General features: G+C 39.3%; 3 protein-coding genes across 7 annotated transcripts; 2 read left to right on the top strand and 1 right to left on the bottom strand.

The window, feature by feature from the left end:
• The first annotated feature begins 3,060 nt into the window (after window positions 1-3,060).
• On the top strand, window positions 3,061-14,844 carry rtf2 (replication termination factor 2). Of its 2 annotated transcripts, XM_088422948.1 has the most exons (9): window positions 3,061-3,231; window positions 3,525-3,619; window positions 3,758-3,851; window positions 3,932-4,071; window positions 4,253-4,331; window positions 10,859-10,969; window positions 11,650-11,704; window positions 13,889-13,942; window positions 14,143-14,844. In XM_088422948.1, exons 1-9 carry the CDS (start codon window positions 3,163-3,165, stop codon window positions 14,331-14,333), a joined length of 888 nt encoding a protein of 295 aa, XP_088279074.1. In that variant the 5' UTR covers window positions 3,061-3,162; the 3' UTR covers window positions 14,334-14,844. The 2 variants fall into 2 exon arrangements, with proteins under 2 accessions (XP_088279074.1, XP_088279075.1); XM_088422949.1 differs by lacking the exon at window positions 13,889-13,942.
• gcnt7 (glucosaminyl (N-acetyl) transferase family member 7) lies at window positions 4,002-10,456 on the bottom strand. 3 transcript variants are annotated; one of them, XM_088422946.1, is made up of 5 exons: window positions 10,020-10,456; window positions 7,956-8,188; window positions 7,136-7,877; window positions 6,451-6,546; window positions 4,002-5,883 (listed from the first exon to the last, which is right to left on the bottom strand). In XM_088422946.1, the coding sequence occupies exons 2-5, from the start codon at window positions 8,172-8,174 to the stop codon at window positions 5,651-5,653; spliced, it is 1,290 nt and encodes a 429-aa protein (XP_088279072.1). In that variant the 5' UTR covers window positions 8,175-8,188; window positions 10,020-10,456; the 3' UTR covers window positions 4,002-5,650. The 3 variants fall into 3 exon arrangements, with proteins under 3 accessions (XP_088279072.1, XP_088279071.1, XP_088279073.1); XM_088422945.1 differs by lacking the exon at window positions 10,020-10,456 and adding an exon at window positions 9,047-9,168; XM_088422947.1 differs by lacking the exon at window positions 10,020-10,456 and adding an exon at window positions 9,047-9,168 and having other exon boundaries at window positions 6,443-6,546.
• A 4,257-nt stretch (window positions 14,845-19,101) lies between the features above and the next one.
• Window positions 19,102-36,341, top strand: tfap2c (transcription factor AP-2 gamma (activating enhancer binding protein 2 gamma)). Of its 2 annotated transcripts, XM_088422943.1 has the most exons (8): window positions 19,102-19,533; window positions 21,004-21,495; window positions 24,205-24,256; window positions 26,139-26,210; window positions 27,467-27,689; window positions 30,763-30,881; window positions 32,239-32,380; window positions 33,254-36,341. In XM_088422943.1, exons 1-8 carry the CDS (start codon window positions 19,486-19,488, stop codon window positions 33,537-33,539), a joined length of 1,434 nt encoding a protein of 477 aa, XP_088279069.1. In that variant the 5' UTR covers window positions 19,102-19,485; the 3' UTR covers window positions 33,540-36,341. The 2 variants fall into 2 exon arrangements, with proteins under 2 accessions (XP_088279069.1, XP_088279070.1); XM_088422944.1 differs by lacking the exon at window positions 26,139-26,210.
• The last annotated feature ends 35,748 nt before the right edge of the window (window positions 36,342-72,089 follow it).

A 72,089-nucleotide genomic window follows, 5' to 3' on the forward strand; every position in this document is an offset into this window, starting at 1 on the left:
CACGCACGCACGCACACACGCACACACCGACAGACACGCACACACGTGCACGCACACACACACACACCGACAGACACGCACACACGTGCACGCACATACACACACACTTGCAATCCACAGTGGGACTAGATGACCCGGAAGGGTATAAGAACTGAATGTTGAATGTGAAACGTTGCCATTTTTCTGCTCGGACCCGCGGCAGGACTGGCCCGAGGCCTCGTGTACTTTCCCACTCTGTCTGGATTAAATCGATTGTTTCACTATGTTGTGGTATGGGCGATCTTTCAACAAAAACGAACACGCTAGGAACTAGTTTAAGGCAGGAAGCTTTTTCTAGATTCCTTCAAATATCATTCCTAAACTATATTATAGTGACTCTATTGCAATACAAATATTTATACAGATGCATATTGTCATAAATGGTGCGGAGTTTCTGAAGAAACTTCTACATACTATACTGTATGTATTTTCAGGAACATTTTTAATTCAAAAATGCTTCTGCCGTGGTTAGGGTTGTGCTTGATGCACAGCTGTTTTATGAGCCAGGCTAATATTTTCAAAGACAACATGCAAGGTACAACATTATTCTAAGCTTCATCACTGATACAAATTGATTGGATTTCCTGACTGCTAACAAGCCGTTAACACCAAATTTGGTACTTTGAAGCGTTTTAATAAACTCATGGATTAAATGTTCACTCATATTTTGACTTTTCTCCAACAACTTAATCTTAAATAAATTATTTTTTCCTCCTTATTGGATTATCTGGGGAAGGTATGAAAGGCTTTAATGGGGATGTGTTGCGAGCTTGAAAAAACTTTGCAGTCTGATACGGTGGTTCTCAAATGGGGTAACTTCAAGGAATTCCAGGGGGGACTCGAGATGTTGAATAAAACAAACAACCATGAAAAAAATCCTTTAAAAAAATATTATATGAATTAAATGTTTCAGGAAAATATAAGTTTGGTTATTCAATTTCATTATTTTAAAAAGACAGATTCTCCCCCATCCTAGAATGGTTCGACCAACTTGTCACGTGCCAACTCTCGTTACCTGTCTAGTTAGTGTAGTCTAGTATTTTTGTGAACACATCTATCTCGATTATGATCCAAAAAAAGGACACTCTAAATTTAACATTTTTTACGGTCCAATATTTATTTATAATTATTTATTTTTGAGTACAGGGATAGCACTTTTTGTTGACTATTTTTTATGATCAAATATTGATTAATAATTTCATGATTTATTTTTATGAAGAGATCTCTACTGTAATCCATGAAAGGATGCTTTGGGTTTAATATTTTTATGTGGACAAATATTTTGTTATAATTATTTCTTTTTGCAAACAGGTCTGGCACTTTATGTTGATTATTTTTGTGGACAAATATTTATTTATAATTATTTCTTTATGAGAACGGGGCTAACAATTTATGTTATGATCGCAAACCATGATCCAAAAAAGGACACTTTGTGCTGATTATTCATTTTGTGGACCAATATAAATGATGTTTGAAAGGTTCTTAAGTACAATAAATCAGTCACTGATGGCAAGTTTTAGGTCTTTTTTTTTAACCCAAAAATCCTATGCACTGGTTAAGCAGTACTTGGCTTAAAACATATATCACAGAAGTATTTAAGTGAAAAAAGGTTGAGAACCACTGCTCATACAGGTTGGAGATGCTTTCAAAAATCGCTCCAAATTCTATGCTTTGTGAGCAGACTTAATGGTGATTGGATTCTCCCAGAGGACAAAACATTTACACTCATTTGTCAAACACCATGAAGGCCAATGGAGGCCAGGTGTTATCCTTCCACCAGTGTGTGTACGGGATTGTCTTAACACGCGAGACACAGCAGACGCCTGTGATGCCCTTCGTTCAGCCTGCGTGATAATTAATGGCTGTCAGTGTCTCTTTAGTGCAAGAAGGTGCTGACAGACAGCACTTGAAAAACGCAAGGAATGTGCAAAGCCCTCATAGATTCATGCGGGTGAAGGAGGTTTGCGCCAGGGGAGAAGAAGGCTTCCACATCGCTGACCAAACGTCAACTTGGACCCAATCGATGCGGGTCACGTCACATGATGATATGCTGTCGTTTCAAGAGTGTATCTAATGTACATCTGTGCAAGAATTTGTGAAAGTGTGAACTGATCTCTCACTGCAACAGTGCTTCTCAATTATTTTTTTGCAAAGCCCCACCTAGGACAGAGGAATTTTCAACTCCCCCAACACACACAACCCGCTGCGGTGACAATAAATAAGACCATTATAGATCAAAATTAAATGGGTACGTCTACAGTGTATTTTAACCTTTTTTTAGCGATGTGAAATTCGGTTTCATTCAAGTACCATTTGGGGTTAGAAAAAAAGATTTATTAAACTTTAGAACCTTTCAAACGTCACTTGTATTGCTCCACAAAAAACAATCTACAAAGAGTGTTCTCTTTTGGATCATAGAAGAGATCTGTTTCAAAAAGAAAAAACAATCATTGATAAATATCTGTCCAATAAAATAAAATGTAGTTTCAGACCTGTTCTCAAAAAGAAATAATTATAAAAAAATATTTGTCCACAGAAAAATATTCCATTTAAAGTGTCCTTTTGGGATCATAGTAGAGATCTGTTGACATAAATAAACCATTAACTTGACTGGTAACGAGAGGAGGCACACACAATGGATCAAACCATTCAATTATGGAGGAGAATCTGGAGAATCATTCTTATAGACAACAACTAATAATTCTTCAAGAACAATATTAAAAGAGAACAGAAAGAATTTGAAACTGAATATCAAGTTATAGCAGGCAAATTGTTGTTGTTGTTGTTGTTGTTCTTCTTCTTCTTCTTCTTATTATTATTATTATTATTATTATTATTATGACTATTATTGTCGTTGTTGTTATTGTTGTTGTTGTTATTGTTGTTGTTATTATTATTATTTCTAATGTTATGTTTTTTTTATACTGTGGTCCACACTCCTAACCAATAGATGACGAAAAGGCAATAGTTCCTTGTTTGCGCATGCCAATAATTTTTGAGCGAAGAAGACAGATATCCGGTTCAAACAGGAAGTGATTTACTCGTTTGTTTCCAACTCTACACTAGCTAGGTAACTAGGCGAACTCACGTTTAAACTTGTCCGCTTATCTTTTATTCCGCAAAATGGGATGTGATGGCGGAACTATTCCCAAAAGACACGAGTTGGTGAAAGGTCCCAAAAAAGTCGAGAAGGTTCGTGACGCTTCTTCTTTTAGCCAATCGGTTACATAGACAATACATTTCCAGGTTGCTAACTGCTAGTTAGCTACTGGCTAACACAAACACCTCCCGGTTACAACTGTTATTTAACTAATTGATAACAATGTAATATATTACTTTTGCTTTTTTCTCGAAAGCGGTTCATCTCAGTATCTGAGAACTACGTCATTTTAAATAACCGTGGTCATACATACATGGCACATACTTGAACGTGCATTTTCAATATGGTGCGTGATATTTAAAGATGTCTTCCAAATGCTTCGTAGGTTGACAAAAATGCAGAGTTAGCCGCCAAATGGAAGTACTGCGCCCTCAGTCAGGAAAAACTTAGGCGTCCAATCGTCGCCTGCGAACTGGGAAGGTGAGCGATTAAGTTCGATTGTTCATCAATATCAGTCATCAGTAATTTTGTCATGAAACCAAAAATAAACTTCTGCTTGCATACAACTAAATAAAATGCTCAAATATGCCCACTCAAATCAAACTGATTATTTTGTAGGCTTTATAACAAAGATGCCATCATAGAGTACCTTCTGGATAAGTCTGCTGAGAGACCCAACACTGATGCTGTAACACATATCCGTGGAACCAAGGTATGTTTATGTTTGTTCTGGTTTCTTATTTGTTAAGAATCGCTACCTTTTTCAAGCATTTTGTGTGTTTCTTTCTGCAGGACATAAAAGAGCTCAACTTGACGGATAACCCTGAGTGGGAAGGCGAGAGAAGGAACACTAAAGGAGACATTTATGAGGACATCCATTGTGGAATGTTTATTTGCCCGGTTGTTGGGCTGGAGATGAACGGAAAGCACAGGTGACAAAAACAAGTTGAAGATGGATTTTCATATGGCGGTGCATAGGGAAAAAAATGCATGGCTTGGCTGTGATATGCATGGCCATATTAGACACATACAATATTTCTGACAAATTGCAAACTACTTAAAGGTAAATAATAAGTGTATGTATCTTAATGTTGCTGATGTTTCTGTTCTCAGGTTCTGTTACCTGCAGACATGTGGTTGTGTCTTCTCTGACCGTGCCCTCAAGGCAGTCAAGTCAGAAATCTGCCACAAGGTGAATAGCGTTTCTTCCTTTTTGTGAGTGACATGCATTTTGTAATATCGGTTCAATTAAAAGGAATACTACATCTATATAGCCACTCTCTATAGTAAAGTGGTAATATTTTGTCAAGAATTAATTTGATATCAAACTATTTTTTCATGTGCTCAGCTTACTTACGTCACATGAACAACAGGTGAGCCATGATTGGAAAACTTTAACACAAGCGATGTCATTTTCAGTAGACGGCAAGTGGAAAATGCGTTTTTAAACATACACATTTTTTATGCATACTAATTGTACTCGAGAAAAATTGTCAAATGAATCATAAGGGCTTTTTTTTCACTTTTTACTTGTGTAGTGCTTAAATTTCAATTAAAACACCTTTTGCCCTTCCTAACATATGATACATTGCAAGTTTTCATAAAAACTGAACACATTCAGCTTGTCAGCTTAGAGTATGTTTTTCTGCAGTAACTGATTTTCAACTTTTAGTATATTTTCTATCACATTGTTTTTCAACCTTAAATATATTCTCTATCACACCAAATGAATTCTATGAAAACAAGTAGAACCTCTACAAGACTAATACATATAAGCATGGTTACCTTATTTTTTTTTGCTCCCAGCCAGGCTCATCCACCTCCCCCCAAATAATCATATTAGTCAACAGTAATAATTACCGTAAATACCCAAATATAAGACACACTTTTTTTTCCAAATCAAATGGAAATCAAATCACGTTTATTTGTATAGCCCTGAATCACCGACTGTCTCAAAGGGGTTCACAAGTAAAAAGAAGTCAGAGACTTTCTTTCATCATAAATACACATCAACATCCCCTGAACAAAGCTCCCAGAAGGGAAAGGAAAAACTAAAAAAAAAAAAAAAAAAAAATCCCCCAAAACGAAGGCCAAAAGTATGGGTGCGTCCTATAAATGGTGATGTAATAAATTCAAAGTTTTTTTTTTTTTGCGCAATTTGAAGAAGCTTGATACGTCCCGCAACAAATATATAGTTTACAGATATGAACACAATAAAATATAAAGGGTTGAAGAAGATGATTTTATACGGGTATGCTATAGTTTTTTATTGTTGCTTGAGTGTTGGTGTGTCTTGTACATGATAACATGGAAAATACCAGAATTAAGGGTTCTTATACAGAAGCGTGTCCTATATTTGGGGAATTATGCTATTAAATTATAATAATTACAAGAACAGCTGTCTTCCAGTTTAGAACAAACTGAATGACAAACAGTGGCGAACGTAGTCAACACATCATCCCTTTCATTCCGGTGTTTGTCACCCCTGGGGCCGCCTTGCAAGGTGTGAGTTCACGCAGCTGCGTGCTTGTCAAGGTGACTGTTGTTGTGCGTGGCCAACAGCCATGACGACTCTATGGGAACGCTGGCGTTGCTCAGCACTCTGCTCCTGTGCCACTGCTCCAGGCAGTCCAGGGCATCAGGCAAGAAGTCGTTCTCAAACTTGTTGGCAAACATGGCCTTCTTTTGGATGATCCACGGCAGGTCCTCCATTCCGTAGATGCAGATCGTGTGCACATAACGGCCTAGTAATGGAGAAGAGGCATTTTGGTTAAGCTGCAGAGGGACCTTCACTATGACTAAGGTTTTTCAAAACACTGCGTGATACAAGCACTTCCATCTTTTTTAGTTTGAGTTCAAACAAAATTCAAATAGGACAGGGGGTTCCCAGCATTGTCATTGGTGATGCGTCAGAATAACCTCCTTGTCGACTGCTGCCAATATTCTTCAGAATGTCAAATAGTGACGCTGACTAATCCTTCTGTTAGATACTTGGGTGTATTACTAAATACTGCAGCATACCAAATTGTTGAGACGATCTGTATTTGTGCATGTCTGTGTTATACTGCCCCCAGTTGGTCCTGTGCGCGTACATCAGAAGGAGCCGCTTTGTCACAATCAATCATGCACAACAAATTTAACTTGTATATTAAGGCACCATCCGTAAACATTGTTAATGTGTTTTGTGGAATAACTGTTGCTTTTCTAAATCATATGTAGCGCCACCCATGATGATGCCCTTTATGTAGCTTCAACAAATCAACCAAGTAGATAGAACGACCCAGTCGATAGGACATTTTTTACCGTCGTACCGTTGCAGCCATCGTGCACAGTTCCTTTTTGCTCGGCCCATTTGACAGCCCTTATGTTTCCTTCCCAGCCACCATCTATCTTGCTGCCTGGTGCCTCTTCAAATAGAACACAGAAACCAGGCAGAATGGGTCAATGTGTTGCATGGCCTTGTAGAAGATGAACATATCTCCGGTGCGTAGAAGTTTGTGTGGTTTTTAATTCAAACTCACATTCAAGGTCAGGGAGCAAAAATTTCATAGGGTCAGTTAAAATATATCACTTCTAGGAAGTTTGTCAACCATAGTTTGATTAAAAACTAGATTTTAATGACATATTCCGAGTGTTTCTGAACCTACCAAAGCTGAAGGCATCGCAGGGGTGTTTACGCTTGGCTGTGATGTTATAATTTCTAGAAAACAAGCTACACCATACTGACATTGCACAACTCCCTGTGTGCGAAATGTCATTTAGTGGCAAGCAAACAACTTTTTAAATTTGAGGATGAATAGCATGTCACCGCAATTTGTCATTCGTGCATGTAATGCCAAGACATCTGCAATAGCTACGAGAGAAACTGTGGCCATTACGAAGATTGATTTGAGACAAAACAGTGTAATTACTGTAACATGAAAAACATCTACGATTGGTCACTTTTGGTATTGTTTTCTTACTCCCTTCCCTTATCAGTACTAGATTCCGGTTTACCTTTAACGTGATTGAGCGTCACCCAGTAGTGCTCATCCGGACTGTACGTGTCTCTGGACCACTCCAGGAGGTCACGGGCTATGGGGCTCTCAAGAACAAAGTTGACAAAGCCTCTTGTCAGTGCGTAGTAGGCTGTGCCAAAGTATATTTCTAGGTTGTGAGGAGGCGGGTCTTTCTTCCCTCCCAGTCTGAGGCGAATGACGCGTGAACCAATGATCTCCATGTATCGGAACTTAGTCCGTCGAACCATATGTGGCGGCTGCTTCACCCCTGGTGTCATGTTCCGGTCCCGCCACTCTTTGCTCTGCAAGTAGCGCACCAGCTCCAGATTGCTCATAACAGGGAAGTCCTGGCCGCACATGTTGACCACCTTCCTCCAGCCCACTTCGGACCCGGCCAAATCCAGCATGCAGTTCAAGTCCGCCTTCAGGCGCGAGAAGCCAGCGTAGGTGACTGTCTCGCTGCGGTTGGACAAGAAGACGTTTTGAAAACAGCCCACCACATTTTGCACGGCTGCACGGTATGCCTGCGGAGCCTTGGCATCAACGTGAATGCAGTAGACGTTTTGTGGCGCGTAAATGGCTCGCAAGAGACGTACAAAAAGCTCTAGCTCTTTGTGGATGGTCAGGATGAACGCCAATGGGTACGCCGCCTCCTCCTCGCTCAGAGGTCTCGTGATAAAGTGAAGCTCTCGCATCAAATCGGCGCACTGCAGCTTGTCGTCTGTAATGTAGCTTTTGATCTGTTGAGGGGGAAAATGCACGACACACTCAACGGGATGAAGCCATTAGCGACCCCCCGAATAACTTTTCAGCTGTACCTGACAGTCGCGCCGATGCAATTTTATTCGTCCATCATTGGTCGAAAGAAAATCTTTACACTGGGCGGAGAAGGGGCGGCACGGTGGTGGCGGCGGCGGCTCCTGTTTTTTATTTTCCTTCAAGTGAATCACCAAAAAGACTGTGGCGCTCATCACAAGGCACAACAGGAACCTGCGTTTGATCTTCCGAAGAGGGCACAAATGACTTATGCCTGCCATCTAGATGAAAATTTCTAAAAGAAAAAAAGGGTCACTTCAACTGTCCCTGAACTCCTCCATAACAAAAAAAAGAACACACACAAACCAAAGTTGACTGTCAAAGTACAGGACCTAGTCTACTGATGGATTTAAGGACCTTTGAAAGGATCAGATTTTGTAAAGGATGTTCTTTAAAAAATGTACATATAAGACGAACAAAAAAAAAAAACGACTGAGAATTTTTGAGAACAGATAAATACTATTTTATGTTGAGAATAGTCATGCGTATCATTATATACAGTATTGATAATAAATTAGATATTTGTTTGATTGGAATAAATAATGAGCCTTCATGATTTACCTTCCTCTTGTGTTGAGGTCATCAGCGACCCATTTTTAGGTTTGAAATGCAAAAAAGCACTGCACACTTATCTTTAAGGCCTCAAGACTTTTTGACTTTGTCTGAGATTTCTTACTAAACAAAATAAAATTTCAAAAGCAAATTTTTACCAAAATAGAAAATGCTCTTATGAAACATGTCTGTGTTGTTAGGGTCAGATCTGACCCAGTTGATGGTAATAGAATGAAATATGAATGTAATATCCAACAGCCTTGGGCACTTTGAGGCTGCGGTGATTCTGGGCTGTACAAATAAACTTGACATTGATATCTAATTAAGCAACAAAATACCTCTGCACATACATATATAGCCTAACGTAAACTAAACATAGGGGTCCTCGCGGCAGAAGCAGATCAATTAGCAACCGCCCATGCTTTACTCGCATTAAAGAACAAAGTTCGGTTCTAATGAGTGATGGTCTGTGTACTTTAATGCCTTTAACAGTCAGGCCTTTAAATCATGAAATTCAGTTTTGATTTTGATTGCAACCTACCAATCTCCTCTATTGCGACTCAGTGACAGTGAATGACAAATGCCGAACAGCTGCCACTTGTAAACTCCACCATACGTATGTGCATTCATCACAAACACCGGCGGGTCAAATGGAAAAAAAAGGAACTCAAGTGCATGTCTTTGTAACAAAGCTGTTTTTTTTAAAGGGATACAGTACTTAAAGGTATAGTGTGTAAGATTTTGACCGTTTGTCATTACGGCCAGCAGAAGGTGCTGCATTTACCATTGTCCGTAGCTATAACAAACATGGCCACCTCCGGAGAAGTTCCACCCCCCATGTAATATAATTTAATAATAACTAGACCTGTGATTATATTCAAAACATACTGTTGGTCCTTAAGAACACATTCATTTGCAAGTCTGAAATTTACAATCATTTAATTTATTCCTTTTTAATGAACAACGGTCTAAATCTTACACACTGTCCCTTTAAGGTACTACCTGTATTATCCCATCACTTCAAATTTAAATGTCTTGACAGAATATTTATGCATAAGTGTCTGCGGGTGTGGTTTCGATATGACTAGATATGACAAGATTGCAAAGTCACAACATTACTTTTTTTTTTTTTTTTAATAATATATACCAGCTATGACCTTGGACAAGAACCAAGGGGGAAACTAACCATGGTGGGCGCAGTAAAAAAAAGAAAAAAAAATACAGCTGCATACAGTTGTGAAGAGCCTAATATATGTTGGTTTGATTTGCATGATTTGTATTTACACTTAAATTGTTATGCCATTGTCTGGGCTTCCATTCATATAAGAGCGGGCAGTTGTTTGGCGTACTCAAAGGGTATTTCTATTTGCTTCTGGATCTGCATTCTATTTGCATATCCTATTTGCAAGTCAAACTCCAAGCACCTTGCCTAGTAGTCAAGCTTTTAGTGTCACTAAAAAAGTCTGACGTTTCCTCTCTGAGATGTATTGCGAGAAGATGTAAGAAAACAATACCTCTGAGGCAGTACAGCTGTCCTTCCTCATCCAGATTATTCAGAAGTAGTCCATTTGGTTCGCACCCCTCCAAAAAATCAGAAGCATTGGCAGATGTGTCTTATGTCTCAGGTATGGCGCACGACTGTTCCTGGTTGCGATGAGGGACGTCGCATTCACTCTTTAGATGAGCTGGCACTTGTTTGCCACCCACCCCTGAGATCAAGATAACAGTCCCTGTCTAGTTACCAGCCATCGGCGCACACACACGCTAGCCCTGTGTTTGTCATCCCCCACGGCATTTTCCATTATCCTCCTCTGATGAATTCCCGGCGAGCCGCACCATTCGGAGTGTCTCTGTCCAGCTCCATCTTTGCTTGCTCGGCGCTTGTGGCGACCTCGCTGTAGACCGCCGACTTTGTGTGATGCTTGCTCAGCTCCTGCGATGATCCCTCCTGTGTTGCACAGAGCACATGGCAACGGGTCACGCCCACCCGACCCGTATTGCTGCCGGGAAACAATAGAAAGCACAACAACCCTTCCTCACTCCCTCCCTTCCTCGCGCCGGTTACTCTGACCTTTCATATTTGTATTGGACAACGGATTTGTCTCGTCGTCTCATGAGCCGCATCCGAACCCTTATCAGTTAGGCGCATGTGGTGCTGTACTTCCCGCGTTGGCGTTTGTTCTATTGTATCTCTCGCAGCTTGACGGAGAGTGAACCGAATGATGCCGAATGATCTGGCGAGGGCTCCTGAGCTTGACTGGAGGTTTTGAGAGCGTTACACTCAAAGTAGTTGTTGTGATAAGATCGTGTTTGCACCATCGGATGTTGTATAATGTTGTCTTGTGTTTGTCAGTGCGGAGACCCGTTTCAAAACACGGACATCGTCGTGCTGAATGGAACAAAGGAGGAGGTGGAAAAGCTGAGGGAGAAAATGGAGGAGAGGCGGGCCAAAGCCAAAACTAAGGTGACTTCGGCCTTCTAATCATATTTTATTGCTTTGGGGTTTAACCGATTGTGCTTGCACGACAGCACGTCTGTGATGGCGAACACGTGGCAATGTAAATAAAGTTAGCTTATTAACTAGAAGGATGCTAAACTTACTTAGCCGTTTTCAGCAATAAAAAAAATCATATTTCTTTTGACAAAAATTATACGATGAACTCGAGGGTTGGGTGACTTGCAGCTGTAATTACAGCAAAAGATGGCGCTACAAAGTATTAACGCAAAGGGGTCGAATAATATTGCACACCCCACTTTTCAGTTTTTTTCTTTTGTTTAAAAAAAAGTTTGAAATATCCCGAAAATTTTGTTACATTTCACTATTGTGTCTGACTTGTTGATTATTGCCCCTAAAATATACATTTTATCTTTATGTTTGAAGCCTAAAATGTGGCAAAAGGTTGAAAAGTTTGAGGTCGAAATACTTTTCTAAAATGTTTCAAGGGCATTTATATAAAACTTTCCTGAACTAGCGATGCAAACCGTGAAAAATCACAGACCTCCTGATGGATAAAAAACGGGGGTATAAATTCATGCTAAAGCATTTTTTATTCAATTACACAGTTACCCGATGTGAATATTTATTGCGTGAACTGTGAAGCCCTAAAATCTGTTTTCTCTCTCACTTTTTTTTTTTTTTTTAAGAAATCAAAGAAGAAGAAACCTGCTGAAAGTGTGTCCACACCATCTGAGTCTCAAGGTTTGTGTGAGGCATCTAAATGGCCTCTTCTGCGTTTTTATACTGCCTGTCTTTTTTGTGTTTTAAAGGGAAGTTATCAATTGTGGCCCGGAGAATAAGAAGTGGTTCATGGTCTGTGTACCTTGTGGCCATTGTTCTTTGTTTTGTTTTTTTCTTTCAAAGCGAACAGAAAATGGGAAACAATCCAATTTCCCTTTTTTTTTTCCTTTTATTTGTGTAACTGGAGAAAAAAATGAAACCTGAGCTGCCTCCTTTTATTTTGAATTATTTGCACATATATATATATATATATATATATATATATATATATATATATATATATATATATATATATATATATATATATATATATATATATATATATATATATATATATATATATATACACACACACACACACACACACCTGCACATACGTACATAGAGTATATAGTTTGTGTTTATGAATTGGATCAGATGGGTTCTATTATAACCGATCCCAAACAATCCAGTCATTTTTATCAGGATCAGCTCATCCTAAGAACAACCCCTTTTCTCTCTCTCTCTTTTTTTTTAGATAGTTTTTAAAGTGTTGTAAGTTTTTAGGATGTGTGTGCTCGATGTTCATATTGGTAGTGGCTCACTCAAGTTGTGCAACTCTGCAGTATCTCCGCCGACAATCGCTAATCTCTTCCTTCATACCACGTCTGTCATTTTATCATTTGCATCATTTGCAAAACAAAAATAATTCTCCGTGCTCACTTAGGCTCGACTTTTGAATGGACTTTACATTGATACTTTATATTCAAATGCCGTTAAATAAACATTTCTGCAGCAAGCGCTTACAATCAGTCATCTTTATAGGCGAAGTGTCTAAAAACACACAAAGTTTGTCTGCAGTCATTTGAGCCACACTAGGATTCAAAAAACAACGAGGAAAAAAAAAGAACATGAAAGCTAGTGCGTGAGCGTGATTTCCTGCTAGGATGTGGGCAGCCAAACACCTGCGCTTTATTTGTTTAGCTCCTATCACAACGTCGGCTTCAGTGAAATGTGGCAACCTTTTCCTACACATCCAAACGCTTCGTATTAGCTTGTAATACTCTTGACCTTCTTCATTTTGGCTTTATATCTTAATGACTAGATGTCAAATACTGTATGTTAGAATAAAAAGTATAATCCGATCACATTATTTTGTGCGTCTGAAATCATTCCAACATCAGCCTTTTATGAACTGTTTTAAAGCGGTTAGCCCAACTTTAAACACATTTTTGAGGGGACCCTGTGGAAGATTTATTTATTTATTTCTCTCAGGTTGATTATTTTAGTGAACATATAAATGCTTAGCACATAATTCCTTCAATAGATACACACATCAAGAGTTTTATTGCCATATGCATAGTAATACTACACACTGAAATTCCTATTCTGTTCACTTCCCTGAGCAGACTACAGTCCATGAAAAATAAACAAACCCGCAGGTAAGCCGCACTGGACTATAATCCGCAGGGCTCAAATCATGAGAAAAAAATTGCGGTTTATAGTCCAAAAAAATGAGATTGTTTTGTTAAACGCAGCTGTGTGTTTCCACCACACAAAATGCTCCATTTGCACTCATCGGACATCTTTGCTTTGTACATTAAAATATGTCCTCGATGCTAACTTCACGCCGATGGCAACTAGAAAAATAAAGTGATAGGAAAATGTGACTACAAACCAACAAAGTAATCTACTGTAGAAGTACACAGACACTGCCAAAGAAACAAACAAACAAAAAAATACACACATTACACTACGCAGCAACACAACCGAAATGGTGAATCTGCACGTAGCCAGTGAGGGGATCTTCTGGTAGTTATGGTGGGTAGCAGGAAGCTAACGTCAAGCTAGCGTAATTTAACAATGATAATGTTGTTCGCACGGAAATTACGTGTTATGCCCCCACAAAAATGTAAAAAAAAATAAAAAAAAGATATGTTTTACTTGGTTCAAACCTCCGTTCCACTAGACATATGAAAGGTTTTACAATATGTTGGATAGTTTGCTTGATATATTTTTCTTCTCAATGTATTGCCGAGGTATTGGATTGGGACTCGATCTGGGCACAGGCTCAAAATCAGCTGACTTGTCACTTATACCAAAAGACGCCACTGCATGACTGAGAAGCAATAATCGGCATCTGTTGTGATTCTTACCATTCTGCAGGTGACACACAAGTGCAAAATGGCTCGCTTGAAAATGGTGAAAGCAGCCAATCAGGTAGCCATGAGGAAAATATCTGCTAATCTGTGTCCTCGGGCTAAAGATGGGAAAATGAAGCCTCATGAAACACTTGATCAAAGGTGCTTCACGAGGCTTCATTTTCCCATTACTAGCTCAAGCCTGCTCAAAATCTGATTTGACTTGTTGCGCAGCCTCTAATTTTTCTTTTCTTTTTTAATGTTTCACCTGCTGCTCAGATAAGGCAGGAAGCTCAGGCACGTCCTGCCTCTCAAGCGGCAAGCCTTCGTCTCCCGCCCCCAAGCGCTCCATCCAAGACATGGACGAGAAGTCGGAGGCCTTCAAGTCCATCTTCACCACCCACAGCTCGGCCAAGCGCACCAAAGAGCAAACCTCCAACTGGATCACCTACACGCCATACCACTTCTAACGCTCACGCACGCGCAATTTCCGCGATTCCCCTGACGTGTTGCCGACAACCTTAATGGCTCCCCAGGCTGCTTGTTTATCTCTTTCCGCTCGGGTGCTTTGAGAATTACGTTTTTATTTTTGCCCTCTGTAACATTGTGCCCAAGGTTTAGTCTAGATTTAGTTTGTGTTTTCCCCTTAAAATGTAATCTATAAATGCAGATAAATGTTTAAAAAAAAAAAAAGTTTTTGGACAAGACAAAACTAGCGGAATTCTATTTAATAAATATACAATACAATGCAATACATACTACAGTGGAGACCTGCTCACGGTTCAGAGTCACCTAATTGCAAATGTGGGGACAAACCTAATTTTTCATAGGAAATTGAAATGGGGAAATCCAATTCAGCTTGATTGTTGGTATGTGTGTAATCTGCTTTTTAAGACATTAAATATGTAATGTATCTTTTGTGGTAGTGCATTATTTCTCTATTGGATTTGCAACTGTCAAAAAATAAAGTCCTATACAAGCCTTGTTTCAAAAGTGATTTGAACGTATAATAGGGTGTTCAGACAACCCAGTTTACCTGAGACAATCCCGATTTTGCGCACTTTAACCCGACTGATTTCACCAGCTCCATACTACTATCCCGATTTTACGTAGGTTGCATCATCACTTTCTTTCTGTTTCTAATGTGAGACAGCAGGTTTTAGTATTTCATAAATAAAATCTGACTGAGGAGGACATTATATTGTCTTTAGGTTTGATTGGGTGCGTGAATGGTCAGCTGGGATAGACACTAGCAAACCTGTGACCTATGTGAGGATAAGCGGGCCTAGGATGGACTTGTAAACTTTATACTAAAACGCATTCTGTTTTGAACGCCAACGTGCAATGTGAAAAACTAGCCACAAGAGGTCAGCAGAAGTTAACTTTCCATTTGGAGGGGACTCACTTGGTTTCTGATAATAAAAACTAAAGCCTAAACGACTATTTTATCCGGCTTTATCTGCCAATCACAAATTTAAATGTATACCCGCACAACACATAACTACGTGCTTGCTTTTTCATTTCTTTTCTTACTTTCACATTTATCCTGCAAGCCAAATTCAACGGCCAGGCCAAAATCTAGACACCACGCCACAGGATCTTATTTTATTTATTTATTTTTCACCAGGTGAAAAAAACAAATCCAAACATTGATCCAAAGAAACAGAAAAAAATAAACATCGCTCTGATAATAATTAGGCTTCATCTTAATAAACAGCACGTTTTATATATTTTATTTTGTTCTATTGACTGGGCATTTTTTCGTCGTTTATTTACTACTTTTTTTGAAAAGGAAATATATATAGGTAAAATATAGGTTTAATGAGAGACAGCGATTGCATTAGCAAACGCATTTATTTTTTATAGAAAATTACAAAGAAAATACACAAGGCCCATATTCAAAATAACCTATAGAATATTTAAATTTAACGAGATAATTTGAACATATGAACTAAAATAGTTTTTTTTAATTGTTTTTAAACTCTTCCTTTGTCCCCGAAGTCATGTACAGTGCAATTAGTCAACTCTGTAAAAATAATATGACAGGTTGTCGAGTTCCCTAAGGTATAAGCTTTCTTTTCTCTCCACGCAGGACATCCAATAGTCGAGCTTCGTGACGCATCTTTGATGTGTTCATTAATTACAGCCAAAGTCTTTGCAAGATCAGATAACAGAAGCAGTTTTGGTGCTTAAAGGAAAAAAAAAAAAAAACGCCTGCGTGGCGTTTGAAAGCGGATTCTTCGGGTCACCCCCAGGCGATGCGGCCTTTTGAGGGGGTTGCAATGACCTCATCTTGAAATTTCCCTGCTCGTGGTTTAACCGAACATTTTTGTCTCCTCATAAATAAATGAAAATAATTACGAGAATAATAATGTTGTTAATTATAAAAAAAAATATGATTTATGACCGCCCTTATTTACAAGCTTTCTATTTTGTAAATGAATCGAAGGCGCGCTTCATTTTAACACGGAGGGGAGAAAAACAGCATTGCAACAAAAGGTTTGAATGTTTTTGGATTTTGCTCGCCCAGGTGTGTTGTGCTCGGGCGCGGCGCATGCGCAGTGTGCGCGAGCAGGTGAAGAGCGAGCTGCACGCGTGTGACGCTAGCGTGTGTTTCACTCACTGGCGGAGACCCGAGACCTGCACATGTCTCTGCTGGACAGGATAGACTGGAGGGTGAGTACAATTCAAATCAGCATTATTTCCATTTGTAAAGAGTCATTTCGAATTCCAATTCAACTTCCGTACAAATTGAGCTGTTAATGAATGTGGCTTTTGAAAGGTTTTTGAGATTCGGTCGTTAATTTCATTATGTGGATTAAATGTACGAAACAATGAGTGGATTAATTAATTAATCCAATTTAATTGCTTCGCTAAGTAACGCTGCTGTTGTGAAATTGTAGCACAAACCATAGGAAATGATTCCGCTGGTTGCAACATCATTGTAAAGTAGAATGCAAATTTAATACATATTTGTACATATGCATGTGTATTATAATTTGTGTGTACAGAATATAAAGTGTATATAAAAGTCTATGTGTGTCTATATAGTGTCAATATATATATATATATATATATATATATATATATATATATATATATATATATATATATATATATATATATATATATATATATATATATATATATATATATAATATATATATATATATATATATAATGTATTATATGTATTATATATATTTGCATAAATGCTTAAAAAAACATGCATTAATCTAGTCATCCTCTGTTATTATTTTCATGGGCATTTCCTAACATCCGCAGAACCGTCTGCCTTTTTAAATGTCGTTAAAGGACATGCGCGCACGCGTGCTCGCACGCACACACACACACACACACACACACACACGCGCACACACACGAACACACTTACACGTACACGCACACACACATAGTGGTGTTGAAAACGTGAGGCCAAGCGTGATTAACCGCCTTAAAGTCGCTCGGGTTGTCCACTCTGACGTAAAATAACATTTTAATCATCTTGCACTAGAATTAATCTCAAACATCTTTGCTGTTCCCACACCCTGCTCGACTTCACAATCACACCGGCTCTTCTCTCTCAAATAACATTTAAAGGGTGCTTTTAATGATTATTGGTGCACATTCATACAATTTTTTTGTTTATTACCACAAAACATTTGCTAGTGTGTTTTCTGAAAAGGGTTTGCATGCAGTGTGCTCGCGTCGGAGCTCCACCAAAAATGCAAATGAGCTAAAAAAGAGTTTGGTGGTGGGCGAGTGATGCATGCTTGCTAAGTCCCCCTCGGGCGTATTGCAGCTTTAAACAGGCTCTTAACCACTACTGAGAAAGTCTTTAAAAACACCACTAATGCTTATTATTTAATTGAAACGTTCAATCGAAGCATTAGTGGGAATTTTGATCAAATTCATTCAATTGTACAAGCACATATGGCTTTTTCCAGATAACAGCAAATCAAATTTAATGCTTTTCAATGCATGAGGGGAACAATGCAATTTTCTTTTCAAATTAAGAGAAAATGTATCGCAACATAAAGAAATTAATTGATATCCTTTTTTTTATAGTGACTCCTATATAAAATGTTGTATGCCTTTAATTTATGTCGTATTTAAATGCAAGCTTTTTAAATGCCTCAACGAATGTACTGTATAGTAACTATAAAGACAGTACTCTTTTCAAATTCAGAGCAAATTCGTTGTAGCATGAAGCAACTTATTGATCAAATTTGGTATATTGACTCCTTTGCAAATTAATTTGAACACGAGGCTTTTTATTCCTAGTTTTTTAAATAGAAACTCCTTTGTAAATCAATGTATGACTTTATTGGATGATTTGATTGAACTGAATGCTTTTAAATACGTAACAGAACAATACAAATGTCTTTCCAAATTAAAAGCAAATTCAAAAGAACACGATAAATGTTGGCATAATGACTTATTTGCCAAATGTTGTATTCTAGGTTTTAATCAAATGTAATGCATTTCCCTGGGGCTACATCTTTGAAAAATGTTTGAGAAAAAGTGTTTTATGAAACCATAAAACCAGCACCATGTCAACGAACAACATTTTAATTTTGACCTATAACCCAGTCTTTATAGGGTATGCACGAACAAATCTTAAAAAAGAAGCTTTTATTAGAAATATTTCACAGCCTACGTTCAGTCACTTAAAGGCAATTAAATACAGTGACCACAGTGGCCAGCGAAACATTTAAATAAACCTCAATGGTGATTAAAATGCACACTATGGAGACAATATCAATAACATTTTTAATAGATGTTTTTAATTTAGTACTGTCAACAAACATTGCTGAAAGAAAGTATTTTTACACCTGGTACTTCAAGACAGCTAACTAAGGCGTATGACACCAATATAATGAAATAAGAATATAAAATGAACGAATGAAATTCAAACATTTTTTTCCACTCAATATAACACGAAACAATGACACCAAAAATATTTCCAACCTTGCATATATCTGAAAAGATGTCAGTCATCAAAATCGTCTTTATGATTGTTTTGTAATACATTTTAATATAAAGAAAAAAAATGTCAAAAACTATTAGTTGGCTGTAATTAAATCTTGCACTTTATCATATCGGAGAGACGCACAGTATTCCGATTGGTCATTTTCTCAGCCAATCAGCGATCCACTCTCGTGTTTTCTTTCCTGCTGACTTCCCTCTCGTGGTAACGCCCACCGGGAGCGACCGGACAGACTTGGTTGAGCTGCAAAGGCAGCCGGCGTGTTGCCAGTGAGCGTCTGCGCTCTTGTTGTCCATCAGAGGGAGTCAAGTTTCTTCTGTTAAATGCTCAGCGTCACTCCGCTTACTCAACAGAAGACACAAGCCGCCGCGCCGCCGACATCTCAGGAGAAAGCTGCCTTTTATTTCCTTTTTTCTTCTGGCATACCTGGGAACAGTCGCCGGTTGGCTGGCGGATCCTCAGCCACTTTTTCCGTCTTTCTCGTCAAACTGGATTAACTTAAAAAAATAAAAACGCAGACTTTTTCTTTTTTCTGCGTGTGTGTTAAAATTATTGTCGTTGCTGTCGTTTTTTTTTTTTTTTTTTAGAATATTCCCGGGGGTGACGAACTTTTTTTCCCCCCCCGGGTCACAATGTTGTGGAAATTAGCAGACAACGTCAAGTATGAGGATGACTGCGAGGTGAGTTCGGGGACTGTTCGTTTGACGCACTGAATTTTATTCGTGAAAGTTCAAAATACGGTGGTACAAACTTTTATTTTTTGTTTTTTTTTTAAACTCAAACAACTCAACTCAACACAAAATACTTTCCTGTCACTGAGACAAAATGGACACAACAGTGGACACAAATGAATAGACTGGGATTGAAGGATATTTGGTTTAACAGTTTGATGGAGTTTTTAGCTGTGATTTGACATTTATACACTCTTAAAACAGTTGGATTAAAATAATCTAATTATGGGTGTTAAAAAAAGGAGTGACCCAAAATTTGAGTCGATTTGACACAACTGTCTGACTGCCCGAATGGGTCATTTTGCGTAAGATGACTTCAAAAATTGGGCTGTTTTGTTTTAAACAATCAATACAGTTGGGTTGATTTGACCCAAACGTTGGGTCGATCCTTTTATGACATATACTTACAATTTTTTTTTTTTTTTTAGGACACGTGCCATGTTGTTGCTTTGGTTGAACACCCCAAACACATTTAATTTGAAACGGACTCAATTACAGGTCAAAAAATGGGTCAACCCAATATTTGGATCAATTTGACCCTAATTTCTGTATTGGTTTGCTGTAATCAGCCTAAAAAGAATGTTTGTTGCAAGACAACTTCAAAAAATGGGTTGTTTTGTTTCAAACAACCCAGAGAATTGGATCAAAAAGAATCAAAACAATATTGGGGTCAATTTGACCAAGGTTTTTGGCTTGTTTTACACAAAACAACACACATTTTTAGGTCATCTTGTTAAAACAAACCATGTTTTTTGTTTTTGCTTTCAGCACAATGATACTGAACGTAAGGTCACATTGATCCAAATATTGGGTTAGTCCTTTGTTGACCCATGATTAGGTTATTTTTTAGAGTGTGACAAGTTGTTGATTTGTCTGGATACTCATTTAGGTTGAAACTAACTAAATTATGGGTTTAAAAAAAGAGTATTTGGAACAATTTGACCCTACCTTCTGTATTGTTTTGGTGATAACAACTTAAAAAGAACATCGGTCATTTTTCTTCATAAATTGGGATGTCCCCAATATTTTTGTATTCTTACACATCACAAACGATAAATGAAAAAGACTAATGCAAAAAAAAAAAAAAGTAAGGCTTACAAAATAGCATGATGGTCCTTCTCAATTTAATTTTGTCAGGTGGTTTTACACAATATGTTCTGTATCCTTGTGGATATTTTTAGTTGATGGATTTTAAAATGTATCTGGATGCTTTTGTCTTGTGCAAACACCTGATCAATAAAAACTGAGTAAATTCAATTATTTGCAGTGTTATAGTGTCTCCAAAATGTGTCTAAAAAAACAAAACAAACATAAAGTGTACATTGTTTTCTATATTATGCTATTTAGTGTAGTTTGCTTGTTTTTGAACATATTGGAAGTAAGCTAGTTGAGTGAACAGATCTCCTCATCTTTCTCCAGGAGCGACACGACGGCAGCAGCAATGGCAACCCGCGGCTGCCCCACCTGCCGGCGGTCAGCCAGCACCTGTACAGCCCTCCTCCCTCCCTCTCGCACTCGGCCGGCTCCGACTTCCAGCCTCCCTACTTCCCGCCCCCCTACCAGCCCATCTCTTACCCGCAGTCGGGCGACCCGTACTCCCACCTGGGCGACCCCTTCAACATCAACTCCCTGCACCAGTCGCCCTCGTCCAACCAGCAGCAGCCGTGGCCGGGACGCCAGGGCCAGGAGGGGCTGGGGGCCCACGGCAGGGGCGGCCTGGCCGGCCAGATCCTCGGCCTGGACGGGGGAGGAGGGGGAGGAGTGGGGGGAGGGGGCTCGTCCGGGGTGAGGAGGGAAGGTTTCCGCCGGCCGGAGCTGCTGCCCCCGCACGCCCACGCCATCGAGGCGTCCGTCATCGGGGATAGCATGGCCATGCATGACATGCAGGCTCACGGCATGGACGACGTGCAGGTGGGTGGCCACGCTTCACCAAAAAAAAAAAAAGATGTGCAATGTCACTCATTTTAGGGGCCACAATTTATATATATATATATATATATATATATATATATATATATATATATATATATATATATATATATATATATATATATATATATAAATGTGCCTCTTGCCCTGTCATAGGTTTGAGTCCCATGTTGTAGAGCTTTATCTTTTTTTTTTTTATCAGTGTGGGCATCAGTTTAAATGCTAATCATCTGCATCATAATTAGCAACACCATCAATTCTATATCAAAATCACCATTGTTCTGGTACAGTGTTCCCTTTTTATCACATAAGTTATTTCCCAAAAATACCCGTAACCAAAATCCGTGGTTCAGATTAAAAAATTTTTTTTTGCTTTTGTTCCTTGTTTTTTAGTTTGTTTCTTTTGTTAAAAAAATATCGAACATATTTTTTTTGTCTGTTCCGACTTGAATGAAAATCCATGTTGTAGAGGTTGATTTTTTTAAAATGCAAAGAAAAATAGCAACCTACAATGGATAAAGTTAAGGTCATAAATAAAAATCTGCAAAGTGAAGAATAACCAAACCACGAAGTAGGAGGGAACACCATATTCCAAATATATAAATATATATTTGACTTCATTTTCATTATCAATGAAAATGTGTTAAACACCAATTACCTTGTGCTAAATTCTAGTTTTCTACCATCTTCAAAATAAATCAATGGATATGATTTTTGAGAATTACAATGCAGCTGCATGCTTTGTGTATTGTTTTTACGATATCCCTTGCAAACAAGAATTTTTTTTAAAGTTGGAATGTGATCCAACAAGTGTATCAAAAGTTCTGCCTTTGGGGTGATATTACGGCTTTGTTTTGATTGACACGCTCATCAATGAATGTTATGTAGAATAGTCATTTGAATATTTTCTTCACTTAACTTACATAAAACAAACATGAACCAATCGCAAACAGCTGTAAACGCAGTTGACTTGTACAATCACATATTGACTACGCTACTAAAGTGAAGCATTACTGTTTGTTAAAGCTATAGTACACTTATTTAATCACTTTTAGAAGGGAAAAAAAATCACATTTTGCCAACAACTTATTTGATAGCTAAATTAGTTTTCATGCACAATTAAAACCTTAAAAAACACCTGTGTTCAAGGTAAGATAATAACCAATTACGGTTCACCTTTTTTCTGAGTTTGGTCATGTGATGTTGGCAAGCTTTGGCTTGAATACATGTGATAACTGTGCATGTAAAAGAACATATTCATCAAATTAATTATAGACAAAAATGTAACCTTTTACTGCTGAAAATGGCTAAACGTGAACTATACCTTTAAGGTCTGTTTTTGGTGCAGTTGTTTTTCTTGATATGGATAAGTTGTTCTTGAATGGGAGCTATGTGAAAGTAAATCTAATTGTAGTGACAGAAACATGGCGTTTTTCTTTTCAATTTAAGAACAAATTGATTGGAACATGAAGCAACTCATATTTCAATCCTTTGCAAAACATTATATATTGCATTGTTAATTCTAGTCTAAATCTCGTCTCAGATTTACACCATTTCTAATCATGCTTGTTAGTATTTATCACAATTAGTCAACCTCATCCTCTTTTGATTCAGTGCTGGTTTTGTTGCATATTTGTCAATCATTTTAGTCTTTATTTTAGTCCAGAACAACATATTTTTATTGGTGTACGTTCAGTCAGAAAATAGGACTATTTTTTGTAGTGTTTGACTGTTTTCAATGGCTTGGGAACTCATTTTCATAACTGGCACAACCAGACATTCAAAACACAATTTTACTTACGTTACCTAACGTACATACAAAATTTAGGCTATTTCATGGTGTGCAAGACTATGTATTGATTAAAGGGCTTGGGGACTAGTGTGCACATTCAAACACAGTTCTACACTAATGGCAATGTATTGTAAAAGTTTTCAAATGGGGGTACGTGTACCCCTGGGGCTATCAGGAGGCCCCTCAGGGGGTACATCAAATTTAAACAGTTCCTGCAGGTTTCAGCAAATCTAATTTATAGCCATGGCAAGAACAGAACACTTTGCTTTTCAAATTAAGAGCGAATTAATTGGAACATGAAGCAACTTATTTTTAAATTGTCTTGTAATGATTCCTTCGCAAAATGTCTGAACGATGCTCTTTGGGACAAGGGTGCTCATTCTGACACATTGCACTATTGGTAATGCATTGCAACAATTCTCAAATGGGGGTATGTGAGGACACCTTTTGGGGAACATGGGGTTTTAACAGTTTCTGCAAGTTTCAGAAAATCTAAATCTAATCCCTTGTAAAGCCGTGACAGGAATAGGACTGTTTTCTTTTCAAATTAAAAGCAAATGAATTAGAACATGAAAGAACTTCTTATAAAATGGTGTTATTGCGAAGACATTACATACCCTTATTTTTGCATAGTTTTACACTTTAGAGACATTACATTATCTTCTGTTGGTGAATGCAAATGCTTAAACTACCACCAAAATTGAATAAAACAAGTGCTGTTTTCATCCCAAAATTCTTTGTGCTGGTTTAGGAGTACTTGTCTGGAGAAAAAAATCTATCACAGGTGGTACATCTTTGAAAAAAGGTTGCAAAACCTAGCATAGCTGGTGCAATGCCAAAACATATTCGAAAAAAGTGTGCCTTTTTGATCTTATTTTTCATTGTGTTCTTTTCATCAGCACGTGGACGACCACAGTATTATCATGGCAGATCAGACGGTCATCAAAAAAGGTGAGTTTCAAGGCTTGGCACCCCACGCAGCGAATTGCATAACCAAAATACATACAATATAACCTTTCATGACCCCCCCCCCCCCCCCCCCCCCCCCGCCCCACCTGCAATATGCACTTAGCTAAGCCGCATTTTGGGGAAAACGCCTTCAAAGACAGCCAGTGGCTCAAAGGAAAGCGTAGCAGTAAAACGATTCGTCTGCTCTTTAGAGTCGCGCGGCTCCCCGGCAGGAAATGACAACGCGAGCCGATTCCACTTTGGGCCGGGGCGTGTGGGGCGCGGCACCAAGCTCGCATGTGAAGGACGGTTTAGCAATTTGTTGGGACACGAAGTGTTTTGATGAAGGATCTTAATTCCCCAATGTTTTGTCATCAGGACTCCATTAAAGGGGCTTTGAGTCAGAGAGAGTGCGCGTTGACTAATAGCGCTTGGAATCACAGACTTACGTGCCGAGAGAAAGATGGAACCGGTGCCGAATGTTTTCTCTTCTTTTATGCTTCGAATTTTCTGTCTTGCATAAGCCGCACGCCCCATGTCAAGTACACACTAATTCGCATTATTAACGTGCTTTTTTTTTTGTGGTTGGTTCAAACGTGCAAAACACAGATTATGCTGTTCTAGTTTTGTTTACCTTATTAAAAAAAGGTTAGGGACCACAGTACTTTTCTAAAAAATAATAATTATAATAATAAAAAATGCAACAAAAACATAAGTGGCCGAGGAACTAATTCAGGGTAGGTAGTAGTTGAAAAAAAATACATTAAAGTCATTTAATTACGTCTTTTGGGATTGAATGAGTTAATAGACTTTGATGCTAAAAGATTTTCAGCTGTTCACTTATCTTATAGAGGTATCTAGAATAGTGAAGGTTAACCTTCCTTCCAAGCCAAATTGTCTCACTGATGACGATGCACATGCGTATCAAACTTAGAGTCACTATGACACAATTTGCTTCATGTTTGAATTGATTTGCGCTTAATTTGAAAATCAAACTGTTTTGTGTCTGTCACTGCATTGGCATACACCTAGATTTGCTGATACCTGTAGCAATCCCGTTAAAATTTCACCTACCCCCCCCGAGGTGCCTTTGGAGTACCTCCAGGTGTAGTCATACCCCCAATTGAAAACTCATGAGCTGACATGCCCTCTTTCTTGAACTTAAAATGACAATAGTTTTACCCTGTTCCGGGAATTTTGTTACAGAAATTGTATTTTTAAATTTGCCGTTTGTTGAGGGGCTAGCATGACGAACAAAGGTTTTTAGACCTAAAAAATGGTCTTGGTATCTCTATTCCTCTTCTTGTGTTTTTATTTCTCTTATTTTATCATTTCCATATCCTTTACAGATAAATAAATCATGCATCTTGTTTTAATGGTTTTATTATTGGTAATGGTTTTCTTTTCAAATTAAGAGCAAATTAATTGGAGCATGAATGAACTTATTAGTAAAATATTACAGTGACTCCTTGCAAAACTTTCATCTGGACATTGTAGTTATTGACACGTTTTCTGGCAAATGAGGAAATGATGACAAAGAGATATTACCCAAGAGATACGGCGACAAATGTAGTTTTAACCTTCAATTAGGGTTAAGTCTTCTTTTTTTTCCTCATACCAAATTGCTTTGCGCTGATTTTGGGATACTTGGATGAAAAAAAATGTGACACGTGGTATATCACTGAAAGAAAGTTGAGAGCCATTGGGCATAGTTGAAATTTTGCTCTAAAACATCATTACAGAAAAAGAAAAAAAAAAGACTTTGCTGTTCCGGATTGCAAGCTTGGGTGACTCATGGTGTCCCGTTCCCACGCTGGAGGGCAAAGTAGGCAGGCAGGCAGGCAGGCGGGCAGCACATGTGTGACTCTTGTGATTTGTGTCTCAGTATTAGGACTGCGAGGGGCCAGGAGCCTTGATCGCGTACACAGGACTTGTTATCAGGGGGGCGTCCTTGCGGGTGAGGATTGCGGCCCGGCTTTTCCTGTCTGTTAGCGTGCTGTGCCGTGCTTGTACGTCCAGTGACTGTCAGTGCTCATACTTTACCTTCAGATCCGCAACGATAGCTAATTAGGAAAACTCCAGCTTATGTCCGTCATTCTTTTCCTCTTGTGTAAATATTTCTCGTTTGCTGGTTTTTAAATTGTCAATCTTGAGTTTAAAACGCTTGTTTCGGTCTATTGAGGTGATCCTGAGTTTCTTATTCTAGAACGCTGGAACCTTTACATTTAGTTGGCTAAAGAATATTAGCATAACACAAAAGGCTAACTACAAAATATAATATATACACAACAAGATATACATACAGCAGCGTCTTTTGCCCCGCGGCATGTCGGCCATTTTTGTGGAGTTGTTGCAGAAATAATCTTTGTATTTAGTCTACCTGGTCACAAACATAAATTTGAGATTATATGACTAAATATTTTGATCTAAATATGACATTAATATGAATATAAAAATCTGTCTGAGATTATTTTCTCGGCCATGTTTTCGGAAGAATCACAATGTTTTGAGTTCATCAATATTCTTGCAAACCAAAGTGTATGTGTAGAAATAGTGTTTTTAGGCCCATTCCTGAATTTGATGAAAAATAATCAGTTAATGAAAAAAAAAAAATCAAGAACAATGTTGAAAGTAAAACAAAACTCTTTCATGGTAAAATGCCCCTTTTTTGCCACAAATCGTCAGCCATTTTTTTGGATTGGAATTAGATTCAACGTATTAGAATTCTGTTCATGAATTTGAGGAAAATTAAAATCATATAACTTTTTCGATGAAATCATTCAAAATTGTAAAATGTATAAATAACCAAAAGTTTTCAATAAAGTTTTTGCTCTCTTTATTTATGAACTTCAACAAAAACAATAGGTTAACACTAACCAAACCTGAACCCCTCATCTAACTTTACAGAAGATATTTTTACGGTGCTGCGATTCGATAATAAAACATCATTTTGCAGCCACGAAATGTGTTGCCTTTTTTGTGGGGGGAACTTTTTAAATTTTGGACATCTTTTTGAGCTATAAAGCCATCCAAACCAAACAATAGAATGATTCATAACCTTTTGTGCCACTTCTTTCTACATTTCAGTGAAAACATATTGTGCCGCTCCATGAAGATGTTTTTGATGAAGAACAAAATGCTCCAACTGACTCATTTTCAGCGTCTCACTCACGTTCTCCCCCCCCCCACCCCCCTTACCCTCACTCCATCCAGGGCCCGTGACTCTCCCCAAAGGCAACGCGCTGGGCCTGCCCTTCCAGAAGGAGTCCCTGCTGGGTATGGTGTCCAACCCCACGGAGGTGTTCTGCTCCGTGCCGGGTCGCCTCTCACTGCTAAGCTCCACCTCCAAGTACAAGGTGACGGTGGCTGAGGTCCAGAGGCGACTCTCACCTCCCGAGTGCCTCAACGCATCGCTGCTGGGAGGAGTTTTACGCAGGTCAGAGCGCAAATCTACATATATTTGTCCATCAGACAATTGGTGTCACCATTTGTCCCACTGTCCCAGATATTGGCTTGGTCCATATTTTACCCATGTCTGAGGGTGGCTTTTGTCAAACGTTGGGTCAAATCGAATCAAATAATGGATGAGTTGGTCCTTTTTTCACCAAATATTGGGTTATCTTTGGGTTGGGTTTTATTTGGAAAAAAAGTGTTGATAGTACAAGACAACCCTCCAAATTGGGTAGCCTTAAAACAACCCAGAAAGTTAGGTCAAGCATACCCAAATAAAGGGTTTTTGTAAAAAAAAAAAAACAACAACTCAATAATCACTCTAAACACATTTGTAGTTAAAATAACAAAATGAGACTGACCTAATATTTGGGTCAATTTGACCAAACGCTCTTGACTGTTTATTTTGTTGTTTTATGCTAAACGACCCAGAATGTTGTGTCAACCAGACCAAAATATTGTGTCGGCCATTTTTTGACCGCTTATTCAGTTATTTTTTAACACAATAGATTTTTGAGTGATGGGCTGTTTTGTACCAGACAACCCCAAAATTCGTCTGCTTAAAAACAGCCCAAATATTTGTGTCAAATAGACCTAGATAAATGGTTGGGTTCTTAATGGACTCATAATTGGGTTATTTTTAGAGTGCGCTGACAAGCGTGGTCAGAGAGCAAATTGCACTCGTATCTCAAGGCATATGCGGTTAACAGTGAAATTTCTTCTGAGGTGTACCTCACCACAGTCACTAACCACATTTGGCTGGATAGGAAATTTTGGCTTCCAATTAGATAAACCGATGCAACATGTAACGTGTGTGTTGGTAGTGTGTGCGTGTGTGCGTGCGTGCACGTGTCAGACCAGACACCCCTAAGTGGAGAGTTTGTGCTTGGACTGCACGTTTGCTGCTTCCCATGTGCCTCACATTATTGCTGACACACACACTCACACATAAATTCACAAGCAGTTTTAAGTGGGTCATTTAGCATGAGGAGGGGGTTTGTTTGCGGCCAAGAGATGTCAGGGGTGCGCACACCAAATATGCTGCCCATCTCACAGGGAGAGCGCAACCGCCACTCATGCGGAAAAAGCATCGTGCAAAGCTCAATTGTCTTATGGCTTTTTTTATAGAACAGCAATGCGTCTTAAATGATACGTAATCATACAGGTGAGAAAGCAAGTTCTTCAACCTGCAGGTTATTTCAAGCATATATATATATATATATATATATATATATATATATATATATATATATATATATATATATATATATATATATATATATATACAGTATATATATATATATATATATATATATATATATATATATATATATATATATATATATATATATATATATATATATATATATATTTGTATATATATATATTTGTATAGATAATTTGCTACTTAAACTAGTTCAAAATCCAGCGTAGACATTTTGAAATCAACTCAGTCAGTCCATAGTTCATGAATTATTTTTAAGTATATTTATCATTTTGAAAATTAACTAGTACAGTGGTTCTTAACCTTTTAGCATCCTGTTTTCAGATTACAGTGGAGATCTTTTCACAAAAAAATAATATATATTAACCTAATTATTACTAAATACCTATTTGTCCACAGAAAAGTATACAACTCTGTTTTTGGTTCTTTGGGATCATAGTAGAAATCCGTTCTCGAAAATAAATGATTAACTTGACAGGTAACGAGAGGTGGCACGTGATAAGTTGGGTCCAACCATTCTAGTATGGGGGAGAATCCGTTTTTTCTTTTAAATAATGAAATTGAATACACTATTGAACGTGAAATTTGTTTTATGAATAGATATTTTCCTGAAACATTTATTTAATTGAATAATTATTTTTAAAGGCTTTTTACATGTTTGTTTGTTTTCTTTAAAATCTCCAGTACCCCTTGGATTTCCTTCAAGTACCCCTATTTGAGAACCGCCGTGGATGGTTCTAGTACATGTTGTTGATGTTGTACATGTTGTTTAATTGTCGGTCAATTTACATGGCTGTGGAACACTGATAAAGCAATTACACCATTAAGGTACAACAGGGACCCAGCAATGAAAGTTTGTCATGCTGGGTTAAATGGAGACCAGTCTAGAATTTATTTGGCGTGACTTATTATTTATAATATCATTTATTTGAGTGACTTAAGTTGCTATTTTTTGGGGACTTAAAACTTTACTTAGACTCGTCCCCTAAAGACTTGCGACTGGACTCGGACTCAGACTGTCTATGGCGTGGCTTGCACTCATTTTCTCTGCAATCAGGGCTTGCTGCAGTAACCGGAATATTAAATCAAGTACTGTAAGTTATGTTTTATAGTGTTTCTAAAATTGACAGAAAAAGTTGACGACTGTTTTATATATTCTTAGTGGACGCATGGTCAGGAGCTTTGACTTGACTAAGACTCATGGTGAGGGACTCGGACTAGACTTGGTCTTGTGATCATCGGCTTACACGTGACTTGAACCCGTGTTCAAGGACTTGAGACTTGACTTGGACTTGGTGGTGAAGGACTTGGACTGACTTGATCTCGTGATCAGAGCCTTGAGATTTGACTTGGACTCATGATCAGGGACTTGACACTTCACTTGGACTGGGGCTCAGGGACTTGGACTTGATTTCAAGTCATGTTCACAGACTTTAGACTAACTTGGAACATGAAAATTTGCATTTTACGCGAACTTGTGAGTCAAAGACTCGAGACTTAGCTTTTCAGACTCGAGCCCATTTCTGGCATGAACGTACAAATCTCTAATGGTGACCTGTGATTGGCTGACGACCAATCCAGGGTGCAGCCTGCTTTTAACTCCCAAAGACAGCTGGGATAAACTCCAATTCACCCGAGGCCCTAATAAGGATGAGCAATTTCAGTAATGGATGGATAGATTGATGGAAACCGTCCAAAACTGTGCGAGCAGAGTATTAAATGTCATGTTCATTTCTCAATGCACCGTGAACAGATTTCGCTAAACGTCAGCCGGCTATGCTCTTAGGCTCACACTCAATTACCGTGTGTATTTTGTGTGCGTGTGCGTTCACAGAGCCAAGTCGAAAAACGGAGGCCGCTCGTTGCGAGAAAAACTGGACAAAATTGGCCTCAACTTGCCCGCGGGAAGACGGAAGGCCGCCAACGTCACTCTACTCACCTCACTCGTGGAAGGTGAGACGCGTCACTCCTCGTCGGTTATAATTACTCCTCGGCTGGAATGTTGCTCTATTAAGCGAGAATGTGGGAACGTCAATTTTGACGTGCAGTAAATATCCTACCAGCGTCTGAACACGTGATACAAATGCCATTCGGCTTCGGCATTCTTAGTAATTGAACGACAGCAACTTTTAACCATGTTGACTTTGTGTTCTAAAAATTATTTCCATCCATAATCCAACAACGTGCATGTTGAAATACAAAACAATGCACAAAACAAGGCACACGAAGTCCTTTCATTTTCTCAATTGTAATTAAAACGTATAAAAAATTCTGTAAATGTATCTTTGTATCTTTTAAGAATCCATACATTGAATCCCAGGGACACATTTTTGTCTTATAGTTTTTCCTTTGGGTAAAAGAGAAGCTTAATAAGGCTGAATTTGGAATGCTTTATTTTTATTTTTTGGTGCCCCAAAAATATTCAATACATGTCACAACCCAGTGACATAATGTCTATTAAGAATCCAGACATTCAATCCCCGGGATGTATTTTTATGTCTTTTATGTATTTTCATTCGAGTGGGTAAAGGAGAATCCGAAAATGGCTGACATTAAAAAGTTCTGAAAAATTCAGTAAATCTGATAACCCAGGGGCATATTTTTTTATGTCTTTTAAGAATCCAGGTGTCCAATCCCAGGGATGGATATTTTTGTCTTTTAAAAATCAGACATAAAAATCCCAGAGATGTATTTTATTTTTATGAGATGTATTTGTTTTATTTTTATGGCTATCATTGAAAGAGTTAATACAAAAAAAATGACCCTTAGATTAATATTTTTGACCAGTGTCCCAAACCAGGGTATACGGCTAACTGTTCGCAAACGTAGGCGCAAATACTCGGTCTGCAACACGTTTTGTCGCCGGCACCAGTGTCGGAGTTCTCAGCTGACACACAATCAATATCATTCAGCGTTCAGTTCTTCGCCCCCGAGTCCTCCGTAACATTCGACACATCCTTCTACCTCTGCTCGTAAATCTAGGCCAGTCATCTCTTGGCCCCAGAGTGATGGCGCTCACGAGAACTGTCGGCCTCTGTCCTCCCGCCCGCTTCACAAAAAAGTCCGATGACTGCGTGGCGAGAATGTCTGGAGGCTTGCTGTTATTTTCAGACCTGGCGAGTTGAAACCGGCCCTGTCATCTGGCGCGCCGCTCGCCAGGAGGCCCGGCTGACCTTAAAGCTTCAATAATGAAGCGCTCGGAAAAAAACAGCTGATACGGCCCTCGTGCGCCTCCGCGCCGGTTGATGTTGTTTGCTAGCATTTAAAGGCGCTTTTTCTCATGACACCACCCCGTCTGGATTGTCCTCAGGTGAAGCGGTTCATTTAGCGCGGGACTTCGGTTACGTGTGCGAGACGGAATTTCCCGCCAAGGCCATCGCCGAGTACCTGGGCAGGCCGCACGTGGAACGGAACGAGGTTAACTCTCGCAAGAACATGCTCCTCGCTGCCAAGTGAGTTGCAGAGAAATTCACTTCCACATAATTACGTCTGTTAGATATTTTTACAGGATACACGCATGTGCAAGTCAATACCCGTTGCAATACTATTTTTGTTGCCTTTAGCCTACAAGTACAGCCAAACAAGTTTGCAATAGCATTTTAACAGATAAATGCAACAGCACATAGCAAGTACAAAAATAAAGAATTCTTAGCATTTTGCTGACATTATATCATTACGTTTGAAAATTAATTAAGTAAATATTTGTTAGTAAATTTTATGTTGGTACTACTACGTCCTTTTGGTATTTTTCTCCATGCCACAATGTATGTATGTCTTTAGCGTTTAGCCTACAAGTGGCGAAAACGTTACAATGGACTTGTAAGCTAAATGCTAAAGAATTAGCATTTTTACCAGCATTGACATACACATATACACACAGGATTTTTTTTTTTCATATATTGTTACCTTTATTATACCAGTATGTTCAAAAATAATTGCGTGAATTTAATGTTTTTTTATTATTTTGTGTGTGGGCGTTTTTTCCATAATGCCACGAGATATTTCCCAAAATGCCGCAGGATATGTGCGAGTCAACTTTGTGGTATTATAGAAAAACAAACGCTAAGTTTAGCATTTCGCTAACAAGTACATTCAAACAAAATTGCAAGCGCATTTGAATGACTTTTCAATTACGTTCCAATGTATTTGCAAGTGCGTACGAACCAGTTTGCAAATGCATTCAAATGTGTTTGCAATTATGTTGCAAGCACACTGAAACATTTTTGCAAGTATATTCGCAGGGATACCTCTTCTTGTGTATATAACAATATACAAAAGCAAAATAAAACGAGTGGTTTTTGGTCCCTTTTCACGAATCTCCGCAGGCAAATCTGCAAGGAGTTCACAGACCTGCTCACTCAAGACCGCTCGCCGCTGGGCAACTCGCGCCCGGCGCCCATCCTGGAGCCGGGCATTCAGGGCTGCCTGACCCACTTCAGCCTGATCAGCCACGGCTTCGGCTCGCCGGCCATCTGCGCCGCCATGACCTCGCTGCAGAACTATCTGAACGAGGCCCTCAAACAAGTGGACAAGATGTACCTGAGCGCCGACTCGCAGGGAGCCTCCGACGGCGGCAAATCCGCCGACAAACTGGACAAGCACAGGAAATGAGACCGGAGGCCCCCGCCCCCACCCCCCTGCCCCGACCCCTGGCTGCCCCGCGCCTCTTACAATATAGTATTGTCACGTGTGGCTGTGTTCGCTCACACGCTATTCAATATGCACTCAGTCGGCCATTTTGTATCACCGTGAGCATGATCTGTCCCCTTTAAAGGCCACAATGTCCTCTACTGAGCATACCGGGACTTCAGTAGCTTCCTTGAGTCAAAAGATAGAGACCAAAAACAAATGTCGGTAAGACGAATATGGTCTATTTTATATTTTTTTAAAACGATTGATACTATTGGTCAACCTCATGTTTTTTTTTTGCCGTTACTAACAATTTTAATTTCATGGTAGTTTAGAAGAATTTTGTTGCCTCGTCTCATTATGTATAGTGTGTGTGTGTGTGTGTGTGTGTGTGTGTGTGTGTGTGTCACAAAATCAGGCTTATCGCAAGGGAAATTGCTTTTGAGAAAATATGACTTTTCGACATGTAGATTTTCGGATTGTTTTGTCCAAAAAAACACCTCCTTAAGACCTCGACTTTTATTTCCCGGTAGCCAAAAGGTTCAAATTGTGTGCAAAAGATGAACGTGCCAAAACCTCAAAAGCAAATTTGTTAAAGCTATGGAGTTCAACTTGGCAACATTGAAATTGCTGCAATTTTGTCAAATTTTAAAGCTCCCTGCATATACTGTATTATCATTTTAAAGGGAATATTTTTTACAATATACCAATATCAATATACCAATATAATTTTAATTTTCTGAGACATAAGCCTGGTTTTGTGGAAACACATCAAATATACTACATGGCAATTAATCATGAGAAATTTTGCGATTAGTTAGGTAAAAAAAAGGCGAATTTTCTATGATTAATAGTGATTAATCATATACTGTATTTCAACAACAATTAAATCCCTGGGACGTATTTTTATGTCTTTTATGTATTTTAACTCGCAAGGGTAAAGAATCTGAAAATGGCTGACATTGAAATAGTTCTTCAATTTTACTAGCTGCCCCGCCAAATATTATGAAAAATGCAGTAAATATTACAACCCAGGAGCATATTGTTTTTTTGTCTTTTAAAAATCCAGATATTCAATCTCACGGATGTATTTATGTCTCTTTCAAGAATCCAGACATTCAATCCCGAGGACGTATTTTTACGTCTTTTAAGAATCCAGACACTCAATCCCGAGGACGTATTTTTATGTCGTGACGAATTCCGAACACAGCCGCCGTTTCCCCGGCAACTTGGAGGCTAGACGGCTAGGCGCATGCAGTTTTCATCGCCCCGTCAAGAGGACATCATTTCAAGATGAGTTTCTGTGAGCTCTCCGCCCTTCCTCCCTCCTCCACCCCCTCCTCAGTGGCGTCTGGAGGCAAATCCTCTGATTTCCTGTGTCTCAACGGACTCGCAAAAGGACAGCTTTTTTTTTCTTTTGAAATTTTATGAGAGAGAAATGCAATTGCCCAGCGTTTTTTTTTTTTTTTTTTCCTCTTCTTATTGCTCGTGCTTTGTTTGAATGCCTGTTTGGGGAGGACTTGACTATTGTTTTGCGCTGTCTGAATGGCTCACGCAACAGGGGCCTCGCCGATGCCGTCTTGAAGGAGACATTATGTTTTATTTGTTTAAATGAATGTCCCGTCCTGTCTGATGTCCTCACCTGCTACGGGGTGTGCTAACACAAGAATGGCTTTTGAAGCAGCGTCTACCTGTTGTCCGCAAAGACGAGAGTCCATAAGGACCAAGCCAAAAGCAGGAAATGCATTTTCACTCACGGAGGCAGCACTTCATCGCTAAAATGCCAAATGACTAGTGATGGGAAAATGAAGCCTCATGAAGCACTTTTGCAAATTTTTTTGCTCCTCTAGATGGCGCTCTTGGTTAAAAGCTGCAGTGAAAATTTAATATATTTTCAATGCACTAGCTTTTTTTTTTTTTAAACCAAGAACACTAGGAGTGTATAAAAAAATATCAAGTGTTGCATGAGGCTTCATTTTCCCAACACTACAATTTATACTTCCCTAGCCTAATAGCATTGCTTGAAACATCTTCATTTTTTTTGGGAGAATAAATAGACACAACACATTTAATATAACATTTGTGGATTGCTCTAACTGAGAATATACACAGAGAAAAAAAGCAACAGATTTTGTAATTATGCTCTCAGGGTGACAAAACCGTGCATGCAAACAACATGAAAATAGAGGATCTTCACCCAGCCTATCCTCCAAGTCATGGGCGTAAAAAATTGCTATGAGGGCAAGTAAATATTTTAAAAGGCTCGAATTTTCAGAAATAGGTGGATGACAAATAAAAATTGGGTGTTTTTTGCACACTTGATTAGGGCAAAGGCACTCAAATATTTGTTTCCAATAAAAAGTTACTTTTCCACTATAGGTTCCCTTTGAAACGTGTTGTAATTGTTTACCGCGTGTTGATTCTTTTAATATTTAAAAGAAAAAAAAAATCAACCTATTGAAGAGTTTACTCCTCTTTGTGCATGCGTGTATGTTGTAAATATTTTTTTTCTATTTAGACATGAACTTCCATTACTGAATTTTAGCCACACAAGCTTCTCCCCGATGTAAATATTTTCTAATTTATGTTGTAATTTAATGGGCTGTTTTTGTAAATAATGTTTTTTTTTTTTTTTTTGGTGTGTGGTTTTTATGATGCCGTGTTTTATAATAATCAGGTTAGTTTTTCTATTGAGTAGAGAGGTTAGCAAGATGATATACTTTTTTTTTGGTTTTGGAAATGATGTAAAGACAAGCAGGAAAAATAAATACAATCCAAGCTTGATGTTTGACAGTGAGTCACATGCTTCTTTTCAATGCTATTTACTGTAATAGATCACGTGTTGGAAGGTTTTCTAAAAATACAAAATCCAGGGAGCCGAAAGGAGGCCATTTTTTTCAGGCGCCATGTGACGACTTCCCCACTGAGACCTGATATATTTTTTTTTTTGTCGTCCCTTTTGTTTCCTATGTCATTTTACGAGGTTTCTTTCAACTGGTGCCGCCGTTTTACTGCACTGAGCTTGGTATCTTTGACAGAAGGAAAAATGCCTTGCTGTGTTTTGCAAAAGCCTCAAAAGTTGCTTTTAGCTCTGTTACTTTACGGGTCAAGCTGACCCGTTTCAATCTGTTTATGTTGCTGCTCAAATATATCTGTTTCTAGCTGTCTTGCTACATCGCAGGTCCAAATGACTCGCATCAAAACGGCCATGAGTGAAGAGTGCCATTGTTTCCTTTTTGTTCAATTGCTGTTTACATTCACTCGTATTATCATATGGCGGGTCAAACTGACCCATTTTTATCTCATTATATTGCAGGTCGAATTTATCTGTTTCAAAGTTTCCTGGTAGGTTGCGGCTCTGATTGACCTGCACTGAACTTGTGACGAGTAAAAATGGCTATTTTTAGGCTTTTCAGTTATGTGGTGGGTCAAACTGACCCATTTTAATCCAATTAAATTTCCGGCCGATTCAGCCGTTTCAAAGTTTCCTTGTTATTATTTTTATCCTCTATTTAAGGTTTTTGTTTTGCTGTTTGAAAATGTTTTTTTTATCTTCCAAGAAACCTTTCATTAGCTCATGCCTGTCGCATATATTGTAGTTGCACTAAGGCTGCTTTTGAAAGTAACATTTTGAAAAAAAAAAAAAGAAAAAAAAAGTCAAAGGTGTGTTAGCCAGTCATTAGCGTGGGTAGCATGAGCCTCGCCCCTCGGAACCTGCTCAACCAGAAGTGTCAGCATGGGTGTTTAAGAGGTTGGATGCCTGTCTTGAGTTGGAGATCAGATAGTGGGAGGAGGACGTTGTTGTCGGCAAGAAGAAGACGTACCGTAAGTATCGGCGAAAGTGAGGGGGGAGAGCAGTCTTTGATGACCGGTTGAGCTCAACCGGTGAGTGAGGCCTCATTGGATGCCCGGCTGATAAGTTCTCTGCGTGACTGAGCGGACCTGTCGGCACTTAACTGAGAGTGAATGGATCCCAGGTCAATTGCACTCAACAAGTCAGCTATTTGAAGCATGAATTACCATTGGCCAATTGTGCAAAGTGGTGATTCGATGACGATAGTATGAACACTGACACTTGACCTGAATGGATGAGGTGCCTTTGGCTGATAGGCATTTTAGAAATACAGATAGATACATGGATGGATGGATGGATGGATGGATGGATGGATGGATGGATGGATGGATGGATGGATGGATGGATAGATAGATAGATAGATAGATAGATAGATAGATAGATAGATAGATAGATAGATCCTATAAAAAGAAGAAAGTATAGTTTAGCTTGCTAGCTAAGATCGATAGCTAACTTGCTTAGCTAGCTACCGTAATACTGCTTGTACAGTATATCTTAGTTGGCCAATATCTACTTGTATCTCCATCAATCTTAGCTAGCTAATTAATTTCTACTTGTATCTCTATCGATCTAAGCAAGCTAGCTAGTAGGAAGTAGGAAGTAAAAGTATATTTTAGCTTGCTAGCTCAGATAGAGAGCAATTCAAGTAGACATTGATTAGCTAGCTAGGTTCCATAGAGATACAAGTAGATATTAGCTAATCCATAAATAGATAGATAGATAGATAGATAGATAGATAGATAGATAGATAGATAGATAGATAGATAGATAGATAGATAGATAGATAGATAGATAGATAGATCCTATAAAAAGAAGAAAGTAGATGTATAGTTTAGCTTGCTAGCTAAGATCGATAGCAAACTTGCTTAGCTAGCTACCGTAATACTGCTTGTACAATATATTTTAGTTGGCCAATATCTACTTGTATCTTGCAGTACAAAAACTGCGGTGATTTAACTAAAATTTGCAGCGGCCCTGGAGTGCAAATCACACAACCAAAAAAAAACTAAGAAAAGAAAAAGATTGTCTCAAACAAAAAAACAAATACACCTTATAAGAGAGAAGCGCACAAGAAAAGGAAGCACACAGGAAAAAAGATCCAAACAAGAAAAAGAAGTAAACCAAAAAAGGACACAAGGAAAAAAAAAAGCTAACAAGAAAAAGGACACAACAAGAAAAAAAGAAGCAAGCGAGAAAAAGGACACACGCACTACCCCAAGGTATATACATAACTTGTTTGCTTCTTTTTTCTTGTTTGCATCCTTTTTCATTTGCTTAGTTTGCTTGTTTGCGTCTTTCTTCCTCATTTGCATCTTTTCTTGTTTACCTGTTTTTTCTTGAGTGATCCGCTCTTGTAAGGTGTATTTTTTTGCGTGCAATTACCTTTTTTTTTGTTTGTTTCCTTTCTTGTTTGTGTGATTTGCACTTCAGGGCCACTGTAGAAATGACGTGAAACGTATTGAATGTATTGGTATTTTTTTTTTAATTCAATATGCATAGCACTATTTGGAAATGTCATTTCCTCCTTCATCCGCTCACAATTGCGAAGAGATCAAATGAAATGAAGCATTATGCACCTGTTTGACACAACGCCGCGTTCCCCTGTCATTTATTTTTCCGAAGTCTTGCAAGAAGCCAAGTATTATGGGAGTGATTGGACTGTGACGCACCTAATAAAACGGAGAGAAAAAAAAAGGCTGAGCAGGCGCAGACTTGCGCAGCTTACCTGTGACCTCCGTCACGTCTGCTCGTCAGACAAAAGAATCTTGCTGTGCGCCTCTTTTTACTGCGCAACAGTTGAGCTTGAGTGACCCTGCTCGCATGTAGGCCGCAGCACATGACGCCGTCGCTTGTGGTGATCGCTCTTATCGATTAGCCACGAAAACGCTGCTGACAAGCGTGACTAAATGTCATATTGTTTGCTTGGAAACATCAAAGAGAAGCATCACACAAACAAAGAATGTCATACATTCAGTTGTCTTTCAACAAAATCATTTTACAGCTTAACGTGTTTCTCCGATCCATTTGTTGGCCCCAACCGTGCTTATTAGCGGTGAGACCAATCGCTCGCTTTGCATTCCCCGACCGCAGAAACAACTTTATAAGCTTTACCGTTCTGTTGTGTCTTCAGCGTGTTGTCGCCCCCCCCTTTCAAAAAAAAAAAGCTGGAGCTTGAGTCACTGGCATCACAGGAAACAGATGGTCCTACAAACCTAAATGCTACTCTCCAAAGAACAATGTGTATGTAATTAAAAATGACATTTTCTTGTTAAAAAAAAAAAGATGGAAAATGTAATTATGAGGGCTATTAATGACTGTTAAATAACAAATAGAAAAATAAATGATGGCAATCCATTTTTTATAACGCACCCAATCCCTTCTTTGGACAATGTGGTGTCCAATAAATCTATCATGCATTTTTTTGAAATGAGGGAGGAAGCTGGAGTACCCGGAGAGATCCCACCCAGGCATGGGGAGAACATGCAAACTCCACATAGGAAGGGCGGAGATAACTGAAATTGATCTCGGGACTCCGAACTGTGAGGTGGATCTGTTAACCGCTCTTCCACCGTACCACCCACATCCGTGCCATCCATGGTAAATGAAGCCTCATGAACCACTTGAGATATTTGTTTACTCCACTAGATGGTGTAATTGGATTTTCAAATGCATTTTCAATGCATCTTTATATCTTTATATTGTGGTGACAGGTAGCGATTAGAGAATGAAGCTTCATGAAGCACCTGTGAATATTTTTTTACTCGTCAAGATGTGCTCTTCATTCAAAAATAAACACTTGTGCTTTGAAAATGTTTTAAATTTCTTCCGCCTCTTTGAACCAGGAGTGCCATATATATAGAAGTCCAAAAATATCACAGGTGCTTCACGAAGCTTCATTTGTCTCTCACTGGTATCAGGGTGGGCTGGGGTGTATTTCATTAGAAAAAGGAACTGTTTTGTTTGTGCTGAGGGAGGTTGGGAGGGGGGGGGGGGGTAAATGGGTTCACAGCCTAATCCCAGAGGAAACTGTGGAAGAAATTAATCTAAATTACAAGGATGAGTCTGGAGGGGCTACAATAGGGAGGGGATGCAGGACATTTGATAGAGGGGGGGGGGGGGGGTCATTTCTTTTCTCCAAGCAATTAGTCGCCAAGTGCAGCAAGTGGACCCCCTCGGCCCCTGCGCTCCGACAACAGATGTTGCCGGTTCTCAGGGAATGCGCGTCTCTTCGCAGGCCTCCTCGCCGCGTGCGTCATCTTCCTGCTGGGATGCTGTCAAACGTGACATCATCGTCTACTGGGCGGGCCCACGTCATCTCCGCAGCCACATGTAAGCCCCCCAACCACAATTTCTTACTGCTCCTTGTACTTTATTTCAACTTGGCAGCAACGAAGACCTCCACTAGTTGAGTGGAGGGACTTTAGCAATGAATATCATAAAGATATAATATCATGTAATATACTGTATATACAGTATACATACAGTGTAATACAATATAAGAATAAGAAATTTTGTCGGCTACTTATGTCCATAATCCCTAGCAAGGGTTGCCTAGTTTAGCCTAGCTTTCTTCGTATTTCTTGATTATCTCCAGCTTCGTTTCCACACTAATCATCATCTTATTTCTCCCTTTAATATCTCAAGCAATCTTGGAACCCATGGCTAACCAATTAAAGTTTGAATTAAGGACCAAAAGGCACAATAAATACGATATTGTAATGACACACTAGGATCAAGTCTTTAGCATGTCGGCATCCAGTTTGACGCAAACAGAGAATAAGAGCAATTACCTAATAGTGCCTGAAGAGGGGGGCAAAGTGACATAAACACAGCCCACCCCACAGGTCATAACAGTTGTTGATGCCGTAAAGTGGGAGAAAATGCCATAAAGAGGGGACGACAAATCTTAGTATTCCACTTCGTAACGTGAAAAAACGTAAAGGTTGTAGTAATATTAATGCATCTAATCCATAAAAACAAACACAAAACATTCAGAAAAAGTCTTTTTAAGCGGTCGCATCATAGGGGCCGATTTTTCACAATGTTTCATGCTGCAATGGCTGATCGATTGAAAAGGGACACATGAATGGCCCCGCAGAGAGCTGCTTTTCATTGTTTACTGTAATAGGATTAGAGATTATTGGGGGGATTATCGATTGGTCTGCGTCTGACTCTCCCCTCACACATGGTTCATTCCCAAGGACCTTGGGATGAAAACACCTGCCTTCAGGTTTGCTCCTAATAGTTTGTTGCTATACTATGTTTTGGAACAGTATATGCTCCATTTCCTGTCAAACCCTATAGGTAAGCAGAGCTGCATTGGCTTGTTGACTGTCCAGATAAAAATGTGATATTAGTTAATCCATCCATCCAATTGGGTCCACATCCAAACAAGCAAAACACAACCTAGAAAAATAAAAACAACAACTCTCGAACAACTGAAGGAAAACGGGTTTATTTATACTCTACTGTGTGATGTAAACAACATGTACCGTCTGGGTCACACAACTAGATGACCAAACTCATGATACTGTAACCCTACATTTGCACAGCTGTTATCTTATGACCAACAGTGTATCTGGAAATCATTTGTTATGAACAAAAGTCACCCAACATGAAGAATTTCACGACAGAAGGTGATTGGCGTGAAATTGGGCATGACACATAGAGTTTGATCCATTGGTATTGCTCATTAACACATAATCTATAGAATCCAAGCACAAAATCTCTGGAATCTTTTTCAAAGATATACGGCCTGTGACACAAACCAATGGAAAGCATTTTTAGATGGAAAAAAACTTTAAAAGTGTGCTGTGCTATACAGTTCTGAAAATTGCATCACGAATGACAACATACATTCATTTAAAACACATCAAAATAAAATAACACTCTTTTACAAAGGTTTGCGTCATGTTCCAATTAATTTGCTCTTGATTTGAAAAGAAAGGTCTACTGTTTCTTTCACGGCATTAACAATCAGTTAAATCAGTTAACCCTAACCCCAGGGGTAACTTTAGTGATGGGCAAACAAAGCTTCACGATTGGTTCAAAGACCGACAACTGCAGAAAGTCCCGTTAAAATCTCCTGCCCCTCCTGACGTGCCTTCACATACCCCCGTTTGAGAACCACTGCGATGTCATGAGTGGAAAAATTCCTTGTGGGGTTCCCGTTACATAAATTAGCAGCGCTGTTCATCACAATCCAACAAACTTCACAACAACCTGCTGACAGCCAAATTTTCGGCAGCTCACACATGGACGACTTTGTAACTCGCATCTGTTATTGCCGTTTCAAAATGAAACGTGAGTTGGGCAATGTGCATTTCAGACGTCCGACAATAGGCAAATGAAAAGAGTTGCGCCAGTGCCACAGCAAAAGAGAAACATCCAAAACGAAACACGCGAAGCCAAAGCCGCTTTGAATGGAGCTCTTTGACAGCAAATGCTTCCAGTATGGAGTGAATCATTGTAAAACCACATTCATTTCCTGCATGTGTTTATCCAGAGAGGAGGATGAGATACAAAGCTGGTCCAGACTTGTTTGCAGCGCAGCGGCAGCTTGTGTGTGTGTGTGTGTTTGTGAAGGCTTGTGCGTGTGTGTGTGGAAAGTGAGATGGGAAAGGACGCACTTAAGCAACCGGAAGTAACACTTTGCACCTTGGTAGAACCATGATGAATACATAAGACATCTGTGGATACATTTTTAATTTCAGGAATTGTAATGCAATGAGGTCCAGGCAGTCCCATGTTGACATTACATTTGGGTCGTCTCATTAGTTTAGAAAACACAGTAGGTATTTTTGGCCAATCGAATCGGCGTCGGAGCACCGTGATGTTTTGATCGATCTGATTGGCTGTTAGCTAGCGACTCAGCGCATGAGGCAAGAACCGGAAGTGGCGTAGGCGGATGAAAAAATCGTGCGATGTTTTTGGAAGTCTACCCAAGCTGTAATCCCCCCCCCCCCCCCCCCCCCCCCCACTAAACAAAACTTTCTAAAATTCACAACAATCAAACCTCCTTCATCCAAAACCAAAAATCAAACCTTATACCCTTCCCTTGAATCACTGAATTATCCTAATAAGGTATACAAGTTTATGAGAAAAAACACCAAACCCACATCACAATGCCTAGCATGCGTGCGTCAACACACATTCTATACATTGATGTAATGTGTTCCTTTGGCGGCAGAGTGCAATAAGTATCATGTCCACATGTTTGAATGGTGTTTGAATGCCTTCATCCTTTGGAGTCATTCTTTCCAAAAACATGCACATAAACGGTTGCATTAATTACAATGTCAAATCTGTAAAACTTCTATCTTGCACTTTCCGGCTAAGAGCCAATCAGAGTGAAATGTGCCCATCGGTCCTTGAATACTGTCCCTTCCCAGGCATCTCAGAATGTTGTCTTCAACGATGTGCAAGCGATTTATTCGTTCAAATCATGCATAAAAAGCAAAATAACACAAAAATCACTTAAAGCTTAGTTCTAGACATTGCTTTTGTCTCAAGGCCTCTGAAAGTCTGTCGCACAATAATATTTTTACAGATTTGGGGGCTCTAGTTCACTCATTGGGCTCACCGAATTGTAAGGCCCACTGTCGATTTTTGAAAAATTAAAGGCTTTTTAGTAACTTTAAAATGGTAAATAAATTTGATTAATTAATTCATACCCTGGAGAGGAATGTATTAAATTTGAATTGCTGACACAATAGATGAATGGAGTAACCATACTGAAGAATGAATGTCCTCAGGCTGTATTTGTGTAAGTGTACATTGTGCGCTTTTGTTCCTTAAACCAGGCAAACATACATTTGAATAAAGTGCTCACTGCCCTTGTTCACGGCGCATATACAGGCAGCTATGACAAATCTAACCACGGCAAATACTGTATGAATAGTTGTCAAGCATGAAGGTCTGAAACAAGCGCCTTCTTTTTTTGTCAGGGCGCCAGCCAAAATGCACCTGCCTTTCCGGTGGAGAATTAAAAAAAAAAAAAAGAGGGCGAGCGAGTTAAATGAGCGTGACTCGCATGACGCAGGCAACCGTTCTGCTGATGCAACCACCGCTGCGCAAACTGGCACGTGAACGCCACAACAATGGGAGACACACGAGGGAGAAAGGAGAGTGAGCGATGGCAGATGTAAAAGATGTGAGGGTGATAAAGTTCATTTCGCAGCATGTTTACACTGCACAACTGCTGCTCTGCATTGTGTCCTGTTACATATGTGATGAGGAGCGTGATGCTCAGCGTGGCGTTGAAATATGAAGAATCGCAAATTTTGCATCATGTCGCTCAAATTACTGAAATGGTGATACAATATTTTATATATATATGGTGTATTTTTCGGACTATAAGCTGACAGTTTTTCTTCATGTTTTGAGCCCTGCGTCCAATGCGGCTTATCTGTGTTTTGTTGTTGTTGTTGTTGTTGTTTTTTTGCTAACCACCAACAAGCAAATATGTGTATCTGTTCGAGGTGTCAATTTATGGAGCAACTGTGAAATAGAACTGAAAAGATGTGAATCAATGGCTGTGCTCAAAAAAACAATTAAAACAATATATTATTAAAAATATATATATATATGTCTAAATTTAATAAGAGAATGGATAACATTTTGTGTAAATTTGTGATGTGTAAATTTTATATACAGTACACAGTATATGTGATTTTATTTATGTATTTATGATTGTATATGAATTATGTAGAATGTGGTATGTTCACTAAAATAAACGCAAAACAAAGAGAGAAAAAAAAACAACATGCTATTGAAGTATTGATTTTCATTTTGAACTGCTATTTACCTAACAGCTATCCATCCATCTATCCATTTCAGATAAATATGTTGGGACTAAACGTGCAGGCATGTTCAGTCTGTTAAAGAGAGGATATTGCTGCTGGCAGACAATTACAAACAAGTAAATAACCTAAAAATATGATCAACTTCATATACCATCTTTTTGCGTAAATATCTGATGTCATGACCTGCACCTTATAGTCCAGTGCGGCTGGACAAAAACAAAAATCAAAAAAATCATTTTTTTGCTCATATTTTGCTGCTGCGGCTTATATTCCAGTGCACCTTATCGTCCGGGAAAAAAACAAGCTTCAACAAACAGGTAAGGGCCACCTGCTTCAATTTGAACTTTGTGGATTGCCGTTGCATTTTGGTCACTATTCCTATGGCTAATTTTGCCAAACTTTCATCAGCATGTATAAAAATTGACGTTGACTTTGTCGTTGGCTGAAGTTTGACCTGAAGTGTGCGGTACGCAATGCAAACTTGGCATGAGAGCACCTGCTTTGGGTGTGGGAGTAACTGTGTGTAGGTGGTACGGGATGCCAGATATCAAGTAACACGTCCCCGTATCGCATGTCTTAAACAGGTCCCAAATCACCTTGCCACCAGGATACACATCTCTTTCTTTCTGTCAAGGGTTGCATAAATAAAATATGTGTTGAGTACAGATGAATGTGTGTGTATGTGTGTATGGTGAGTGTTTGTTTTTGCCCGTTTGCATGCATGAGCGAGCATGAATACGAGCCTGAATGTGTGGTTACACAAGTGTGTGTAAGTGTACTTTATGAGCTTGAACTTACGATCGCATGTGTGTGTGTGTGTGTGTGTGTGTGCGCACGTGTGTGTCTTTAGTGCTTTGTCCAAACAGACAGACACAAGTCTACCAAGAAGGGAGAAAAAAATGCGCCTGCTCGAAAGTATCCGTCCTGTTCCGACACGTTTCATCATTTTCCGCTCCACACCAACCGCCTAGCTTAGGTTTTCACGCCACTGTCACTGGTGAGGAAGGAAGGGGGGCACTTGAAGAATCCTAAAAGTTTGGAATTAGGGGCCATTTGTCTTTATTTACTCCAGTCAGTGTTGTTTCTTAAGCATTCCAAAATAAGGATTGAAAGGACAGACAAGGTAAAACAGTTCAAAGGCAAACAGTTCACACAAAAATGAAGAGGAAGGCCGCCATTTTTGTATCAAACAGTCTTTTATAACAGACTGTTCGGGCAAATGAGTACTGATTGGAGGCATCGACGCTCAACACAAAGTTGGGTGGACTTACCGGTCGTAACAAATGCATGAAAAACTCTCCATAACACAATCTTGAAGCTAAAGTCACCCTTTTTGGTTTAAAGCAACTGTTTTGGTGAGCATCAGGGCTCTCAATGCCTACAAAAAACGACATCAGATCAAATAGGATGCAATTGAAACCAGGTTTCCTAAAATGCTTTGAAACAACCTAATGTCGGTCAAGCCTGAGATCAAGGTTTCAAGGTTTTTGAGCAAAAAAAAAAACAACTTCCTGTCGACCATATTGAATCAAACCATATTGAATCAAACCTTCCAATAAAGTATTTCAACAAAGCCAACCGTTGCCCTTCATTTGTTTTCAGGGAAACCTTTCACCTGCTTGGTTAAAAATCTCAAATCAATTCCAACAAATAAGCATGTCCAAAGGGTCCAACATGAAGAGAAGTTCTTTGTGGAAGCCAATCTCTAAGTATAAACTAATTTCCCGTGTGTCACCGCCACTGTGAGGGATACCACAGTCCTTCCGTCACTTATTTTGCCCTTGCCTCTGAGGAAGGACGCCGTCTCAATGCACTAATCCGCCATCTGATTCCTATTTCCTGAGTGTCCCCTCGGAAGTTAACTAGAAAGAGTCACGGAGTATCTCATGAGGAAGGAAGGAAGTTGTGTATGTTGTGTCCTTTTTGATAATGAAAATCTTACGGGAATTTAAATAATTGATGCGACTGCCGCGTACAATCAGGTGTAATCTCAAAATGAGCTTCGGGGCAGCAGCCTCTCGTTTTAGGGGTTCGTCTCATCATCGAGATTGAAATCTCTCACCGCCGTTCGATCGCATCGTTTTGCTGGAGTCCCGCCACTTCCAATGTGTGCAGTGTAACCGCTTTTTTGGTGTTTTCAATTCACTTTTAAAATGCATTAATACGTAATGAAGAACTTTTTTTCTAGTTTTCAAATCATAATACACTAAAAAAAATTAAAGAAAATAGCACGTTTTTATCCATATTATCCATTAATTGTAATCGTCAGTCCATCGTTTTATTTAACCAAGCTTCCAACGTTACCATCAAAACGAGATGGGCATTTTACAAAATTCGGTTGGTGTCGGAAGAAAACCCACTTTAGTTTGGCATTTTTTTTTTCCTTTCAAATGTTTGTCACCATTCATTGACAAAACGGACATTTGTCATTAATGGACCGACGGACAATTCATCGATGCCAACGAGTTGCTAACTTTGGAAATGAACGGCAATTTTCTCAGATTCAATTTTCTACGTTCTAATTCACAATCGTAAAATTGACCGTACAGAGCAATTTTAATATTGACTGCCATTGCAACTACTGATATCTTGAAATAAGGCCAATTATTGGCCTGATATGATACTTAGCATTTGTACTCATCAATCGTGAATAAAAACTAAAAAAACAAACAAAATTAAAAAAAAAAACTAAACTCGTATGCACGCACCAGCTACTAGTGAAGTCAAACCCCATCAATGTTCCAATATCACATCAACATGATTACAGACTACTCGAGAAATGTATTAAAAAAAAGAAAAGGACAAAAAAAAACAACAAATACAAAAGTCAACAATGCATATTAATGAGGACCATGTACATTAGGCTGAAATTTGAAATTTGGGCAGCAATTTTGTAATCTGCATCTCTGGAATAAATAGTACTTTGTTTGTAATGGAATGTCAACAAAGGTGAACCCTGACCTTTTTTCTAACATTTTTGACTGACATCAAAAGCAATTTGTTCGTTGCATGCTTGCATTGATGGGTTTGTGAGCGGCTTCGGCACTTAACATTTCTCCTTTATGGCCATTCTTCGGATGCCTTGTGTCGTTTTGCGTGCTTGGGAGCGCAGGCAGGCCGTAGCTCATCACCCGCAATTAAATAAGCCGATGTATACGGTAAGGTGGCGTGAGAACATCAAAAGCGTCCCATGTTCTCATGCTTTATGAAAGGCAAGTTTAAAGCTGCTGGTGACACTCAAGGTTTTAATCTCCTGAAATGTCGACAATGTTATTAATGCTCTAATTTGCACAGACTAATACCTTTTTGAGTCTTCTAATGAATATATAAATGTGTAAAACCATAACAACAACATAAATTGCTTCAATTATGCTATTGCAAAATAAAATACAACACATTACTGAGCCCCGCTTGGCTCTAGACTAAGCAAGCATGCAAACATTAGTGCGCTAACTCTAACTCAATGCTATTTGCCAAGTAGCTTAAATGCTAATCATAAGTAGAGCAATTCCTAGGCTCTCTGTTGTTTTACAATTTATTTTGCACTGAAACAGCACATTTACAATACACACACGTTAGGCTATGAATATTAATATTCACTTATATAATAAACAAGCTTGTAACCATCCATCTGTCCATATATATATATATATATATATATATATATATATATATATATATATATATATATATATATATATATATATATATATATATATATATATATATATATTTTTTTTTTTTTTTTTTTTTTTTTCCTTTTCCACAGAAGGTTTGCACAGAGGCACAGCTCTGACTGGAGATTTTTTGGATGCACTTGCGGCTCACATGTGGACAACGTCTCTCTCGCTCTCTCTTTTGGGGGAAGAGTATACTGTAGGAGGAGGGCTTAGTGTTAGCATGTACACACATAAACATCCTCCGGGCAATGGGAGTCATCCTGGGAATATTTATCTTTGCTGGTAATGCAAAGAGGCAGCCAACTTCCAATCTGGCTCCTGGCTATTTTCCCTGAAATTTCCCAAACGGGAGGAGGGAGACAGGCGGGAAACGAAGAAAAAGGATAGAACGACAGAAGGAAGGAAGGAAGTGGCAAAGTCAAAAGACGATGCGAATCTCGTCCAAACCATGACGGACGATTGTTTGTGTTTGTGTGTTGAATGTGATGTGTGTGTACGTCCAGGCGGGTCAGCAGCGAGCCAGAGGCGGGGTGATGAGTCGTGTTGGGGACCTTGTGTTTGGTGTGTCTGCGAGCCAAAGTGAGGTGGGGTGATGGAGATGTGTGTGTGTGTGTGTGTGTGTGTGTGGCAAGGCCTTCCACACCCCAGGCCATGCAGCATCTCTGAGGGTGCGCTTGATTCGAAGTGAATGGCAGCGTGCCGCGTGGCTCCATCGTGGCTAAATGACTTGTGACACTCCTCGCCTTGTTCCTCTGACGTCTGAGACACACACACACACACAAAACACATGCAAAAAAAAAAACAAAACAAAACACATGATAAAGTCTACTGATTGCCGACATATTTAAAATCTTTGTCTCCATTTGTCGATTGAGTGTCCCAAGGATGAAAAGGGACAGCTGATGGTTGCTTTTCTGCCCGCCTATGTGGAAATCCGCAGAATCAATTATTTCATATATTTTTTGGGTATACTTGTGCAGTATTTTCTTCTACATCATTCTTAGAGTATTTTAGCAAAGACATGGCATGGTAGTGTGATAACTAAGTGGTCGTGCCATGTTGAACTTTGACATATTGTCACAATCTGGGTGAAATTTCAGCTCCCTGGTGCCTTCTTTTAGTGCTTTCCATTTGAACTGAAATGCTGTTGATGTAAAGATAAAAATATTCGGCAACAGATGAAATGGAAAAGTTGACGGTTGCTTTTCTGTACGTGAGAAGCCGCAGAATCAATTATTTCATATATTATTTTGGTATACTTGTGCAGTATTTTGACAGTTTTGGGCTCATTTTCTTCCACATCATTTTTATAATATTTTAGGAAAGAGATGGCAGACTCTTGGTTGTGTGATAACTAAGTGGTCGTGCTTTGTTGAACTCTGACAAATTTCAACCCCCTAGTGCATTCATTTAATGCTTTCCATTTGATGAGAAATACCTTTGATGGAAAGATTAAAGAATTGTACAAAATACTGCACAAGGTTGAATATATATCATATACTCAGTGTTTTCACATTGGGGTGGCACTGTAGAAGACTGGTTAGCTCATCTGCCCTGCAGTTAGAGGTTCCAGGTTCCATTTCAGCTCACAACCTACCTGTGTGGAAGTTGCATGTTCTCCCCATGCCTGCACAGGTTTTCTCTAGTCTTTTCGGCTTCCTCCCACATTCCAAAAACATCCATCAAAGGTGTATTGGACATTCCAAATTGGCCTTAAGTGTGATTGAGAGTGTGAATGGTTGATTGTCCCTGTGTGCCCTGTGATTGGCTGGCAACCAGTCCAGGGTGTCCCCCACCTACAACTGGTAGCACCAAAATGGATCAAAATAGCTTAGCTTAAATTGTCTTTCAAGTGAGGGCAAATGGTGCACTTATTATGATAAAACTTGATAAAACTATTGCTTGCAATAGTTTTGTGTATGTTTGCTCTATATGCGTCTTGCTTTACCATCTCTGACTCACACCAGCCAGGGCCCTCAAGGCACACACACGCACGAAGGAAGTGCACAGCTCCGTCCCAGTGTGTTTAATGCGCACGCTGCAACATATGTGCACGCCAGGACTATTTGCAATGACAGTCGGTGTGTCCATTTGGGTGGCTTCGGAACTCTGTCACCTCGCATGACGTCTTTGCCGTCCTTGCCCCAGGCCGGCGGCCACCAAGATATACACTCGAATTGACTCGGGACATGTTTTCTTTGACTCCCGCTCGTTCAAGGGTTCGCGTCTCGGCTCGGGAGAAACATCGAGGGAAAAGAACGGGAATTGGACTCGACCGAATGTGTTCTTTTTTACCGAAATGTTTTTAGAATGTACCTGCTAAAAAGCCCTGTTAATATAAAGTTATTCTTATTAAATGATTCACTGCCTTTGGTGGCTATAGACTCAAAAATTCATTTTTACTGGACAGGCAGTGTCTGAGTTAATTATACTACCTACCAGTATAAGTTCCTGGCACAGTTGATACTTGTATCAGAGGATCCTCATTTCACCCCCCCCCCCATATCGAGTGGCCCATTAAACAAGAGGCCATTATGTGTTGTGTAGCATCTGAGGGCAAATTACATACTTGTCTCTTTCTGTGAGTATCACGGAGACAAGCGCTATACATGGCTGCCCTTCCCTCTAGCTCGTTGTAACCCACGTCTGAAAAACGCGCGTCTTTGGAGCGGACCCAAAGACCAAAATCACATGTGGAGAAAACACCCCAAACACCCAAAACAACTCCAAAATTTGAGGAAAATGCTAACGAGAGGATAGTTTTGGACTTAAAAGTGTGAGGGACTGTCAACAAGATAGTTCAGGATTACCAGTATTTGTGAGAGCATTTCAGACATGATCATGACATTTTGAATAGTGTGTGAGAGTGTGTTTGTGTGGTGGATGTTTTCAGTTGCATGTGTGAGTGGGCAAAATGTTTCTGAAGTGTATAAGACGGGCGTTTCAGTCTGATTAATTCATCTGGCCGTTTAATAGTGTGCATGAGGGTGCTTCAGGATTGTGTATGTGTGAGAGCATTTCAGTAAATAACCCCAAAAATCTGGGGTGTTTAATTATGACGTAGTTAATTTTATGTAAGTTTGTGTACATGCGGGAGTACTTTTATGTGTATAAACACTTCAAAAATTTGAGAATTTCAAGTCGTCTGTGGACAAAAAAACAGTGCGCTTCAGATGTGTCAATGTGAATATTTCTGTAAGGTGATTAAGAGAGAACTTGTCGATAAAGTAAATAAGAGAAAAAAAAACAGTTTGTGAGAGAATTTAAGTTGTCTTGTAAAGATAATTTTTTTGTGTGTGTTTGTTTTTGTCCTGTGTCAGCATTTTGGTGTGTATGAAACCATAATTTAATGTGTGTGAGATATCATTTCAGTTGTACATGTGCAATAAAAAAAATCTGTGCTCCTCAGTTGTGTCTACGTGAGCGATTCAGTCGTGTGTATCAGTGAAGGCTTTTCGATAGAGTAAATAAGCAAAAAAAGAAAAAAATCTGCAAGAAAAAACGTCAGTTATGTGTGAGATGATTTCTTTTGCATGTGTGTGCATTGATTTGAGACCATTTTGTGTGTATTAAAACATCTAAAAAAAGTATATGACAGAATATCCATAGTTTGTGTGTGCACCTCAGTGGTGTCTATGAGAGCATTTTATAAATATGTATGAGTGCTCGAGTAGTGTCTACCAATGTTTCAGTAATGTTTGAGATTTTCAGTAATGTCTGAGAGTGTCCTAGTAGTCTAGACAGTGTGTATGAAACCATGGCAATGGTGATCTCAGTCGTACCCAGTAGAGTAATTTATTAGTGTCTATGAGAGCATTTAAGTCTTACGTATGAGAAGGAAGTCTTGAATTACGTCCCCGGCAGCCCCACATACCAACGCGCGGTCCTTGGAGCCATGTGGTCATCATCAAAGTCCTCGTTATCTCTTCCCCTGGGGTCCTCGTACCTCAGACGAAGGATTAATTAACCAATTATTAGCGTAGAGCCCCTGGGAGGAGTTGGAGGACCCCCGCCATCATCGTGTCATGGCTGCCGCACATACTCAGGGCCACAATTAGCTGCCTGGAAGAGCCCGAGCGGCGAGCGGTGTGAGTAGGTGAGGGAGACTTTAATTGAATTAGGATTATCTTCACAATGTCCACTGTTGCCGCAAGCTCTTCTCCTTCATTCATTTTTGGGGACCTTCCGAATAAACAAAGTGGACAGTTCATCCATCTAACTTTTTTTTATGTCTGCCTCAAGCAAGAGGCACAAAAACAAGATTTGTCTCTGCAAATATAGCTAAAGGGAAAATAAGTCTGTCTTGCTTTTATTATTTATGGGTTAACAAAGTTGATTTCAGCTGATGAGGTATTGAATTATACGCGAATATGAAGGTAAAATGGACCTTCATCGTCAGATACGCGATGTACTTTAGGGTGGTTCTAAAATGGCCGAAGAGGATGACACTTCTGGGGTTATGTGAGATTTGAACAGGATCGGAAAATTGTGGTTTTTAATTTTGTGACAGGAAAAGTAGATTTTTCTTTTCAAATTAAGAGCAAATTGATTGGAACTTGAAGTAACTTACTCCTCAATTGTTTTATTCTATTTTGTAAAACTGTATGTCTTTTGATTGATATGGTTTTCATATTGATGCAGATATTCTTTTAGGCCACGCACTTCCTAACCAGCGCAACGTGATTTTGACTGTTTAAAAAAAAAAAAAAAAAAGGATGACTTGAGATTGCTGTGCCGTACTTGTCATTTAATTAAATTTTGGAACAACTTTTGTACGGTATCTGGAGGCATATTTTATTCAACAAATTCAGAAAACAGACTGCATAATATCATCTGTTTTATTTCTGGCTTATCTATTGGAAAATTGTGCCACCAATGACATTTTTGTGTCGACCTAATCAAAATAAAGGCGGACAATCTTTTCCAAACGGGTCAATATAGTACAATTTCAAAACCAATTGCCCTATGTTCCAATTAATTTGCTCTTAATTTGAGAAAATAATGTCCTGTTCCTGTCATGACATTAAAAAAAGATAAAATTAGATTTTGCTGACTATCCTCGTAAATAACCTATGTAGTTGCATACTGTAACTGTAACACAATACAGTAATACATTGTATCATGTTCCAAATAAATAGCTCTTAATTTGAAATTTAAAAAAAATCCTGTTCCTTTTAATTATAACAAAATGCATTAAATTAGATTCGCCGATATCTGCAGAATCCCCTTTCAAACTTCAGTCGATTCCCTATGGACTTTTCTCGCGTATCAAGACCAGAGGTCAACGAGTCATTTAACGAGCGTGTCTGCATGCTGTCGGATCCGGGTCGGATGTTTTGAGCGGACAAATGAGGGAAAGCTTGACAAGCGGGGGGCCCTGTCTTGTCAAGTCTCCTCCCCCGCTGCGGCCCTGACACTCAGCCGGTCCGGTGCCTGTCGCTCAGGCTCGGGACTGGAAAACCCGCAGTTGAGCGGCATCTTTTCACTCACGCGTCAAGCCAAGCACGCTCAATCATGATGTCATGGTTTTTTGTGATCTTCTTATTTCGTGGTTCTCAACTTTTTTTGGAATGGTGTAGACCTTGTATAGTATTTTTTCAGCAAGGATTTGAGGGAGATTTTAATTGGAGTACTGGGCCATTCGTGTCTGATTTTGAATCTTTGGAACCACATTTGTAGTGGTATGTCTAAGTTTATTTCATTCAGCAAAACCAAATGCTTTTTATTCCCGCCTTGAATATCGATCATTGCATTTGTGTAACACTTAACAAAATAAAGGCACACAATGGTTTGCAGTGGAATAACCAAAAATAGATTTTAGCAATTAATTACTTTATATTCCACTTCATTTGCTCTTAGTTCGAAAATAAAAATGTACTGTTCGTGTCACAGCATTAATAAATCCTTAAATTAGATTTGCTGATATCTGCAGAAACACTGATACCTGCAGCGGTCTGCTTAGATTTTTTGATGCATTCCCAAAATTTTGAAAAGAAAAAACAAAAAAACAAAAAACAAAACGAAACTTAACTTTCCTTAACAGTCTGATTATATCTGTTAATAAATATCCATAATCTGACTCAGCTGAACCTAAGTGTTCTGTTTGGAGATTACCCCCCATCTGTTAGCGATCTCTTGGACTATTGTGAACACTGTGTAGAGGGTTCTCAGAAAGTCAAGGAAAGTTTTTTTTTTTTTTTTTTTTTTTTTACTGCATCCTGGTACATCCTGCCTTAATGAGAAACCCCCCTCTCTGTCTGCCCATCTGTCCCCAGCGGGATTGGTCGCGCAGGGCCCCAATGTTAGTGGAGAGGTATGTTGACAATGTGCAACAATGTGCGTGTTAGTCAGTGTAACGATCCCCTCATGAAGGCATCGTGTGTGCCGGCAGACAAGCGTCCCTCTTGGGATTTTGCGCCGGGAAATGTCTTTTCTCGCAGATTACTCCCCAGGAGGACAGGGATTAAGACATGCATCCTTAAACCCCCCCCCCCCCCCCAATCTGCTCCACCCCCATCTCTGATGACCCCTCTCTGGGGTATAGTCTCATTAGCCTGAGCTGCAGTGGCTTGTTAACCCCACTAATCAAAATGGGAACAAGCATAAAAGAGCCCAAGAATTTATTGCCGAGTCCGCACTTCAAAGAGGACTGTGGGAAGGCGGCATCATCGAGTGCGTGGTACAAGGTGTGTTTTGCTTCATTTTGATACAGTAAACATCAGACGTTTTCACACAGCTGCTTCACTTTATTTGCAGGTTGGTACCATTGAATACTCCGTATTATTTAAAAAAAACAGAAAAAACAAGTAAAAAAAAAACCTGCAGATAAGCCGCTCTGGACTGTAAGCCGCAGGGCTCAAATCATGAGAAAAATATGTTAACTATAATGTCCTCTTACTTATAATTGTGTATGATCCAATCCTACACAGCAAAATTAACAAATTTGAAATGTTAAGAATGTACCCGATTTAAGAATATTTGTTTCGTTTTACTAATAAAGAAAATAAAAAAAGTAATAAATCTCAAGTCAGCCCCACTGGAGTGAAGCCATTGTCAGATTCTCACCTAAGTGGAGCTAATGTAGGTTTTAGCGGGACGTGCAGCGGCCTGCCTCACTGTGATCGTCTGCCAACACTGACACACTCCCATGCAAGAAATAAGCTCTACCTTATTAACTTTTTAAATCAAGGAGTCAAGCCACATGCCCGTTTTGGCAGTTAATCCAGTGGTGCCACCCAGCTTTGTGCAAATTGGTTGGCGAATGCCAGCGAGACTTTGTGTCAGGATATCACATCATTGAATGATATATTTTACTCGTGTGAGGCACATGACGCGGTTTACCAGACCAAATGTTGAAGAATATACAGTACTAGTCAGGTTTCGGGATATGATGACATTTTCTGGAAGGCTCATAAGCAAGGCTAATGTTGGTTAGCATCACTGTAGTTAGCTTAAACTAAAAAACAAAAATAAACAAAGATAATATAAAAGTTCAGTTTTTGTTGGTGTACAGAGTGTGTGTGTAAAAAATTGGATTGTTTTGCACAAGAAATCTTATTCACAAAAAAAACAAAAGAAAAATAATGTTTTTTGGGTTAGATATATTAACCAAGAAAATATGGGGTCAAGTAAATAACCCAATAACACGATCCCATTTATATTTGTTTTCCAAATTTCTCAAATGTTTGGCTAAAGGAGGGTCTAAAATCCTTTGTTAGTACTTAATGTACTAAGTAATTACTTTAGGTAATCAAGTACTAAATTAATTCATTAAATACTAAAGGTCTCAACTACATTTGTATTAATCGAATACTATGGTGATCGGTTACGCTAGGAAGTACTAAAGGAATCAAGTACTTTTGGTACAAAAGTAACCAAAGCAATCCTTAGGTATTAAAGTAATTAATTAATTTTACATTATTTACACTGTTAATAAATTACCGAAAGTAAATAATTACTTTCATACTTGATTGATATAGTAAAAGAAATTTTTAGAAAAAATGTTAAATACCTGGGATTGGATGTCTACACACTTGAAAAACACAAAAATACGTCTTTGGGATTGAGTGAGTTAATGTATTTGAACGCTGTCACAGGAAAATTAATTTTTGTTATAAAATTAAGAGCAAATTAATTGAAACATGAAGCAACCAATTGCCAAGTTGTGTTATAGCATCTCCTTTGAAAAACATGTCTTCCGGAGTTCAATTATTATCATTTCGAATTATAATGACTCAACCAAGAATACCACATACTCTTCTTTCATGCTTTGATGCTTTGCTCCGGTACGAGGCTACTTAGCTGAAAAACACCTTCACAGGGGTACTGTACATTCACAGCTCGCTGTTTTAAAAGCAGAAAACAAGAGGTTAAAAGCCACATTCAAGCACATGCAGCACCACGGTGCGAGAGCGTCTCCTTGATAAAACAAATCAAGTGACCGCAGACAATAGCGAAGCATTACGGAAACTACAGCAGTCATTCAGCACGCCCCGTCTCCGGGGAATCTTTTGAGCGGGGCCGGGAGTGGCAGTCAACACTTAGCAAACGGCGAAATCCCCGAGGTGCAGAAAGGTACTTTGTCAAGGCTAGCGTGTAATCCATTGATTCAATGCTACATGTTTATCTTCTGGATCCTTTGTGTCACTTACACGGCGCTTGTTTGCTCGCCGCCGTCCTCGGTGTCAGCACAAGCCGCTTTTGAGATGCGAGTCAAACAAAGCGAGACGCTGCGGTTTGGTTAGCTCGGCCCGGGCAGGGATTTGGCTCATCCTGATTCACGGGCGCGCACCACAATAGCTGCTGTGAAATCTGTTAATACCGAGCCCGCTCGCTATTATCCCGCGCCTCGCCTTTTAGGTGCGAGGCAATTCACACAGGACGATTATTATTTGTACAGACATCCCGACTTAGACACACAAACGGCTTGACTGACAGCAAATCAAGGACGAGGGTATTTGGAAATACATATGAACCTTGGACTGTTTTTGCGAATCGTCGGAATTTTCTAAACAAACACAGCCGAAGCTCCGGTCCAGTCATTCCTCGCTTCTTGGTGCTTTCTTTCCCGAAAGGAAAAGTCGTTTTGGGGTGACAATCCCCGAGTTGTCAAAGCCAAGAACTAAGTGGAGCTGCAGGGGCGGAGCTACATTGTGGCGAGGTGGTGGCCAAGCCACACCCTGTTACTCTTTGGCCACTCCCCATACAATGGAAGAAATTTTGACATCTGTCATTTTTATAAGCAAATCTGAACACATTCAATACCAGGGACGTGTTTTCACGTTTTTTTTTTTTAGAGTTCGGACATTCAATCCCAGATATTTAAGTATTGAATTGATTTTTAAATTGACGGCGTGTAAGATTTAGACTGTTTTTCATTAAAAAGGAATACATTAAATGACTGTAAATCTCAATCACTCGCAATTGAATGTGTTCTTAATGACCAACAGTATGTTTTAAATATAATTATTGGTCTAGTTATCATTAAATTATATTAATGAACGGTGGCACTTCTCCAGACCATGTTTGTTATAGTTTCGTCTAATGGTAAATGCAGCACCTGCAGCACCTCCTGCTGTCCCTAATGAAAAACGGTTTAAATCTTACACACTTTCCCTTTTAGTACAGTAAGGACATTAATTTCCAGATACTTACGTATTAAATCAATACTTAAGTATCTGGGATTGAATGTCGAGACTCTTAAAAAAAACGTGAAAATACGTCCCTGGCATTAAATGGGTTAACTCCTTCACCGCCATCAACAGCTGTAGTTGCCAAATCCATTTGACTGGGAAGAAGTCATTGGCTGCTAGCCCAGCTAAAATGGATCTTTCATGTCTATAGTTGTCAATGGCAGTGAATGAGTTATTTTGACTGGGCAGTCCATGAATAACATCTAAAAGGGATCTTTGACGTCCATAGTCATCAATGGCAGTAAATGAGTCACTGCCAGCCTAGCTAAACTGAATCTGGAACGTCTAGAGTCTTCAATGGTACTGAATGAATTAAGGGCAACTATGACCCCGGAACATAAAAAAAAAAAAAAAGGTGAGCAATACCTTGTTTTGTTTTTTTAATAACTAAATTGGGTCATTGTATTGACTTTAACAGGAGGGTCTGAAAAAACAAAACAAAACAAAACACACACACACACACACACACACACACACACACACACACACAGGACAGGCACCAACGAACAAACAAAATCTTTAGGCTATAAATTAATGAGGAACAAAAGCTCACCAAATATGGTGGATAAAATTAACCCAATAAATGCCCTTGAATACCTTATTATATCTTCTCCCCTCCCTTTCTTTCTTTATTTGTTTATTTATTTATCTTTGCCTGAATGAAGTAAAAAGAAAAAAAAAATCAAATCCGTCATTGCACTTGTCACTTTGTGGCATGTCAAACAGCAGAGAATGTATTCAAGCCTGTGGCCAAGTGTGACCTTTTTACGGGGAGCCCGGGCCCAGTTTTCCCCTAATTAAGTCGTCCTTTTTCATGCATACAGAAATCCATAGACACACACGCACACACCACGAGATGCATTGCTCATTAGAGACACTGGGATCAACAGATTAATTTAATCTGCATAAATGCAAATGTCTTGCTTGGGCGTCCTGAGTGCAATGTGACAGTGGTTGGCACTGAGGCTAACCCAAAGGTTAGATTAAAAAAAAAAACAATCACTACATTAAGAAATATGATGAATATAACATGCGGGAAAACATTACAATGTATTTTCTTTTCTTTTTTTTTTTTCTTCAAGCAGCCATAAGCATGCTCCATATCAGGCAGGCGGCGCGCCTAATTGGTTCGAGACAATGACCACTTGATGACCTCATTAAGACCTTTACAGAATAATAACCTCGTTATTGTCGCAAATTAACCCAATTCTTGAGGATCTTACTACGAGGCCCGAGCCCGGACGGCACTGACAAGTGTGTGACGGAGCGCAGACGTGACAAAAGGCGTCTTCGAGCCCGCAGAGCTGGCGCAAAGTCAAGCGTGAACAAGCTTTGTTTTATTAGACATGCAAAACAAGTAAACACGTGTTTACTCTCATAGGCCGGCACCCACATGGAAGCTTTCATCGAATGAGGCGTTCAATGACAACTTGATTATCCTTAAAACTGGTTTGGATGGGTTCTTTTGTGTGTCTGTGAACACATTAATCAACATTTATAAATATAAGTGTAGATAATGTAATATACAAATTGCTTTGTAAAACCAGGAGTGTATAATTCATTTCGGTGAGTCAAAGCGAGCCAAGTCATTGATCTTGCTGACAATTCCAGGCAGCTGACAATTTTGTGGCAGAATTCGGCTGTGACCACTCCCACGGCAGCCCTTTGTTTCATAGATCCGCCTGCCTGTACTCATCATCAATCACGGTAACTAAAAAAGGGCCCAAGATTATTCTTGGAAGGAGGATGATGAGCTAAACCAATATTCTCAAATGGGATCACCTGTACCCCTGGAGTGACACAAAGGCACTTCTTTGGGTGCACAAAATTTACCAATATTAATTATGTCAGAGTTAGTTTTCAAATTAAGAGTAAATTAATTGAAACAGGAAGGAACTTTTAGGTACATTTTGCTGATGCACATCTATCCCAGCTGATTTCGGGCAGTAGGCTGGGACACCCTGAACTGCTTGCCAGCCAATTGCAGGGCACACAGAGACGAACAACCATTCACATACCTAAGGACAGTTTTGTAGTGTCAATACACCTGCCATGCATGTTTTTGGTGAGAACCCTCACGGGCTCAGGGAGACCATGCAAACTCCACACGGGAAGGCCTGAGCAAGGTGGATTTCAACTCGGGTCCCTGAAAGGTGAGGTGGACGTGCAAAATAGATTAAAAAAAAAAAAAATATATATATATATATATATATATATATATATATATATATATATATATATATATATATATATATATATATATATATATATATATATATATATATATATATATATATATATATATGATATGAGTATCCTTGAAAAAAGCATCACAAGTGTGCTCCTGAAATAAGTTTGCCTTGTAGCTACACACACACACGTGGCGTCAAAGAGCTCCTGTGGCATTTGACGAGTCTTTACGAGCATGCCGGTGATACCTAAAAGGCCCCGAGTGGCGGCCCTGAGTGGCGTACAAGCACCAGTGGGCACTGCAGCTTCCCCGCCCAGCACGCCGTGTCCTGTTGTGCTGAGCGGGGCCATACGGACGGTCGTTTAACAAGTTTCCCTGCCGCTTTTTAAACAAACACAACCCCCCACTCGCAGCCGCCGCCAGCCTCCCTTTGAGCCGGCCGTAGTGTGAAAAGGTGGGCCGGGGCTTTGGTAGTAGAGAGAGACATTACAAGTGCAGGGAGGAGTGAAGTGTGCATGAGAGTGTTGACACACTACAGGCTTGGCCTCTAGTAAATACACGGGATTTCACACGAGGGGGCCGCTGGATGAATGGAACGGCCTCCCCGGAGAGTCCGCGCACCGGGTCTGTGCTCATTAGCCTCCCTGAGAAGAAAAGGAGGCCGGGCTTTCCCCGCCATGTGTCGCCGCCACAAAAGAGGGCGGTCGCGGTCTTGTGCGTGTCTCCCTGCTGGAGTCCTAGTAAATCGGCAATGCTTGAATTGTCAGTCCCTGGACAGGTTCTAGATACATTTATCTCCAAAAGTAAAGTCATTCATTTTGAAAACGTTTGAGTTTTGTATTTGTTGTTGATGCCATAAAGCGGGAAAAATGCTGTAACAAGGGGCTGAAAAAAACATAGTGTTCCACTTTGTTATGTAAAAAAAAATGTAAGCAAAGGACGCCTTAACCCGGGGGTCCGCTGTATATAACTTGAATAAGAAAACATGAATAATTTCCAAAATAATGAGATTTCTTCTATTTTGCTATAGTTTTTACTTTGTCGGTAAAGTGTTGGTGCGTCCCATACACGGTAACACAGAAAATACCTTGGAGCCCCAGTTTACGATGTCTTTGCCTTACGTTATTTTCACCTTACGATGTGGATGTATTTTTGTCCCCTCTTTACGCCATTTTTTTCGCTTTACGACATCAAAAACAAGAACTTCTCAAACAAGTCTCAAAGGGCTTCACAGGTGAAAAGAGGTCATGTTGAGACTTATTTTGATTAAATAAGTCTTACAGAGACATTTTTTCAGGGTAAGGTACACAACAGTATCCCCTGTCAAAGCTCCCAGTCGTGGAAGGATAAACTCAAAAACCCCAATTTGGTGAGAATCAGAAACCTTCAGAAGGGACCACCGGTTGGGAGCAGCCCTCTTCCAGGCCCACAGGTTGAAGTGGAGGCTGCATGTACCAAATACAGACAATTACAGATACACAATACAGACAAATACAAATACACAAAAAATGGACTTGTTAGCTTTTCAACTTGCGCAGATAACGAAACAACATGAACAATAAAAATAGAGTGCGAACAACCTACGTGCACCCGGCCGAGGCCTTTTTTTCTTCTACTTTTCTGCATCACGGTAACCGAGACGGACGCGTCTGTGAGTTTCTTCCAACTGGTCTAATTGTGAGCCACTGCATTTGAAAGCTACGGGCCTCCTTTAGCTCGCAGACAGTGCGGCTCTCCCGCACTCCTCTAAACTGGCTTGGCAGCCGGCGTGTGTGCAATGCCAGGCCGGAGGGCGCGCGTTGCTTCTGCACGCTCCAGACTTTTCTTACCAGGATCTCGGACTGGGATGAATCCTTTTTATCTTCTGTTCCTTTGTAAATATATATATTTTTGGCACTCATCAGCGTGTGACTTGTGAAAAGCGCCCGAGCGAGGATTGTAAGTGAGCAGGACACCCGTCACAGGTCCGCCCGTGAGACTCAGTGACACCTGTCATCACGGTTTACTTTGAAGACCTGCTGCGTACCACCTCCAGCCTCGCCTCCGACACCATCACACCAGAGATGGAAGGGGGGGCGGGGAGATTAATAGATCCGCTCTCCTCTCTCCTCCCTACCGGTAGCGAGGTTAGCGGGCACATTGGGTGCGGAGAGGGAGGGAGCGAGGAACGAGGGAAGTCGGCCTGGTTTGTCCTTCAGATGATGCGTTCGGGGCCCCGTGGCTACGGTTTCCCACATGACTGCGTGCTTGGGACAAAGAGGGTGTTTGTGTGTGTGTACTGCTAGGATGCTCCACAACCACTTCACTGTTCCGGCATCATATCCAGATTTTTTTTCTTGAGACGCGTGAACAACCAAATACTTGTTCTTGTCTTTTTGAGGATCAAATTTAGATAATAACAATGTTGTTTAAAAGAAACGATGCAGGTCACATTATTCGGTGTCAGGAAGAAACGTTTACATACAAAAATATCAGGACAAATATTGATAAAAATGCAAACATACGTTCAAATATTAACTCAAATATTAACAAGATGCTAATTTGCCAGCAGCTAATGTCCTAACAAATAGCCAGTTCACCATCTGAATAGCTAGCGCGTTGGCAATTTTACCCCTTGCTTTGTCTTCGAGTTGTGTTAAGTGAAATGAATAAAATGCTAACATGCTAGCAGGTGGAATGCATCCATTTGTAATATTTAACAAAATAAAGGCCTATAACGTTTCACAAAGGAGTCTCTATGCAACAATTTATCAGTTCATGTTTCAATTAATGTGTTCTTAATTTGAAAAGAAAAGGTGCCTCGTTCCTGTCACAGCAATAAAAAGCATTAGGATTACAGATACCTGCAAAAATCCGGTTAACATTTTGCTATATCCCCTAAAATGCCTTTCCCCATTTGAGAACTGCTACATCACACTAGATGAAGCTCCTCCCCTCACTTCAACATTGTGTTCAAGAGATTGCCCAAAATAATTTGATATATTTTTATTTGTCATAATAATCACAAATATATAATCATATTTGTATATCGAGAAGCAGTTCAGTATATTCGCTTCAGTCAAACGTGGTTGGTTGTGTATTTCACAGCGTTTGCGGTCCACATCCCAAAAAAACTGTGCAGTGGAGGATTATTATCAGACAGAGTCGATACTTCACATCCAGGCAAGGCTTGGCTGATTATTGGTCTGTCGTGAGTCGCCATGCGTAAAGTAGCCGAGACAGAAAAAAGGAAGGGCGGAATAAGGCCTGTTTGCTTCAGAAAGCATTTAACAACTTCCCCTGGAAATTGAAAGAGGAAATAGTTTTGGGCTGGATTGCAGTAGGGGGCGAATGAAGCCCATATGAGGACCAGATGAAGACAGAGTGTAGCCAAGCTCGGCTGACAGTGGGAAAGGGGTGGGGGGGGGGGCATGGCGGGTGGGGAGCTTGCTTTGATGTCCCTCATTTACATGTCCCGACAAGAACAACAAAACATGAAAACGCAAAGTGGGATCATTGTGTATTCGTGTACAAGAGTGTGTTTATGAGGGCATTTAGCAAACTTTTCAACATCCCCCCTCCCCCACCCCCCACTCCCCCCTCTCTTTAATTCTGTCCCACACTAATGACTTCCATCCAGTGTGTGTTTTCATTAAACCATGGCGTGCATGTGTGTGCGTGTGCACGGCTTGTACGTACTGTAACAAAACATTCTGGGGACAAGCACAATTTTCATGGCAGATGTTGATTGGCGTCGGAAATTTGGGATTTTGCAGGAATTTGTGTTATTGAATCATGATAATGAAATAACGTTGAGTTAATGTAAAATAGTGTAACTAGTCGGTAAAGGATGCGCAGTTGATGTGGCAAGATAAAACGTTTATTGCACAAAGATTTTGAGGCACAAAAATAGCTTTTTGTACATTTTTCAAAACCGTACAACTGTATATGTATTTAAAGAAAACCCCCAAATTACGCACATTTATCCATGACAAAATATTCACTTTTTTATCTTCCTGAGACCCAGCCTATACTTCTGTGTCCATTATGTGTCCATTATGTGTCCATTTTATCTCAGTAAGACAGTAAAGTTAATTGCATCCAACAGACATGGCCAGGCTGTCCTCGACTGAGGACCCTAACCCTAAACCTAAAAATACGTCTTTCGGATTGAATGAGTTAATTATACTTTGGCATGTTTAAGAGCTCAGCAAGAACGTTCAATTTATTGAAAAACATATGTCACAATATTTTATGAACCTAAAAGTTTCACAGCGATCCTTACTTGGTATCGATCACAAGTATCGCTAAGTTCTATTTGATACTGATAAAATAATCATGAAATGATGGATTTACATAAACTGTGCTTGAACGTCGGCGTCATATGAAACCTGGGAATCAGCCCTGACACTGTTTCACCTAACCGTCAGGAACTTCAAACAAACAGCGTAGTCGTGTTCCTCGATGTTTGTAACGACCGCTCCAACTCCCTACTCCACCACGCCCGTCCGATCACGTGACTCCCGACGCAAGTCCACGTTTGGGCTCTTTTTGGCTAGCGGACCGGCATCTCGCACTCTTGGGGCGTCTCTCGGATCAGAGCATGACCAAGGCACGCGTTGTGACATTTGGTGGTATTTGCATATTCATTTTTGACATTAAGAATTCCTCTCGGACGCCTCAGGTGTCCTCTGCGCTAAGGATCTAGTCCCTCACGTTCTCGCTAAGTGAACTTGACCCGACAGTGGAGATGATAGAGGATCGGGAGCGCCCGGTTAGTCGTTTCTGGGAGAAAAAAAAAATAAAAGGAAGAGAGGGAGCATTCAGGGCCGTCTAGCTCTGACTCACTTTGGCTTTAATCAGGTCGGAAAAGCTGTGTTGTCATGCGATGCGGAGTCAAACACTCGCCCTCAGGTTGCCACGCGGGTCAACTACGGTGGACCTGAAGACAGTAAATTCCACTAGGGATTTTTACATTTTTGTTTTTTCTTATTTGTGGAATACATCCCCATTTAAAACAAGTTTGAATATGTGTGGATGTATATTTTAGCAGTGAACAGTATTTTATTGAATTGAGTACCGTAATTCCCCAAATATAAGACGCACCTGTGTATGAAATGCAATCTTAATTTTGGGGTTAAATTCTGATATTTTCTGTATTAACTGTGTATAAAGACTCACCAACACTTTGGCAACAATTTAGAAACTATAGCAAAACAGAACAAATCTCATCTTGTAAACTTTTCATTTTCTCGTGTTCATATCTGTAAGTTATATCCTTGCTGCGCGGGTGTTTCAGATTTCTCATTTTGTGAGTGGTCAGTGAATGCCTTCTCAGCGTAACTTTGAATGCGCTCGAGTTGTTTTTCCTGTTCCTCTCGACGCAGCTCGAGTTCATTTTGCCTTAAATAAAATTGTGCAGCATTCGTGTTTCACTAAGTTTATGATTGTTTTTCTATGCCAAAAGACCGCAATTAATAAACGAGTCAAATGGAATACCTTTCCACATGCTCTAACCAGTGCAGGCAGCTCCATAACTTGCCACTCTTAATTAGATCAGCATGAGACATCATACCTTTTACATGATCCTCTCCTTTCTGATAATATTCCAGTGTGAACAAGAATCAGCTCGGATGTTGGTTCAGTGTGCTCACTTCTTTTTTCTTTTAATGCTGAAGCTTGGCCTGTGACGATAATTATCCTAAGTAAGAAAACGGCCGATATGAAATTGCACATCTGTGTGTCAAAACTCGGCTCATGTGGCTGACGGCTCAACCTTCCTCAAAGGTGTCAAATTAAAAAAAAAATAAAAGAATTTGACTTTACCGTTTATAGGATGCCGCCATACTTTTGGCCTTCATTTTGGGGAAAAGAAGTGCATATTTGGGGAATTGCTGTATTTATTTCGGGTGCGGCCACGAACAGTACAGGGCTGTGGACCGATGGTTGGGGACCCTTGATGTAGAGAACTTAAAAAAACAAACAAAAAACATCACAAGTGGTTCATGAGGCTACACTTTCCCATCACTAACTGGTCTAATTGACAAAAGTGCTTGCAGATTTTGACAGGGCTTTGTCTGCCGTATTCCCAGAAGCCTCACGTGAGCTCAATAAGCAAAACAAAGCATTTGCGGGTATAATCATATATGAGTGGAATGGGTGAGAAAGAGAGCCAGAGTAAACTAGAGTTTGCGGGTGCCTGTGAAGGCGGCGTTGAGGTTTGAGGGTCTGGCCCCGAGCACCGGTGCTGTCACTGGAGATTACAGCGAGCGTAAGAGTGTAACCTGCCCTCACGCTGCTCCATATAGCCTGCAGGAGGACGAAAGGCCGGCTGGCTGCCTGGCGAAGGAAGGAGTGCCTGCTTCCAGTTTGCTGCCTCTCGACTTATCATGAGAAAAAATATATATATATATAGATTTATTCATTTACAATATAAGGTAAAAAAAAAAAAAACATACAACTTATCACGGTGACAACAATCACAAATAACATACCAAGATACAACAAATTTACAGAGTCCTCTTTGGTCAACCATTAAAAAATGCATTGTGTAGAATTTGAAAGAATATATTGCACAGCACTAACATGCCCCAAATCAATCAAACAAACAAACACACAAACAAACAAACAAACAAAGAACAAAAACAGACTTTAATAAGATTTTTGGAGGGTGACTTTATCATTTCTACAACAGTGATTCTCAAATGGGGTAACGGGTAACGTTTCATTAAAATGATGCTTTCATAAAACAAATTATATGTTCAGTAGATTATTAAATTATATTATTAAAAAAAAAACAGATTCTACCCCATCCTAGATTGGTTCAACCAACTTGTCACATGCCACCTCTCGTTACCTGTCAAGTTAATGATTTATTTTTTTATTATTTATTGAACAGATCTCTACTATGATCTACTGTGAGAACAGATCTGACACTTGATGTTGATTACTTTTGTGGGCAAATATTTATTAATAATTAAGTTAATGTTTTTTTTTGTTTGTTTTTATAACAGATCTCCACTGTGATCCAAAAGCGGACACTTCATGTTGATTATTTTTTGTGGACCAATATAGATGAAGTTTGAAGGGTTTGAACGTTTAATAAATCAAACACTAATGGCATGTTTTAAGTCTTCTATACATTCTTTGCACTTATTCAGGGGTACTTGGCTGAAAATATATTTCATAAGGGGAACATCAATGAAAAAAGGCTACAACCACTAATTATTTCCACTGTGAACAAACAGTTTTACAGTTCAACAAAATGCTGTCCTTTTTTTTTTCTAACCCTGCAAGTGAAAGTACGAGACACGGATGATCGACGCTGCCTGCAATCCTCAATGTTTGCTTTGGGTAGCGTCAACTCGATCAGCATTTATCAAAGATGACTTTGCTTGTCAGCAGCCCGCCTTTGCGTTTGCCTTTGCTAACCACAACCGCTAATCCTAGCGCTTCAGTTTGCGGCTGCGCTAATTGTTATCACGCAGAGCCCACGGCCAAAAGCGGCTGGCCCGCTATGCCAAGTTGCAACCGGTTTCTTTGGAGGGGCCACATACTCATTTTCACCCCATTTCATTACACTAAATGTCGGAAAATGCTATGCAGGCCGCAAATGAAGACGCCTAACACACAATGCACATATTTCGTTTTTTTTATTTCATTTTTGTGGACACTTTGTTGCCAAACACCGAACATGATAGTAAGCACGCACTAACATTGTGCCAAATGTAAAACTTGCTCTAAAAGGCACTAACACTAATAGTCCTTCATTCAAAATTCTCTGAACATACTTTAAAGAATTTTGAGAGAAAGAGAGCCCCCAAGTGTTAATGGCTGGCATCACATTCACTTCAACGCAAATTGCTGTCAAAACTCCACAGTAAATAAACTTACCTTATGAAACAGACAATAATACAATTGCAATCAAAAGAATGTTTTGGAATATACAATACACAACTATTGAAATTTTTTTGGGCCACCTTGATCTACTTTTGGATGTGTAAAGATTGTCAAACAGACTAGTTGGACATGCAGATGAAATATAGTAGCAAACAATTTATTGATATAAATCAAGTTAAGATAAAAATCAACAAACAATAACAAAAAATATCATATGGCATTCAAATAATACTGTATATTACATTCAAATAGTATAATGAACTATAAATAATAATGATAAACTTTATATATGTACTGGACATATATATTCCTATATCTTTTAAATTATAAAATGAAAAAAAAGAACAATAGATGAAGGATTTAAAACTCCATATTATTATATTTGCAAAATGAATACATTCATATACTCTATTAGTATACGTTTGCTTATGTAACACACATTGTCAGTATCCATTACATAGATTTTATATCGGACACACTGCATTATTTATATTGGGCACATAGCATAATTGCCTTTGATTTTAATTTATAAAAAATATTTTGGATCAAACTCTTGTACTTAGATCTTTTTCCTTTCGGCCACTTGTGCACGGGTTGGTTCGCTGGTTATGTTTTCTTCTTACAATTTACGTCAATGCACATAACGCATAAAACGTGTTCTAAAATTGTGTGTGTGTGTTTTTTTCAACTGTTTTCCACAAAATGTTGACCTTATGACCTTATGCCTATGCCATGTGGCCAGCGATATTTTAAAGACCTTTTTAGGTGTACACCATCACTCCCTCTTTTTTCCCCTTTAATGTGACTTTAAAATTGTTGACATTTTTTATATTGGTTCTCGCGGTACTTATGAACAAACACAATTCATATTGTTATGTATTTATTTTAGTATTTACCTTGGCCTTTTGATAAATGTTGTCACTTACCTCAACTGCGGAGAGCTGCTTGAACAAAGACAAATCAACAAAACATGCAATCAGTGCGTCTTTACTTTAAAGGACAAACATGAACGTAACATAAATGCAAGAATCACATAACATTGCGTGCCATAATTTACGTAATGGGAGCGCTATGGGGCGGACATGAGAATGCGACCGCGACCCAAAGCATGCAGGTGTGGAATTCCAGGCCCGCTTAAGGTTAAAAGGGGGTCAGGGGAAGAGGTCAAAAGGTCGCGCAGGTACCCCCGCAACCTTTCTGTCCTCCATGTCGCACACACACCCACACTGTGGCATTGTGAAGCTCTCTTTTGTGATGCGCACACGGCCGGCCGGGCTGGGCTCCATAATGCAGACGACATGCCAGCTTAAGTGACGGGTGTGGCCAGGTCACAAAGATCAACATCTCGTTTAATTACCCAGGAAGTGCGCCCATATTTCAGCTCATGTGTGTGTGAGGAAGGTAGAAAATGGGATGGGATTGCTTTAGACACAATAGCATTCCAATAACAACCTGATACGCAAATGCCCAATTTGTGCAGTGAAATGGTTTCTTTTTGGAGACATTGTGCCTTTTGACCCAGTGGGCTCCATGACAGCTATGAAAAAGGTTCAAAAGCACGCGCGCCTGAAGGAAGGTGCTCTCAGCTACGAAAAGCGATGACTTCATCGCTCTTCTTCTCGCCTACTTTCTCTTTACTGGTGCTTGGAGGCAATCGCACGCCACGCCGTAATGTATTTTTGGAGCCTCCAGCTCTTCCCGTTTTGTCATTTGCTTCAGGTGCACAAATGCTAGGCTTGGTGCAATTTATTTTTTTGCGCAATTCGTGTTTTACAAATTGGAACAACAGCGTGAGTATATAGGCCTAAATATACAGCATGTAATTTAATTAATGGCTTTGAAAGACAGCCGAGGAAGATCTTTGCTGCTGGCTGCTACACTGAAAAAAATTAGACCTCACTATGCTTAGAGAAACTAATTGCAACTAAATTATAGAATAGAATAGAATAGAATAGAATAGAATAGAATAGAATAGAATAGATAGACGTTGTGCAGCAGGTGTATAACAAAATTAGGAGCGCTGTTCCGATTGGTGCATTGTCAACATTAAATAATGAATGGTTAGTATTAATTATATTGGCAAACTTACAAGCCACGACACACACACACACACACACACACACACACTATACAGATGGATGGATAGATAGATAGATAGATAGATAGATAGATAGATAGATAGATAGATAGATAGATAAAGAGAGAGAGAGAAAGAGAGAGCGAGAGAGAGAGAGAGAGAGAGAGAGAGAGAGAGAGAGAGAGATTAACGACCTTGGGACATTTTAAAAAGTTATGGAAAATCCTCTCATCCGTATTATCCGTATTTTAGCTTTTTTGTCACACCCCTAATATATATATATATATATATATATATATATATATATATATATATATATATATATATATATATATATATATATATATATATATATATATATATATATATATATATATAAAATAAATTTTCTATAATAAATTAATAATAAAAATGTATATATAACAAATAAATACAAATAATAATACTAAATGTATATTAAAAAAATAAATTATCCTATTGATTATATTTGTAAATCCCCCTGAACCCATTTAAAAGATTGAACATCTGTTTAAGTGGATATAAGTGACTGTTCATTATTTATTCCCTTCTTGTACCGTACATGTACATTTTTAGACAACATTGGCTGATAATTACCATTTAACAATAGGAATTAGCATTAGCCTTTGCGATTACATTTGGCGTCGACAACCACTGACACTTAGTTCAAACAAAGATGATGTTATATGTGCATAGAACAGTTGAAATAATTAAATATTTGAAAAAAAACATTTGCATGTCGGTGATTTATATAGTCTGGAAGGTGAAAATCTATTCAATTTGGACTATTCCTGCAGTCTGGAATTACAAAAAAAGTTAAATAAATACAAATACATCCACATAAGGTTTTAGATGTACATGAAATGATATTTTAGAAATAAATAGAGGTAAAAATAAAGGACAGTTGCAATTGCTTTAAAGATACAATCTGCAAATTTTCAGCTCAAACTAGACCAAACTAAACACTGCATCATACTCATTTTTTAGGATGTTTTCATATGAAAATTAAAAGGGACTTTTGCGTGACTTTCGGGCTTGGTCTTCATTTCCCCCCTCTTGTCCTCAGCAAACGAATGCAGCTCAGCCAGATAAAGCCCTTTTGGGGCTGCTGTTTACCCTAAACACCGTGATAGGCATCACACAAGAGTGGGCCCTCAGGCACAAGAGTTAAGGATTAACAAAGAAAGGTAAAAAAAAAAAACCCCAACAACTTCATGCATCGCTTGAATCGAGACCAAACGATGTGTTGCAGGCCGAGGACACGTGGTAAGCCACGGCTGAGGCCAAGCCTTAGTAATGAGTGCAAAATGTAAAAAATGAAAAGTTCAAAGACACAAG

Source organism: Hippichthys cyanospilos, chromosome 9, assembly GCF_059441005.1.
Source record: "Hippichthys cyanospilos isolate Australia breed blue-spotted pipefish chromosome 9, RoL_Hcya_1.0, whole genome shotgun sequence".
Classification (NCBI taxonomy): Eukaryota; Metazoa; Chordata; class Actinopteri; order Syngnathiformes; family Syngnathidae; genus Hippichthys; species Hippichthys cyanospilos.

Excerpts from the sequence above, each read along its gene's own strand:
- gcnt7 (XM_088422946.1), bottom strand. The coding sequence starts at position 8,174 with ATGGCAGGCATAAGTCATTTGTGCCCTCTTCGGAAGATCAAACGCAGG. Across the intron at positions 7,878-7,955 it reads TGCATCGGCGCGACTGTCAG|ATCAAAAGCTACATTACAGA; the intron begins GTACAGCTGAAA and ends CCCCCTCAACAG. Across the intron at positions 6,547-7,135 it reads GACGCTCAATCACGTTAAAG|AGGCACCAGGCAGCAAGATA; the intron begins GTAAACCGGAAT and ends TTCTATTTGAAG.
- rtf2 (XM_088422948.1), top strand. The coding sequence starts at position 3,163 with ATGGGATGTGATGGCGGAACTATTCCCAAAAGACACGAGTTGGTGAAA. Across the intron at positions 3,852-3,931 it reads CACATATCCGTGGAACCAAG|GACATAAAAGAGCTCAACTT; the intron begins GTATGTTTATGT and ends TTCTTTCTGCAG. Across the intron at positions 10,970-11,649 it reads GGGCCAAAGCCAAAACTAAG|AAATCAAAGAAGAAGAAACC; the intron begins GTGACTTCGGCC and ends TTTTTTTTTAAG.
- tfap2c (XM_088422943.1), top strand. The coding sequence starts at position 19,486 with ATGTTGTGGAAATTAGCAGACAACGTCAAGTATGAGGATGACTGCGAG. Across the intron at positions 21,496-24,204 it reads ACGGCATGGACGACGTGCAG|CACGTGGACGACCACAGTAT; the intron begins GTGGGTGGCCAC and ends TCTTTTCATCAG. Across the intron at positions 26,211-27,466 it reads TCAGGGGGGCGTCCTTGCGG|GGCCCGTGACTCTCCCCAAA; the intron begins GTGAGGATTGCG and ends CACTCCATCCAG.